At 45.7% G+C, this 69,968-nt stretch overlaps 5 protein-coding genes and 1 long non-coding RNA gene across 9 annotated transcripts in view; 4 read left to right on the top strand and 2 right to left on the bottom strand.

Moving 5' to 3' along the window:
* The window catches only part of ARL10 (ARF like GTPase 10), an 8,190-nt gene extending 6,067 nt beyond the window's left edge, over positions 1-2,123 (top strand). The window contains exon 4 of the mRNA XM_040445817.1: positions 1-2,123. This exon is cut by the window's left edge and continues 120 nt beyond it. Coding sequence (XP_040301751.1) covers positions 1-54 — 54 coding nt within the window. The 3' untranslated portion in view covers positions 55-2,123.
* A 2,654-nt stretch (positions 2,124-4,777) lies between these two features.
* Positions 4,778-11,629, top strand: LOC121011474 (uncharacterized). The gene is made up of 2 exons (XR_005781628.1): positions 4,778-5,143; positions 11,212-11,629. It is a non-coding gene; the product is annotated as an uncharacterized LOC121011474 (long non-coding RNA).
* A 741-nt stretch (positions 11,630-12,370) lies between these two features.
* Positions 12,371-18,846, bottom strand: NOP16 (NOP16 nucleolar protein). Of its 2 annotated transcripts, none has more exons than XM_040445863.1 (5): positions 18,496-18,846; positions 18,300-18,408; positions 15,273-15,342; positions 13,371-13,477; positions 12,371-12,715 (listed from the first exon to the last, which is right to left on the bottom strand). In XM_040445863.1, the coding sequence occupies exons 1-5, from the start codon at positions 18,600-18,602 to the stop codon at positions 12,635-12,637; spliced, it is 474 nt and encodes a 157-aa protein (XP_040301797.1). In that variant the 5' UTR covers positions 18,603-18,846; the 3' UTR covers positions 12,371-12,634. The 2 variants fall into 2 exon arrangements, with proteins under 2 accessions (XP_040301797.1, XP_040301788.1); XM_040445854.1 differs by having other exon boundaries at positions 12,371-12,803.
* Positions 18,847-19,800, top strand: HIGD2A (HIG1 hypoxia inducible domain family member 2A). The gene is made up of 2 exons (XM_040445885.1): positions 18,847-19,040; positions 19,398-19,800. The coding sequence occupies exons 1-2, from the start codon at positions 18,887-18,889 to the stop codon at positions 19,562-19,564; spliced, it is 321 nt and encodes a 106-aa protein (XP_040301819.1). The 5' UTR covers positions 18,847-18,886; the 3' UTR covers positions 19,565-19,800.
* Positions 19,801-21,502: 1,702 nt separating this feature from the next.
* CLTB (clathrin light chain B) lies at positions 21,503-41,897 on the bottom strand. Of its 2 annotated transcripts, XM_040445831.1 has the most exons (6): positions 41,515-41,897; positions 36,182-36,228; positions 27,433-27,550; positions 27,086-27,197; positions 25,169-25,222; positions 21,503-22,179 (listed from the first exon to the last, which is right to left on the bottom strand). In XM_040445831.1, exons 1-6 carry the CDS (start codon positions 41,699-41,701, stop codon positions 22,008-22,010), a joined length of 690 nt encoding a protein of 229 aa, XP_040301765.1. In that variant the 5' UTR covers positions 41,702-41,897; the 3' UTR covers positions 21,503-22,007. The 2 variants fall into 2 exon arrangements, with proteins under 2 accessions (XP_040301765.1, XP_040301774.1); XM_040445840.1 differs by lacking the exon at positions 25,169-25,222 and having other exon boundaries at positions 41,515-41,895.
* An 18,987-nt stretch (positions 41,898-60,884) lies between these two features.
* Positions 60,885-69,968, top strand: part of FAF2 (Fas associated factor family member 2) — an 81,276-nt gene continuing 72,192 nt past the window's right edge. The window contains exon 1 of one of the 2 annotated variants that reach the window (XR_005781606.1): positions 60,885-61,008. Coding sequence is in view for 1 of the 2 variants with exons in the window: in XM_040445787.1 (XP_040301721.1) it covers positions 60,946-61,008 (63 nt within the window). In the remaining variant the exon portion in view is untranslated. The remainder of the gene's footprint in view (positions 61,009-69,968) is intronic. The other variant, XM_040445787.1, reaches the window with a different exon arrangement.

Raw genomic sequence — 69,968 nt, forward strand, 5'->3', positions numbered from 1 at the left:
GAAGACCCCGGCACCGTGCATATCTGGAGACTGCTCTTGGAGCTTCTCTCCTAGGCTGGCCCCCACCTGCTCACGCACCCAACCCTGGAGACCCCCGTTCTGCCACTCCTGCTTCTCTATTGCCAGCCTGGGCCTGAGGCGGGAGCTGTGTGGCAACTCTTCCCTTCTCTCCTCCCACGCTCCAGAACAGGACCTGAGCAAGGCCAAGAACCACACAGAGGCCTTCCTGGTGAGGTGGCCGTGAGGCTGAAGTGGGGAGGCAGGTGGGGCAGACAGTGGAAGAGCATAGTGTCTGGCTCACTCCAGGCTGGAAGTGGATCCAATTTTCACCAGTGAAGGCCTGCACCCTCCTTCTCTGATGTGTAAAGCAAGGTGCTCAGTGGGCTCAGTTCTCACCACTGCAGGTTGTGGTGACTGAGAACCAGTATAGTGTCAGAAGTACTCCCAGTCTGAACCATTCCCTCCTGCAGACTTCACGCCCCTCTCATGCAGGCAGGTTCTGGGCAGTACACAGTGAGCCGTGGCTCCAAGGCCTACAATGTCCTACAGCCCCAGTTCTGCCCAGCTGGGTCATGGCCTTGTGCTATCTCTGCCTCTCTGGCCCCGGGGCCATCATTTTTAAAGAGAGGTGATTTCCATGGTTTTTTTGTTTTTTTTTTTTTTTTTTTTTTTTCTGACTTGGAAATACATTTTCCAGCCATGAAGGTAAGAAGTGCTAGAACGAACCTGGAGATCCTAGCAAGCTTTCTGAAACCTCCTGCTTCTGCAAGCCAAGGCCTGCCTGCCAGACTACAGGATCAAGTGGTATTCACCCCCAATCAAAAAAACTAAAGGCTTTTTTCCCCCTAATCTGGACACACAAGCTGCTGCTCTTGCACTAACTGTGCCAATGCCCATGTTTACAGAAGTCTGGGGGAGGAACCCATGTCCCTGGGGAGACAACTGTCAACTGGAGCTGGGTGTTGGCCTCAGAACTGCGTTTTAATTATTTATTTATTTATAAAAGGAACAGGCCAAAGTTTTAGGTTCTGTTTCTAGGTGCTGTTATCAGAACCCCAGATGACTGTCATGGAAAACTTGTGTCTTTGAGGAAAATAGCTGGAATTGTGAGGCAATGTGATAACCTCCACAGGTCAGTGGAGACAAAGCTCTAGCTTCCCCCTATCATTTACAGCTGTATGCAGTATCATACTTCACATTAATCCACATGAACTTAAACTCCACCACCTGGCCTGATAAGTCAAAAGGACACACTTCCTTCTGTGTAGATGGTGACTCTAGGAGAGGAAATTTGAATCATGCAAATCCAGGCAAAAAGAAATGGGAATTAGCAGATCAGCTAATAAGGGGACTTTGGGTACCTCACTCAGCCTTTCTGGACCTGCTGCAGCTAAAGCAAAGTTGGACAGAATTTCTGGGTTTTCTCCAGTGCACACTCCAGGATTCTCCTGTTTCTGGTGACCAGCCAGTTTGTCTGTATATTGACACTTCTCTTTAGTGCAGGCAAAAGAAGGAGCCTTTTGTCTGTCAGGGGCCACTGAGTAATCAGTAGCCACAAATGGACTTTTCTTTTTAGAGGTCATATCCAACTCCGTTTGCTTTTTGAGAATACAGATTATGTGCCTTCATTTCATTTGACATTTACTCAGTGTGCTTCAGTTCCATGCTGTGGCCTATGTGAGAAAAGGCACAGGGAGGGAGGGTGGGGAGGGAACCCCCCAAATCCAGAAGTGTGATTATTGGAACAGTGGCCTACCATGCTCTTGGGCTGTAGGTTTATCAACAGAATCACTGTTATTTGAAATCCTGATTAATGTTTGCAGAAGAAAGAGATTTGTTTGCTTTTACTTAAAATATTTAAGGAATGACTTGGCTTTTAAAGAGTAGCCTTTGAAACTTTGTCGACAAATTTTAATTTTGACATTGAAAGATTATAAAACTACTTTTCTGTTCTTTGAACTCCTGGTTCTCCAGTGCTTGACATTTACCTTTGGAACCAGCAGTGTTGTAGGGGATCCTTTTCTAATTAAGATCTGCCTTTGGTCTAATGAGTATCATTATGTAATGCAATTTTCAAAGTCTCCAGTGAGGGCAGTGAACTTGAATAAAGAGTTTAACTAACTGTATCTACTTGAGCAACTTTTGAAGACCACTCCCAGAACTGACAGGTCCCAGTGGTACACCAGAAGAGACACCACCGGGGGACGCTGAAGGTCCAGAGTACCACCCCTCTGATACTTGTGCAGAATATAGATGTTCTCTTGGCCTGTGAGTGAGCCTCATCACATTTGTGGCTGACAGCTGTGCTCTGGTAGGGTCGTTGGCCTATCCTCCAGGCAGAGTGCCAACAGTGCTTATCTGCTCTGGTTTCTGCCAGGATTAGACCAGATGAAGTAGAGGAGTGGGGCTCTCTTACGAACAGCTACGTGCCTGGCCTGTGGTGCTCTTACCCAGTTGCTCCCGAATGTGACTTTTCTGATTCACAAGCCCAGATCACCTACTCCTGGGACCCAGCCATTATCTGGAGTTCATCTCAAAGTTTTCTGAGCTAGCCTGGGTGACACTGCCTCCACCCCACTGCCCCAACACTACAGCTCCCAACCTACCTGAGCGTGGGTTAGGGGTCAAATGTCAGCAGCTCTCCTAACAAAGGCAGCTGGAAGGTAGGAAGGCTCTGGGTCTGAGAGAACAGATGGGCACTCCACATCAAAGGGAAGCCTCTGCTTCTGCTTGCCTGTTGAACCTATGCCTCATCATTCACCCTGGCCCTAAGGGCTTCTGTTCTTAAGAATTACTTAATGCAATGTGGCTTCTGGTTTTCCATTCTCTGACCTGCTGCCAACCCTCAGGAGAGGCCAACTTGGCTGAAAGCTTGGTCATGTGGATGGCCTGAGCAAAATTAGGTTCCTGAGACTACTGAGACCACCACCTTGGACTGGCTGCCTATCCCAAGAAGCCTCCTCTGGTAACCTCTTGGTGCCCAGATGTGGGTTGTAAGCTTGCGCTGACACACTGGCATCCAGCTGTAAGGACGGGGTGGGATGGTGAAATCAGTCCATCACAGCCCTCCCAGTCCTACAGAGAGGTGCTGATGAGAATCTGAGGACTCTTCCCCGTCTGCCTGAATGAAACACTAGATTCTCCAAAAGATGTTTCCACTTGACTTTAGAAAACATTTGTTCTTATGCTAGTTTAGTAGCAATTGCCAGCACTTTGAACTAGCTGCTGAAACTCACCTGTGGTATTCATCCTCGAGCACCTGCCCACACCTCAGACCTGGGAATAGTCTTAGTCTGCCTGTCTTGTTTGTTGGCTCGCACATCCCCGAAGTCCTTTCTAGTAAAGAACCTCCACCTTTTCCTCATCTGCTGCCTCTGCGAGGTGGGCCCATGAGGTACATGGGGAGAATTCCCATCAAAGATCTGGAAGTAAAGAGGCCTTGCTGTCCCAGCCCAAGCCCTATGAACCCAGACCTGCAGGGTTGCCAAGGACAATCTGCATTAAAGAGCACCAGCAGCAGTTTGAGCCACACAATAAATGCCAAAAACTCAGTTGTGGTTTCATTTGAATTCTGATTTTGAGGAGTACATGCTGCGTGCTTATAGCTCCAATGAGGGGCAGCTATGGAGGGTGGTCCCAGAATACTACCTGTGACACAATCACTGGTCAACAGCAAGTCCCAGTCCTCTGACCCTTCAACCCACAGCTCAGTATCTTTTGGGAGGTATCCAAGCCTGGTTGACATTCCTTGGGAGTTCTAGCTGATGGGGCTGGAGCCGGGGTGTGGAAACAGGAACAAAGGATGTCTAACTGCCTCCATTCCAGAGATCAGAATGGAGCATTCCCCTAGCACCTGCCTTGGGCTGGGCTCTGGATTCCCAGGTAAGGTGTCCACACTCCAGCCCAGTCTGGAGGCAGAAGTCAAGCAGATTAAAAGGCATTTATGACTGATCTTTATTGCCACAGGAAGTCTGGGGCGTAGGGACAATAGGACACTTACACAGCCTGGGGGTGGGGCACAGTGGTAGGAAAGACTTCCTAAAATTGGCACCTGCATTGGGTAAAGAAACAAGGGGACAGCCATCAAAGGTCTGAATATGGAATGCTGTGGAGGGCATTATGAAGCCAAACAACAAAAGTCCTCATGAGCTCTGCTGCAGACTAGATTCCGAAGGCTGTGTGAACACTGCTTACAATGGCCAGTCACTGCTGGGGTCTAAACTGGCTGGGTCCTCTAGGAGGGGTTTCTGGGAACCTCTTCAGTTTCCAGGCTGCCTTCAAATGGAAGGACAGCAAGTGAAAGCCCAGGCTTAGCTGTCGGACAGAATTGACTTCAAACTTCACACTGACTACTCAAGCCTGTTTCCTTACCTGTAAAAGGATAAAAGACACACACCTTACAGGGTTTTACATGAAGTGATTTATATAAAAATACCAAGTCCTTTTTAAGAGCAGTAAGAACCAGATTTTAGGGGCACTTCTAGGAGAAACATTAGGAATAAGAGGGTTTTAAAATTATAATAGCTGAAGACAGGGGCACCTGGGTGGCTCAGTTCGTTGAGCATCTGACTTAAACTCAGGTCATGATCTTGTAGTTCGTGAGTTCGAGCCTCACATCAGGCTTGCTGCTTTCAGCGCATAGCCCGCTTCAGATCTTCTGCCCCCTGTTGAAGAACAAGAAGCCCAAGGCACCATGAGAATGTCCTGAAGGAAAGGGACAGAGCAGCAAGGAACTGAAAGCCGCTGGGACTGCACGTTCTCTCCAGAAGGACATCATACCGGCACCAGGCCAGGGAGAAGAATGTTTTATCTGGCACCAGATGTACTCATGACCCAGTATGGAATACACTGCAGGTGCACGGCCTGTCGAGATGCCAAATACTATGTTGTACGTGCTTGCTGTCCTCAGACAAATTGCAAAAATAAGAGGCTTGAGCCAGGGGACTGGTGCTTTGGGTTCCTGGAGAGTCTTAGGCCCCTGCTTTCGTAATTCTCTCGTCACTGCACCTTTAGGCCCCGTGTCTCTACAGCTGGCGCCCAAACAGGGACCTGAGGGAGGAAGTGTGCAGCACTGCTGAAGAAGTGCCAAGGGAACCAAAGGGAAATTTGGAGCCAGAAAACTCATCCTTTGGGATTTCTGCAGGTAAGTATGGGGAATGCCACCTCATCTAGTTAGGACTAATATATTCAGCTCTTGCAGACTTCATTCATTAAAGAGCTCAGTGGTAAAAGTGAAACGTTCCCCCATTTGAAGATTTGTCTTATTTAGTAAAGAAACATTGTTATTGGTTTACGCCCTCTGGCAAAAAAATGCTTTGAATCAGAAACAACGGAATTTGGCTTTACATGCTTTGCCCCTCACTCATCAACAAGGGGAAGCCATCCCTTTCTCCATATGGTCTTTGTGTAATTTAACTTCCCTGGCTTTACAACCCTTGCGGTCAGAATTGGGAGGAGGGGGCACTGGTCCTCACAACCTTTCACTGGCTGAATGTGATCATGAGCTTGTAGATAACGAGGAACCCGAGCCCCAACCTCCACCACCGGAGGAATGGAAACCTACGGAATCACGGGTTAATGGCCCAGAGATAGTCGCAGCTCCAGCCTCCGCACCCCTGCATCCCGCAATACCCCATGGTCCTGAGCCAGTCAATCCTTTTAAGGAAACTAACTGTTCCACTTATTCAAAAAACCCATTTTTTGATACATCCGCTCAGAGCATCACAGTTCCTGTTTCCCCCATGATGCAGATGCTTCAACAAGCTAAGGCTGGGCGGGGACACCGAATTAATGGCTAGTATGCCTGCAATTTATCCTGTCAACATTAGCCAAATTCCTCCTAATCAGCAACATCCTCAGGGAGGGCAACAATTTGATCATGTTCCTTTAAGTTTTAAGGTAATTAAGGATTTGAAACAGGCTTGCATGCAGTATGTGTTAATTCCCCTTGTATGTTGGGATTGGTGTCTGGTTTAGCAAATTCAGAGCGACTCATTCCATGGGACTGGGAGGTCCTAGGTCGCACTGTCCTGTGCTTCTAAATTTTTGCAATTTAGAACTTGGTGGTATAAAGACACAGATACAGGCCTGGCGTGATGCCGCCGTGAATCCTCCTGTGCCCATTACCATAGAACAACTTACCGGGCTGGACAAGGGTTTGGCCTACAGGTTCGGCTTCAGTACAATGATCATGCAATGTCACAGGTCAGATTGTGCTGCCTTAATGTCTGGGAGAAAAGAGCTACCCCAGGACGGGCTGCACCCTCTTGTGTTCAAGTTAAAGAGTTCTAATGAGCCCTATGTAGATTTCATCGCTCGACTAAAGGTTGTTATTACAAAAACTGTTTCTCAGGCAGGTTTACACGATCTCCTCTCACAGCTGCTGGCTTTTGATAATGCTAGTAAGGAATGCCAACAAGCTTTATGCCCAGTGAAGGCTCAAGGTGTTAATTTAACCGATTATTTAAAGGCCTGTCAAGATATTGGCTCAGAGATCTATAAAATGGGGTTACTGGCAGTGGCTATTCAAGGCACTGGACCTTACAAACAGTCCAAGTGTTTTCGCTGTGGCAAATTGAGACATTATACAAGGGACTGTCATAAAAAAAATAAATAAATAAAAGGGATTGTCGACAGCCGAGTGGTAACAATTCCCGTGATCCACCTTGGCCACCAAAATGAAATACTAATGCTCCCCCCCACCAAGCAATAAAGGCTATTACTATGCACATCGATGTAGATCTAAATTCCTTAAGAATGGAGCTCCCCTGCCACCTCAGTCGGTCAGGGAAACGGGATAACAGGCCCTCCCCAGGGCCCGAATGTAAACAACATGGGGAATCAGATTCCACGTTGTTATCCTGTGAGCAGCGGGACTCATCAAGCAAATCTGTCCATGACCTCCTCCATGCCACACGAGGGAGCGCTACATTAGATATTCCTCCTCCAGATTCTCTGGACCTCAAGACTTCCATGGGAATTTATATGCTTAAAACAGGATTTATGACCCTTTTCCTTCAGGGTCCGTTGGCCTTATTGGCTGAAGTAGTCTTATGTCCAAGGGAGTTCATGTCCACTTAGGAATTATAGATGCTGATTTTAAGGATGAAATTTTAGTAATGATTAGTACTTCTGTTCTTTATCGTGTCTTGGCAGGAGATCACATTGCTCAACTACTGTTGCCTTACATTGCTTTGAATTCCAAGCCGACAGAACGACAGGGAGGGTTTGGATCTACCGGCAAACAGGGTACTTCGGCAAACATTTCTAAAGGACACAAGGCCTGAGCTGACCTTACAAATGAACAGAAAATAGTTTACTGGCCTGGTAGATTCAGGAGCTGATGTCACCATCATTGCTTCTAAGTTCTGGCCTAAGAATTGGCCACTTTGACTTGTATCCGCAGTCTTCACGGGTGTAGGAAAAGCTACTGACTGATATCCAACAGAGCATTGAAATTTTTGTGTAAAGGGCCTGAAGGCCAGGCTGCTACTATCCAGCCTTATATTACTGATAGAGCCATTAATCTGTGGGGAAGAGACCTATTAAGTCAATGAAGAGCATATGTTACTATTCCTTATGTTTCTCCTGCTGCAACCAATATTATGTCCAAAAATGAGTTAAAATCCATTAGAAGGGCTTGGACGACAAGAAAATGGGTGTACGGAGCCAATTACTGCCAAAATGCAGCCTCCTTATATGGGATGGGGATATCCTGCACGGAATTCAAATTTAGTGTTAGGGCCACTGTTTCTAAACAACATTATGCCTTACCATTAAAATGGTTAACAACTGCCCCAGTGTGGGTGGATCAGTGGCCCCTTCCGAAAGAGAAATTAGAGGCTTTAGAGCAATTAGTGCAAGAACAATTGGATGCAGGTCATATAGATATGTCCACCAGTCTATGGAATTCTCCTGTGTTTGTGATAAAGAAAAAATCTGGGAAATGGAGAATGTTGACTGACTTAAGGAAGGTAAATGAGTATGGGACCTTTGCAACCTGGGCTCCCATCCCCTACTATGATTCGTCAGAACTGGTCATTAATTATAGATTTGAAAGACTATTTTTTCACAATTCTACTACAGACAGATGATAGAGAAAAATTTGCTTTTTCTGTACCTTCATACAATCATATGGCTCCTATACAATGCTATCAATGGAAAGTGCTTCCACAAGGTATGCTTAATAGCCCTACTATGTGTCAGAATTTTGTTAATCAGCTGCTTTCACAATTGCGTATTCAGTTCCCGCAAGCATTGATTAACCATTACATGAATGATATTCAAACGCCTACACAAGTAGAAGATCTTTATCTTTATTATTAGGCCCAAATACGGCCTAATAATAGGAGAGGAAAAGGTGCAAAACCAAGATCCCTTCCTTTATCTTGGTGTAAAAATTCACAAGGTAACCATCATTCGCCAAAAAGTACAGATTCACCGAGATAATTTGAAAACTTTAAATGATTTCCAGAAGTTACTAGGTGATATAAATTGGTTGTGACCTGCTTTGGGAATCCAACTTATACCTTATCTTTTCCAAACATTAGCCGTGATCCCAACCTTAACAGCCCTACCCAAAAAGCTGAATTAGCAGCCGTTATAGAATTGTTGCATCTTGTACCTGCTTCCCTCAATGTTGTGACAGATTCACTATATGTATGGTTCATAGTCCTAAATATTGAAACTGCACATATTGTTTCACAAAATGAATTACATTATCTGTTTTTGCATTTACAAGAATTAATACAGATGGCATAGGCAACATCCTTTATATATCACTCATACTTGCAGTCATTCTAACCTTCCTGGCCCATTAGCCTTAGGAAATTCCACTGCTGATGACTTATTACAAGGCACTTTACAGATGACACAACAGGAGCATATGCTTCACCATACTAATGCTCGAGGACTCGCCCACAGACACACTATAACACATGCTGAGTCAAAAGACATCGTTAGTGCCTGTCCTTCTTGCAAGCCCCTCACTATGGCTCCATATACTTCTCAACGTTTTATTTATTTTTGGGACAGAGAAAGACAGAGCATGAACGGGGGAGGGGCAGAGAGAGAGGGAGACACAGAATCGGAAACAGGCTCCAGGCTCTGAGCCATCAGCCCAGAGCCTGACGCGGGGCTCGAACTCACAGACCGCGAGATCGTGACCTGGCTGAAGTCGGACGCTTAACCGACTGCGCCACCCAGGCGCCCCTGGCTCCATATACTTCTCGAGTGAATCCTCATAGACTATGGGCAAATGAACTTTGGCAATCTGATGTTACCCATATTCCTGCTTTTGGTAAGCTCTCTTATGTACATGTTACTGCGGATACCTTCTCCGGATATATCTGGGCCACAGCATGTACAGGAAAAAAGGCTATACATTAAAAGTGATAATGGCCCTGCATACATATCTCATAAGGTAGACCGCTGCTTTGCAGCACAACAAATTACTCATCTTACTGGCATTCCCTGTAACCCTCAAGATCAAGGGATCATAGAACATACTCATTGGGTACTTAAAAACATGTTAATTAAACAAAAAGGGGGAGAAGAAGGACTTAGACTACGCCACGGGAACAATTACATCGTGCCTTATATACTTTAAATTTCTTGGACATACAAGTACCCCATACATGTCCTGCTGCTAAGGTACACTGGCACAAGCAAAACGTCACCCCTGTTCATCAACCGGTATATTGGAAAGATGAGAAGGGACACTGGGAAAAGGGAGAGGTGGTTGTGTGGGGCAAAGGGTATGCTTATGTCTCTATGGATCAAGGCTACCAGTGGTTACCCAGTAGCCGGTTGAAACCCAGGAATAAGCCAATCCAAGTGACCTTGGTTAGACATAATCCCACCAAAGAGTTTCACAGAATGTCCATCGGGAAACTGATAATTTGTGCCTAATGTGCCATGCCCTCTCCTCAGGCGCACTAGGACCGCTCAGCCTCCTACCTGGGGACAAGTTAAGAGGTTGACACATGATGCTGAAAAATACTGATGCAGACTCGCAGCCCGCAAACTCCTGCTCACCTTTTCCTTGCGATGCTTGCGGTTATCACTACTACAGTAAACACTGATAACTATACTTACTGGGCTTATATCCCTCATCCACCTCTCAATCAGGGCATAAATTGGTATGACTCCCCCGTGCCGGTATATACAAATGACACGGAATGGACACCTGGGCCATTTGACAGCAGAGGACCACATAGGCCAAATGAAGAAGGTCCTGTTATGGATAATTACACTATAGGGATCGAGTGTCCTCCTTATGTTTTGGTTACGGGCAACACTGCCTCAAGAGTAAGCCTCAAGTATGACTATCTATTATTACAAATGGGACCCAACACAAACATTTTCTTACTATCAGCCCATTCTCTGATTGACTCCAGTCTTACAATTATTGACACTCCTCCAATGCTTCTATCTTATGCTACTCGCACATTGTCAGAATGACAGATGCGTGACTTGGGACGTATATAGAAGGGAAATAGGGTGAGTTCTTTTAAATGCTTCCTATGGAAGCGTCATTCATTAAAGCCCTATGGGCTCAGCTTGCCTTAAAAATTCGTTACAAAATCTACGGTGGTGTGTTCATAATCAAACTATCAGCACCACTGCTAATGGCTCAATCATTTGGCATGGTGGGGGAATTTCCGCACCCAGTCATTTACAATGACTGTTACAGAAGCATATAGGGAAATTAACTCCTATCCGTCACCCTTTACATACCTGGAAGGGCACATATTATAAAAACAGCTCCAGCAATATTTCTACTTTATCCTTCACAGTCAATAGTACCCAGTACATACGGGCTTGTGTCCGTTTGCCATACATACTACTGAAAGGACGGATAGTTTGGAATGATTCTGAGACCCTTATAACTTGTGTTAACTGCTCATTACACACCTGTCTTAACAATTCTATACCCTTTAATATGTCATCCAAAAGCCTGTATTTACTTAGAGCGTGCACTGGCCTGTGGCTGCTGATTCACATGTCTCAACCATGGCAGTACTCTCCAGAAACGTGTCTGATGGACCATCTGCAAGCAGAAATATGTGAGACTTTCAAAACAAATCTGGACATGTTATCCAGTTCTAAGATCTTAGAAAGTATATCAGAGGGATTGGGGAAATTAAACCCTAAAGAGCGTATTAGTATTTTTAATTTCTCTACTGCTATTCTGTTTGTATTAATATGCAGCGTATTTATCCTTGCATGTGCAGTCTGGTACCGGGGACAACGAGCCTGTCAATGTACCGATGGACACCTCAGGTTATACAATGTCCTCCTACAGGCCGTTGTATACAAACAAAAAGGGGGAGATGTTGGAGAACAAGAAGCTGGAGGCACCGTGAGAATGTCCTGAAGGAAAGGGACGGAGCAGCAGGAACTGAAAGCCGCCGGGACTGCACGTCCTCTCCAGAAGGGACATCATACCGGCACCAGGCCAGGGATAAGAATGTTTTGTCTGGCGCCAGACGTACTCATGACCCAGTATGGAATACACTGCAGGTGCACGGCCTGTCAAGATGCCAAATACCATGTTGTACGTGCTTGCTGTCATCAGACAAATTGCAAAAATAAAAGAGGCTTGAGCCAGGGGACTGGTACTTCGGGCTCCTGGAGAGTCTTAGCCCCCTGCTTCGTAATTCTCTCATCACTGGACCTTTAGGCCCCGTCTCTCTACAGTGCCCCCTCCCTCTGTCCCTCCCCCACTTGCACTCTCTCAAAAATAAATAAAACATTAAAAAAATTATAACAGCTGAAGATAAAGTACCAAGACCAGAAAATGCCCAGTGCCCACCCCACAACATGCCTGTGATCCTGTTCTGAGTCATCACCTCACATGACCAAATTAGGCCTGCCCCAGAGACTGGCCACACAGTGTGTAGCCCAGTGCTTGGCACACAGTAGAGTGGTATTCAGCAGTCCCCCAGTCTCAGAAAGCAGATTTGGGGGCCCTGGGTTCCTTTCAGGGCAAGCAATCTGAAGATGCAGTGAAGACCAGTCACAAGGAGGCAGCAGTGCAGCTACCTGCCCTCTGGCCATCAAACCACAGGGTAGGCCCATGGACAACCAGTCTGCCAACCTCCAGCCTCGGAGTGGGGCTAGTGTTGGCAAGACAGACCCCTCTGAGCAGTCCAGGGTTGCTGGCAGGCTTCTGTGGAAGGGTTAATGCTGTGCAGAAAACCAAGGCAGAGCAATGGAACTGAACAAGTGAGAAGAGGAGGGAGGCCACAACTAAGAGGGCATGGCAATGTGGCACACAAAGGGCTGGACGGCCTCTGCCCTGGTTGAGTTGGTTTTCACAGGGGCAGTCCCAGGGCTTGGCTGGGAGGGGAAACACATAACCGTCAGAGAAATAAAATAGCCTTATTTTATTATGTACATATTATATGTAAACAAACCACCCACTCTGAAAACATTAGGTTCTGGCTTTTCCCAGGGCCCTAAGAAACCTCATGGAGACTGTTCCTTCCCCAGAGAGGGGAGCGTGTATGTGTGTGTGTGTGTGTGCGTGTGTGACCTTTTGATTCCATGGGGTTTGGCCAGCCTCATCTAGCCACATGCCCCTTCTTGCCTTAAACCCTGGCTTCCAGTTTCTTTGGTCCAGGAGGAGGCCTCAGCCTGGGGCAGGCATAAGCCACTCACTCAACTTCCATCTTATTCTTCTGCAAAGAATCAATGAAGGCTTGCCACTCCACTGGGTAAAAACGCTTATAGACGTTGATCTTATTCCGAATCTGTTTCGGGGTATCTTGATAGTAATTCTTCTCATCCCGAGCCATAGCCTAAGAAAGGAGAAGGGCCACTTGAGGAGGGCTGGACAGGCACAGTTCAACCCCTAGTTCTGCCTGAGTTGGGCAAGCCACCTCATATCCCCGAGGTTCAGGTTCCTCACCTCAAAAACCATGGTGTATGTGGGGAAATGGGTGCAAATGCCCTCGGGGACCAGGCAGGAGCTAGGGCCAGAGGAATAGCTAATGCTCCATCTACAGCCATTGATCCCACTTGGGCACCAGAGTCCAGTGCAGCCAGATTTTTCAATTTTTAAGAGAAGTCAAAAACGTGAATTTTTATTTGAAACCTCCCATAATTAAAATAGCAACTAGTTCAAGTTCTTTAAAAATACCATGCAAACAAAACAGCATATCTGTGAGTGGGATATGAATCACAGGCCAGTCAGTCTATCCCAGCTATAAGCATCTGTCAATGAGATCAATTTCCTTAAGTCTCTCTTTCCTTTCTTTGTTTCAACTCAGTCTCAGGCAAGAGTCAAGAAGATCAGACCCCAAGTTGTCCAGGGTACCTTCCCAACAGACTCAAGTGGTTCTTCCCGTGGGGCCCAAACTACTCACCTTATAGTCCTCACCATGATTCTCCACCATGTAACGTACATAGTCAATCAAGTCTCGGGACAGCGTATTTCCTTTCTTTTCTGGGAGGCTGGCTTCTGCCTCCAGGTCTGGGGTGAGAGAAGCCAAGAAACAGGAAAAGAGGTTTTGCCTCCTGTACTTTTTGGTTGCCCAGTCATTCTTTCACCTAATCCCAAACCATGGCCATCAGATGGCCATCAGGCTTTGCCTCTTCATCCCCAATTCGGTACTCTTCAGCCCCTTGGATCTCAGGCTGTGCCTATGACACAACCATCTATCAGTTTTACAACTACCTAAAAGGCAAGTCTTATCTCTTTGGGTCTAAGCTTGGTAAGAGACAGGTACCAAACTAATAATCTCTACTTAGTACCAGGTCGTGGGGACAGAAATGAAGATACATTGCCTACCAGAGGTTGGGACTCCCTTCCATCTCTAAAATTTCCCGAGAATTTCTTTTCTTTAAGTGTTACAACAATAATGTGAAATGGAAAGGTGTGAATGAGAACTAACGCCGCAGGAACCAGGGCCTGAGGCTGGGTCTCACTGGAACCTCACTGCTCTATGTAAGGTAAAAAGCCAAGCTGTGGAGGCAATTATGGCTTCGCTTTTAAAACAGCTAAGCAGGGGGGACTGGGTGGCTCTGTCGGTTAGACATCCGACTTGGGCTCAAGTCATGGCCTCATGGTTCATGAGTTCAAGCCTGGCATTGGGCTTGCTGCTGTCAGCACAGAACCCACTTCAGATCCTCTGTCCCCCATTCTCTCAGTCCCTCCCCTGCTGATTCCCTCTCCTTTCTTTCAAAATAAATTTAAAAACTTAAAAAAAAAATAAAATAAAATCGTTAGGCAAACACTCCCCATTTCTCAATGTGAAAAATAGCTCACAGAAAGAAGGTGGTCAAATGTTATTAAAGGGTTAAATGCTAAATTGCTTATGGTCAAGAATATCTTTGACTTGGTTGCCAGGGGCAAGGTTGGGGTGGGGAGACAGGAACAAGGGGATTAGTTGTTTAATGGGTAGAGTTTCAGTTTTGAAGATGAAAAAGTTCTGGAGATCTGCTACATGACAACATAAACATACTTAACATTACTGAGCTATTTAATGAAAAATGATTAAGATAGTAAACTTTATGTATTATGTTTTTTACCATAATTTAAAAAAATTTTTTAGAGAATGAGAAGTAAAACTTTTTAAGATTAACTCTGACTACAATAAGTACACCTGGTTTTATTTATGCAATCCTGTGTACTAATTCTTACGAGAATCACTGATGAACTAATAATAGGAACTCAAGAATTCTCTATGTAATGTCTGGCCATTTAAAACCCTTTTACCTTAAAGGTGCCTCCTTAGCACAGTAGGTAGCGCGTCAGTCTCATAAAACCCTTTTACCTTCAGGAGAACTGTTAAAAATCTTGGACAGGTAAGAAGGATGGGTGGAGAATTTCAGAGTATACCTGCTTCCCTGCAGATTTTACTCTGCTCTATTTTAATATTCAGCCTCTATAGCCTTAATATACATAAAATTGACTTGTCAATGAAAAGATTAAATGAGATGGTGGAATCTCTATAAAAATCTGTTTGTCCTTAAATTCATGACAAGCTGAACATGTGCCTGAGACTTAATGGTTTCTTTTCTATTCTCTTAAGGCACCTGGCTACATCCTCCCTGAACATCTCTGACCTCACTTCACACACTGGAGTTTAGTAAGTAGACTGAAAATGTCCCAGTTAGAGACGCAGTATTAACTTTGTGAACCCTGGACCAGTTCCCTTCTTCCCTCTGAACCTCAGTTTCTCCATCTGTAAAATGAAGACATCTGAGGCCCTTTTTAGCCCTGGCTGTGCAGGATAGTGACCTAGAGGAATGTGACCAGCACTCACCATTTAGCACATAGGGTTTTCGCACAAGCTCCTTAGGCCTTTCCTCTACATCAATGTCCATGGCCTTCACCTGAAGAGAACAGAAGTTGTGAGACCAGTATACAAAGGAAGGATCCCAGATGAGGGAAAATTCTAGAGGTTCCTGCCCTCCTCACACAACTGCACTACCCACAAAAATCCCTACACAAGTTCAGGCAGGAAGAAATGACAGAGAGAACCATTGCCCCAGAGGCTTTATGGTTCCCCAAAGGGATTCAAGCAAGCAATTAATCTTTCTGTGCCTATCTATAAAATCAGCATAATATCCTTTGCCTACCTCACCTCATCTGTGCTAATCAAGTGAAACAATGCATATGAAAGCTCTTCATAATTTACACTGAGGAGCAGATGACTTTTTTTTTTTTTTAGATGACTTCTTTTCTATGAAGACGAGCAACCTGACAGTGCTTACCAATAGCCTCACATTTATTTGATCAAGAAACAGTAGTGCCATTTTACTCTGGCATGAAGGAATAAAAAGAAACCTGTCTAAAAGCAATGGGACAAAGAACCATAAAATACCTCGGAATAAACCTAACCAAAGATGTAAAAGACCTATATGTTGAAAACTAAAGAAAGCTTATGAAGGAAATTGAAGAAGACACAAAGAAATGGAAAAACTTTCCATGCTCATGGATTGGAGGAATAAATATTGTTAAAATGTCAATACTACCCAAAGCAATCTACATATTCAATGCAATCCCAATCAAAATTGCACTGGCATTCTTCTCAAAGCTAGAACAAACAATCCTAAAATTTGTATGGAACCACAAAAGACCCCATACAGCCCAAGTAATATTGAAGAAAAACCAAAGCAGGAGGCATCATAATCCCAGACTTTAGCCTCTACTACAAAGCTGTAATCAAGACAGTATGGTATTGGCACAAAAACAGCCACATAGACCAATGGAATAGAATAGAGAACCCAGAATTGGACCCACAAATGTATGGCCAACTAATCTTTGACAAAGCAGGAAAGAGCATCCAGTGGAAAAAAGACAGTCTCTTTAGCAAATGTTGCTGGGAGAACTGGACAGCAACAGCAGAAGAATGAAACTAGACCACCTTCTTTACAGCATACACAAAAATAAACTCAAAATAGACCTAAATGTGAGACAGGAAACCATCAAAACCCTGGAGGAGAAAGCAGGCCAACAACCTCTTTGACCTCAGCCGCAGCAATTTCTTACTTGACACATTTCCAAAGGCAAGGGAATTAAAAGCAAAAATGAACTATTGGGACCTCATAACAATAAAGCGCTTCTGCACTGCAAACGAAACAACCAACATAACTAAAAGACAACCGATGGAATGGGGAAAGATATTTGCAAATGACATCGGACAAAGGGCTAGTATCTATGAAGAACTTACCAAACTCAACACCCAAAAACCAAATAATCCAGTGAAGAAATGGGCAGAAGACATGAATAGACACTTTTCCAAAGAAGACATCCAGATGGTCAACAGACACATGAAAAGATGCTCAACGTCACTCAGCATCAGGGAAATACAAATCAAAGCCACAGTGAGATACCACCTCACACCGGTCTGAGTGGCTAAAATGAACAAATCGGGAAACTACAGACGCTGGTGAGGATGTGGGAAAACAGGAACCCTCTTGCACTGTTGGTGGGAATGCAAACTGGTGCAGCTGCTCTGGAAACAGTGTGGAGGTTCCTCAAAAAATTAAAAATAGAGCTAACCTATGACCCAGCAATAGCACTGCTAGGAATTTACCCAAGGGACACAGGAGTGCTGATGCATAGGGGCACATATACCCCAATGTTTATAGCAGCACTTTCAACAATAGCCAAATTATGGAAAGAGCCTAAATGTTCATCAACTGATGAATGGATAAAGAAGATGTGGTTTATATATTCAATGGAATACTAGTTGGCAATGAGAAAGAATGAAATCATGCCATTTGCAGCAATGTGGATGGAACTGGAAGGTATTATGCTGAGTGAAATAAGTCAGTCAGAGGACAGATATCTTATGTTTTCATGTATATGTGGATCTTGAGAAATTGAACAGAAGACCATGGGAGAAGGGAAGGGGAAAAAAAGTAGATACAAACAGAGGAAGGGAGACGAGCCACAAGAGACTATTAAATACAGAGAACAAACTAAGAGGATGGGGAGGTGTGGGATAGGGAAAATGGGTGATGGGCATTGAAGAGGGCACCTGTTGGGATGAGCAATGGGTGTTGTATTTGACCCAATTTGACAATTATATTCACACAAAATTTTTATATTCATAAAAAAATTTAAATTCATAAAAATTTATATTCATAAAAAAAAATAAAAGCAATGGGACAAATCCAATCAGCAAGCCCATTCATTAGGTTAACTATTGAGCACTAGTCACATCCTAAGAACCACTGGGGGTTTAATAGTGAACAAAACACAAAATTGTCTCCAAGGAGATTATGCTGGGGTAAAGAGGCACAGACAATAAACAAATATATAAAATATCAAGTGTTTACAAGTGCTATGAATTAAAGCAGGGAAGAAACTACTGGGTAAAAAGGTGTGCCATTTTTGAAAGGGTGGTCCAGAAAAAGACCTATTTGGGAGAAACTAATAAGGGAGCCTCAGACCAGGATGACTAGGGAAGGTGTAAGGAAGAGGAAGTAAAGATCCCAAAATCTGGGAGAGCCCTTACTAGGAAAGTTAAGGGCAGAAAAAGATAAGTTCTGGAAAACACCCCTGAGATGACGAGGGACCCAAACAGGTTAATTTCGGAGGGAAAAATGAATGGAGAAGAAAAGGCGGCAGCTCCAACCCTGGTCCAACGTGTGCTGAGAAGTCTGAGCGTAGCGGTAAAAAGACATTCATCCACAGTCAGTGCAGGCTGCCCGAGTTGGCTGTGGGAAGGTCGCAAACCCAGAAAAGCGTGAGCGTGGGAATAGACAGGATGAAGTTCTGAAACCCAGCTAAGTACGGCGGGAAGCAGGGGTCAAGGGCCGGGACTCTGCCATGTGAGTACCTTTCTCTTACGAAGGGGCACAGCCTTGTTGGGGTCCATAGCCAACCCCATCTCGGCCAGGTTCTGCCGCACGGATTTAGCGTGGTCCCAGGCATGTCGGATGTGGGAGCTACGGGCAAAGAAAGAGATCACGGAACCGTCATCTCGCAGGCCGTCTCACCAGAGGTCCCCCGCCTCCTAAACCCCGGCCCCTCACCACTCGATCCGCGGCGCTGCTTTCCGTCGAGCATTTCGGTTCAGACGCTTCCGGTTAACATTGTAACCGAACTTCTGTCTCCTCGTCTTCCCCTTGGCCTTGGGCATTGCGGTGACCACGGCACCGGCAACTACAACTGGGCTCCTCTCACTCGCAGCACCTCGTGCAGCAGACTATTTCCGGCATATGCGCGCCAGGGCTGTGCAGGCTTTTTGGGAAACGTAGTTCTCCCCTTAGCGATATCGTGCAGTTTACCACGACTCCCAGAATGCAATGAGCGGTTAGCGCCTGCGTACAATGCTCAGCAAAGTCCTTTCCCCCGCCCTTTTCATGACCTCATCAGGAGGCGGGGTTTAGCGTCCCTATTTTCTCCTACAGCTGTTGCGGGGACATGGCGGTTCCTGGCCCTGTGACTCCGGAGGCACCCTTTGAGCCATCACAGCCCCCGGTCATTGAGGGCTTTAGCCCCAGTGTCTACAGCACTCCAGAAAGCTTCAAGGAAAAATTCCTTCGCAAGACCCGCGAGAACCCGATGGTACCCATAGGTAAGCAGGTGTTGTAGGAACTGTAGACCGAGAGGATAGTGATGTCTGAGGGAATGAATTAGGGGAGGACCAGGAAAGCCAAGGGGGACCTGAGTGAGAGTGGACCAGAGTTGTGGCGAAGTGGCCGGGCGGTGAGGGGTGAATCTGATTGGAGCTGGGCGGGATTGGGGGGCGCTGAGGTGGGGCGAGCCCTATAACTAGGAGGACCCTACCTCGACCAAATCCTCCCACTCGGCTCCACCCGCCTTCCCTCGGTCTCTCTTCTGAGCTCTCCACCCTCTGGTAGGAGATCCAAAGCGGGGAGAGGCCTACGGGGTCGAAACCTGCCACTCCGTACTTGCTTTGTCCCTTCCTCAGGCTGCCTGGGCACGGCGGCCGCCCTAACCTACGGCCTCTACTGCTTCCACCGGGGTCAGAGCCACCGCTCTCAGCTCATGATGCGCACCCGGATCGCTGCCCAGGGCTTCACGGTCGCAGCCATCTTGCTGGGTCTGGCTGCATCTGCTATGAGGTCTCGATCCTGAGCCTGAGACTTGGCCTTGAAAGTTCCGCAGAGATCATTCCCATCCCCAGGAGCAACCACCTGTCCTGTCACCTGACTTATTCCCTCATCTTCCCTGACAAGTCGGAGGAAGTGGCCAATTGTGTGACCGACACATGTTTTTTCAGGAATCTCAGATTCGGTTCAGTTTGGGTGTTGCATACTTCTATTTGTGCCTCACTTTCTCCACCTCCTACTTAATAAATTGATCCACTTGTAGTTTGGTGAATTCATTCCTTCTAACCCTCCAAAGTTTTTGGTCTTTAGTTTTAGGACAAAATTGTCTAAAGACTGCAGGGGCCCTTAGAAATCTTAATAGTTTAATCGTTCCTGAACTTTCCTGGTAACGATCACCTGAGGAACTTGCTAAAAGTAGAGATTCCTTAGAGTGATGTTATTTGAAAAAAACTGATCTGTCAATTTTCAAACTTACAACAGAAAACCTTCTTTCAGACTAGGCCAACAGCTGTGGCCCTGTCCAAGGCAGAGGGCTCTGCTCTCCACTTTACTCCTCACCCCACTCTCACCTGAGAGCACCTAGGGCTCCACTGATCTATACCATCCCGGCTTGATTCTTGATGCATCTTACAGAAAAGGAAACAGGCTCAGAGAAGTAGCCTGGTAGAGTGGTAAGAACATAGTCACAAAGCTTGTCACTGGTTTGTGTACCTACTGTTTCAGGGTTAAGGAAGAAAGTAGGCTGGGGACCTGAGCAAACTCTAGAAGAGAGGCAACCTATGAGTTTTGCATTCATGTAAAATCTCACACAAGTATTCCTGGACTGTGGTCAGATCCAACCTGTTGATTTGGACCCAAGTTCCTAACATGTATGACTTCAATTTCATCACCATCTGCAAGCTACTGGAAGGGAAAAGAGGGAGTATAGAAGACATACCCACTTTTTGAGCCCCATAACACAATCTAAATTGCAAAATGGAGGAGTGTGTGACTAGGGCCTACTAAGTTTCTTGTTCCCATCATGGTCTCTCAGTTGTAAGGCAGAGATTATAAATTTAAAGCTATATGTTGTGACCCTTGCCTCAAGATTCAAGGAATCAGTGTGGAGTAGTGAGGACTATGGCACTTTTAAAGATGAAGGCCACTATTTTTAGTGGTTGGTGGTACTGTGTTCCCCTAAAAAAGATATGTTGAAGTCCTAACCCAGTATCTCAGAATGTGATCTTATTTGGAAATAGGGTCTTTACTGATAATTAAGTTGAACTGAGGTCATTGCAGTAGGCCTTAATCCATTCTGATTGACATTGTTATGAAAGGAGAAATTTGGACAGAAAGACAATGCATAGATGATACGAAGATGAACTCAGGGCTGTAGTGATGCACCTACAAGTCAAAGAATACCTGAGGCTGCCAGAAGCTGGGAGAGAATTCTGCACAGATCCTTCCCTAGTGCCTTCCGATGGACCATGGCCCTGCTGACACCTTGATTTTGGACTTTGGACATCCAGAATGGTGAGACAATAAATGTGTGTTCTAAGCCAGACACTGCAGTACTTTGTAATGGCAACTCTAGGAAACTAATACAGTTGGTAGTTACTCAAATCTTTTTAAACATTGTGCAGGTCACAATGGCTTAAGCATAGCTTGTTTGCAACCTCGGCTGAAGAGGAAGAATGTATAGTCACTGATTATCCTAGATCTACAGAGGAGCACAGCTGAAGGAGAGAGAGCAGTGAGCCTTCCCCATCTAGAGGGTACTGGCCAAACCCAAGAAAGGAGTCTGGCAGCAGCCACCTTCACCAGCCTCTCACCCAGGTAGAGGGAGCTACCACCGGGAACTTCTGGTCTTGCCTCTTCCCTCCCACTTGAACCTTCTTACTTTCTGGGAGCCTTGGTGTCCATGGCTATATCAAGACAACAAGAGAATCCCTATCTCACAGGCTTGTTCAAGAATCAGCAAGGATCAAGGTTGCAAAAGCATTCCATTAGAGGTTGTCTTTCCTCCTGGAGAGGGAGGCAGCAGACATATACAAGTTGGGACACCCACTTCCAGCTGGGAGGGGTTCTGGGGGAATAGCCTCACCTTGTCTCAAGGCCATGAAGCTGGGAAAGTTCTAAGCACAAACTGAGCCCTGACACCAGTTATGGCTTCCGGAGAAATGAGAATGATAATAAATAAGTGTAAAAAGAGTTAACAACACACCCTTTAAGCCAAGAAAAAAAAAATACGTCAGGAGGGACAGTCACAATTTTGTGGACTGAGAGGAGGTGTGAAGGGCTGGGCCACAGGGCTAGGAGGAAATGGGGTGAGAGGGGTGAGGGTTCCCTTCCCAGCCCCGGGAGATGGGGAGGAACGGAATAGGCTGTGTGTAGCAGCTGCTGGAGGTGCTGCCCCCCCTGGCTGAAGCAGCTGCTCCTCCTGTGCCCAGGCCCAGCCCATGCTTTGTGGCCATGCTTGTAACAGGCACCTAGCGGGACAGCGGCGTCTGCTTCAGGGACATGAGCACTGAGCGCAGGCGGGACACGTCTTTGCACTGCTTGCTGCTCTTGGGGTTGAAATCACACAGCTGAGCCACCTTCTCCCATTCTGTGCCTGGGGTCTCCTCCTTGGATTCCTTCACGAAAGCCTCCTCAGATGCCCTGCAGGTGGAGAAAAGACAGAGATTTCATTGCTGTCTGTCTTTCCCCTGAATCAGTGATGCTCTGCTCCCATTGAGTAAGCTGCTTTGCCCAGCCTACTCTTGGGTCCTCTGTCCAGAGTTAGCCCTGTGTCCTATGCCCTCAGGTCCCCAGAAACAGCCTTGGCATCAAAGGAAGCCTACTTTGGTCCTGCCTCAGGGCCTTTGTACTTGACTGTCACCTCTTCCTGGAATGCTTTCCCCTATACCTGCTCGTGGCTTGTAGCTTCTTTTCATTCAGGTCTGAGTGCAGGCCTCACGTCCTCAGCAAGAGTTCCCAACTGGGGCGCCTGAGTGGCTCAGTCAGTTAAGCGTCTGACTCTTGATTTCAGCTCAGGTCATGATCTCCCAGTTCGTGAGTTGGAGCCCTGCATCAGGCTTTGTGCTGACAGTGCGGAGACTGCTTGGGATTCTTTCTCTCCCTGCCTCTCTGCCTCTCCCCTACTCACTCATTCTCTCTCAAAATAAAATAAAATAAAATAAAATAAATAAAATAAAATAAAATAAAAATAAGTTGTTGGGAATCCCAACAACTAAAGAACTTTGGAGGCACTAGTGTAGTACCTCAGCTATTTTAAACATTTCCAAAACCTTGACAGAGATAGGACATTGACTAACCACCTTACTAACTGGTTCAGCATTGCCTCTATGTTCTATGGACCCAATAAGTATTCCCCCAGAAAAGCATTCTGGTCAAATACACATAGAAAATGTAGTTAAAGAGGATCTTAAAACTGAGACTTTCAAAGCCTTGAATGTACTGATGTTTATCCTGAACCTCTAAGGTGGAGTATAAGATGCAGATAGAATCTACCACATTCCAAGCATATTTGACTATAGAACTCTTTTTAGCCCAGAATGACTTATCTCCATGGAACCACAGCCTGGGGAATACTCCATTGGAGTCTTTGCTTTTGGTTGGAATCAAGTTAGGATGAAAACTGGTGGTTTCTTCATCAGAAGTTCTGGTGGACAGTTCTAGAAGCCACTGATTAAGGAACAGTGGAGAAACAAAGTACAGTAAATACAGTGCAGTGGACAAAACCCAAATGTGGGAATCTAAGAAAAGGACAATAACTGATCTCCAGTGGAGAGGGCTGGGTCTATGTCTTATTTGGCCAGCAAGGGTCCCTGGAAATCCCCATTCCCCTCATGGCCCCTTCTGTATCTCAAGCAGGATCAGTTCTGCACATGTCAGGCAGGGAGCTCTTAGGTGATGCCTACAGGCTGTGCCAAGAATGAGCTGGCCCTGGATTAGGTGACGTGGCCCCTCCCTAGTGATCTTCCTTTCCTTCCATGTACTCATTTCCTTACCTATAAAGTGAGAATCAGCCTCCACCTTGCTGATCTCACTGGCCTGAGAATCTAACAAAGTGGTGAGTGTGTGCAGGCTTGGAAAAAGGCTATATGAGGTTGGATGACCAGTGGGGCTGAGGCATGCTGTCTTAGGAGCTGTCCCTTCTAGGTCAAGAGGCTCTCCTCTAACCTTGCTGTTCAAAGTGTGGTGCATGGTCCAGCAGCATTGGCATCACCATGGGGCTTGTTAGAAATGCAGAATCATGGCAGAATCATGGCCTCACCTCAGTCCTACTGAATTGGAATCTCCCTCCAACAGATCCCTCAGTGATTCATAGGCACAGAAAAGTCTGAGAAACACTGATCTAGACTCTTCCTCTCTTCAGGAGCCCCCTGGGCGCTATTTCCTCAAGCGCAAAAAGAGCACTCAACCACTTGTATATTCCCCAGCACCCATGCCCCTGTCATCCCACTCTTCTCTTTGAAACCTATGGATCCTGCTTTTAGGATCAAGTCCCAGCTTATACATCTGGCACAACAGGCATTTTGCAACTAGCCCCAAGCTGACCTCCCATCCTCAGCTCCCACCCATCCATCCCCACAGCCCCAGCACTCCACTCATGGAGGCTGCCCTTGTCCTCTTCTAGCACATCCCTTCCTTCTCATACTGAAGGTCCCGCATCTCTGAAGCCGCTCCTCCAGCAGACGGTGGCTCCTGGAGCTCAGTGTGCCCTTCCATACCGCCCTTATGACAACACCCTACTGACCATGAGCAACTTGGGGGGACAGGCTGTGCCTTATTCCTGTTCGAACAGAGACTGGCACTGGGCGAGTCCCAGTAAAAACTGGCTGAAAAACAGGTTGTTTCTCAGGTGGGTCCTCTGCTCTGTGGGAGAAGTGTTAGCCCAGACAGCATCAGAGGCCTGTCGAGGGTGAACCCAGAGTGAGGAACAGCAAATACTGGCACACACGCACGTGGCAGACATCACACATTCATCACTGCTTCTCCTTCAGCTTCAACATTCCCAACACATCTTCCAGGCTGTCACTACCAATCATTTGGGGGTGACATGAGAGGAAGCCTCTGCCATCTCAGGTCTAGATTAATCACAGTCCTAACTAGACTCCAAAGGGGAACATGTGAGAGGGGCCCTGGGTGGTCTAGGCAGGGTCTTGTCGCCAAACTTGGGCCGAAGTTTTGAGGAGGAGCAGTACACTTGGGGGCAGGACGAGAGAATGGGAGTGTTCCTGGGAGCATCTCTTCTTTATGCTTCTGACAGTCCATGTTTGGTTCAACAGAAGACTCCACCCCACCTCCCAGCCCTAAGAGGCCTCTCAGAGGGAGGGAGTTTGACTGTTTGCATTTGCCCCTCCCACCATTTGCCTGTCCCCGCTGGGATGGCCCGTGCATTCTTTCTCTGCTCAGATTTAGCAAAGCTGCCTCCAGGCAGAATAGATACTCAATAAACATTTGCCGCAGGGATAGAGGAGAAGGTCTGTGCCTGCACTAGCCCTGGAGTGCCACCTGCTCTGGTCATTGCCACCCCCACCTCATTTATACCCCACAAGCAGGAGACTCAAGAAACCGTGCCAGCCCCACAAGGGGTCCCTCGCCCTCTCCCGGTCCCTGACAGAGGAGCAAAGAAGACACGTACACATAGCCGATGATATCAGCATCTGGCTGCTGGTAGAATGCTTTGTCAGCGATCCTTGAGAGAGAAGGGTTAGGTGGGGGAAGACAGATGGCAAGACAGACAGGCAGAGGGTTAAAGAGAAAGGGAGACAGCGTTAGTACCTCCAGTTGGAGCGTGTTAGGAAGCACAGTTCTGTAACGCTTGGCAACTATCCACAACCCGGAGAGGAGAGCAGGGATCCTCCACCGGCCTGAGTGCCTCTTCTAAAACTGCACCGATCGTATTACTTGTCCTGTTCACAAATCTTCGGTGGCTCCTCACCACCCCGTCTATCCAGCCCTGTTATTGGAGGCCCTCCACCCGTGACCCCTCCTTCCTGTCTTCCCTCCTACCACTCCCTGACTCCCCGGTGCCTGAGACACAACATCCTTTCTTTCATACTGTGCTGTTCCCTGATCTAGAATACCCTCCCCCAACGCTGCCCTCTTTTCCCTAATGAACTTCTAGTCATCCTCCCAAGCCCAGGTCCTCAGACACAGAGGTCTCTCCTCCACCCACAGCCCTTGCTTCCATGGCCTTCTTGCAGAGAGCTCTACTGTTGAGTTCACCTGCACATGTGTGCTTGTCTCCTCTGAGCTCTTCCAGGATACCGACGGGGTCCTCAGCTCTGTTTCCCCAGGGCCCAACCCAGAGCCTGGCGTGCAGCAGCTTCTTGAACAGAAGTGCAGCAGCTTCCCAGAGCCAGCCTTTCCTTTCTGGGCAGGCCAAGTACCTTGAAGGACACAGCCTCAAAGGCAGAGCTGCTGGCCAGAGTCTCAGAAGTGGTCTGAGACCATGCCCATGCAGGTACCTTCTGGTGGGCATCCACTGCCTGCCTGCCCAGCATCCATCCGCCCCTTCCAGGAAGGGCCCCTGATTGTCTTTTGCAGGATCAGGCTGGCCCCACTTCAGTCCCTGTGGTTTGGGTGAGACTGACCTCATGCACACTATCGCTGGACTATCAGGGTCCCTCCCCCGGCACAGTCACTGGGCCTGGAATGGGCACAGGACCTACACCAAACCAATGAGGGTCAGGTTGAGGATTTCAGCTGAGCTATTGGGAGCAAGATGCTATTTTCACTGAAGTTGCCAAGAGAATGGCAGAAGCCTGGAGCTTCTGGTGGCCATCTTTCTGCCCCGTCCCAGGACAAGAGGGGAATGCCGCATGGAGAGACAGTAAAAGTGAGCACCAGTCCACTTTGTCGGAGCCCCTGAGCCTAGTGTACCTGGAGTCCCACCCCAGCCTTTTCAGTTACACAAGCCACTAACTTCCTTTTATTCTTTAGCCTCTCTGGGTTGAAGTGTTGCCATTTCTACAGGCAGTAAAATCCTCTACCCAGGTTGGTTCTTCACTCCCAGCCAGGCCTGTGCTCCCTGTGACGCTAACTGCTGGGCCCCGGACAGTCTGGCTCCCATGCCAGGGTCCTGGGACCTCTTCTGCTGACTGCAGAACTTGCTTCTCTCTGTTGTGGTAAGACGACAGTTCAACAGTGTACCACTTCTGAAGGACTCCGAACTCCACAGGCAGCTGAGGAAGCAGCCCTGAAGGTTTCTGCTTCTACTTCCTCTATGTTCTTGCCACTAAATCGGCATCCTCAAGACAGTTCCCATCCCATAACTTGTCTCACTGTCCCCGTGGCTGGCTTCATGTCCCCACAGCCCCCTCCTGTCTCCATAAATCCTCTCATGTCCCCACAGTCCCCTCGTGTCCTCACAGCCCCCTCGTGTCCCCACAGTCCCCTCAGGTCCTCACAGCCCCCTCGTGTCCCCACAGCCCCCTCGTGTCCTCACAGCCCCCTCGTGTCCCCACAGTCCCCTCATGTCCCCATAGTCCCCTCAGATCCCCACGGCCTCCTCAAATTTCTATAGCTGCCCTCATGTCCTCATAGCTCCTCTCACCGGTTGTTGATCTTGTTCTTCTCGACTTGTTCACTCTGGCGCTGGTTCCACTCCTCCAGGTCCTTTTTGGCTTTCTCCCGCCACTCCTGTTCTGTCACCTTGGAGGCAGCATCTGTGATCCCAACAGGAGAATAAGTGGCAGCTTTCTTGTAAGAATGTGAGAGCACAGCTGCCCTGGCTGCTTCTCCCCTTGGCCCTTGGCAGGCAGCCTCAGGGCCCAACCTCACCCAATACCCATATTAAGGCAGTGCAGGGGGAAGGGGGTCCTCTATCCTAAGGATTCCCCACCCCCCCCCACCATATCCCAAATAGTCTGGAGCTGCTCCGAACCTCAGCCTGGCCCTTACCCAGCTCCTGCAGCCGTTTCCTCTGCTCCTCTCTCCACTTGCGGATGCTCTCAGGTTCCTGAGTCAGTCTGTCAGCCTGGGCAATCGCCGCATAGCCGTCTGCTGGACCGTTAGCCTCCTAGGGCACAAATACACAGCAGCGTGCACAGCTCGTGCACCTGCCCCTTTGTCTCTGCTGCCTGACTGCCAAGACACCCCCTGCATCTGGATTTCCCAGCAGTCCCCAACAATCTCCCACCTGCTGCCTCTGGTGACTATGACCAGACCCTGCCTCTATACTTGCTGTGCCCTTTGCCAGCAATCTTCCCACTGGGGGACCCTGGGAAAGTCACTCAGCCTCCCTGTGCCTCACTTGCCTCATCATGAAGCAGGCTCAGTAAGACTATCCACCTTAACACTGATGTAAGGTTGAAATCAGTTTTAAAATGTAAAGGATTCGGAGGAACCTAGGTGGCTCAATCGGTTGAGTGTCCAACTCTTGATTTCGGCTCAGGTCATGATCTCATGGTTTGTGAGATCAAGCCCTGCATCAGGCTCTAAGAAAACAATGTGGAGCCTGCTTGGGATTCTCTCTCTTCCTCTCTTTCTGCCCCTCCCTTGCGTTTGCCCTCTCTTTCTCTCTCTCTCAAATCAGTAAATATTTTAAGAATATATATTAAAAAATGGAAAAGATTTTGAACACTTCTTGGCACAGTGAGTCCCTGTGTTACTATTATTAAAGTCTCTCTCTATTACAATCTTATTCACCCACTAGCACTTACACAGTCTGAAAAAAAATCTCACTTTATGTTTGCTTGTCCATTGTCTGCCTTCTCCATCAGAATGTCACCTTCGTGACAGTAGGGTCCTTGCCTAGCCTGCTCATCACCCTGTCCTCTGTGCCCAGCACAGTGCCTGACACACAGAAGATACTCAATTAGCATCTGCTAAGTGAACAGGCAGCACTGAGATAGGCAGGATGGCCATGGCTAAGACTGCACAGTGGTATAAGCCTTGCTGGGCCTGTTTTTTCATCTGAAAATGAGAATAATAATAAAACTACTTCTAAGAGCTGTTGTGAGCATTTGACGTGACAGTATTTGTAAGACATTTAGAAGAGTGCCTGGGAGCGCCTGGGTGGCTCAGTCAGTTGAGTGCCTGACTCTTGATCTCAGTTCAGGTCACGATCTCATGGTTTTGCGGGTTCGAGCCCTGCATTGGGCTCTGTGCACTGACTGTGCCGAGCCTGCTTGGGATTCCCCCGCTCTTCTTCTCTCTCTGCCCCTCCCTCACTTGCACTCTCTCTGTCTCTCTCAAAATAAATAAATAAACTTAAGAAGAAGAAGAAGAAGAAGAAGAAGAAGAAGAAGAAGAAGAAGAAGAAGAAGGGTGCCTGGCATGGGGTGATGGCTCAATGAATGGTAGAATTATCATAATTATCATAATTATTCATTCTCATTTTATAGGGGAGGAAATTGAGGCCAGGAAAGATGGCATGCTGTAGTGGCAGGCATCCAGGCTTCTGACTCCCAGGCCAGGGCTCTGCCCACTTCCCTGTGCTGCCTGCCCGAGCTAGGGACTCCCAAGTGCTGGGGCTGAGAGCTCAGCCCAGCAAGGATGTGGTTCCCCTCTGGTCTCGCAAAGCCAGAAACCTTTTCCAGTCCAGCCCCATCTCCTGCCTCCTCCTCTGGCACTCTGCTGGTCCTACACATTCCAGTCTTCACACACCCCACACACTCCTGCAGCCCCGCCTCTGTCTCCTGCTTTAGCTGCAATTGTCTCCCCTCCCTTCTCCAGCTGATGAAATTTTGTTCCATCCCACGAGTTTCCAGCTCTGAAGTCACCAGCTCTGGGATATCCACCCCCTTGGCAGATTTCACACCCCTTCTTCTCTGTGCTCTATCATGGCCTTCACCTTCTGCACAAGAGTCTCCCCGCTGAACCCGGAGGTCCTGGTGAGCAAAGCTGGACCTTATTTATAGCCTCTGGTTCCCTGTTCCATCCTTCCATCGCTCCCTGTGCTCTTCCTTCAAGCACTCATCAAAAGTGTCAGGAACTTTGGTGTTTAATGTCTTCTCCCCACAAGACAGTGTCTGGGGCGCCCTCTGTCCAGGAGTGCTCCCCACTGTCCTTGGCACACATCAGTGCTCAACAAGCAGTGGCTGCATGGATAAATATCCCTGGAGCCTGATGTGCCCAGATCAGAGGAAGTGCTGGGTAAACGCTTGCCCAAAGGGGTGTGGGCAGCCAGGGTGAAGGAGCACACAGCAGGGAACAGGAGGGCTGCAGTCTCCAGCTATCTGGGGGGAGAGGGAAGGGCAGGCCCAGAGCAGGGTATGTAGCCTGGCACCTCCCTGGGCTCAGGCCCAGCCTTGGGTGGGACAGTTGGAACACTGCCCTATTCCTCTTTCCAGCACAGCATTACACTTCAATGTAGACAGTCTCTCACCACACCCAAGGGCCCTAATCTGGAGAACACAAGTTGATCACTAATGCTGAGTGAGCCCCACCCTGCCCCCTTTGGAACAAGACTGTCCTGAGGCCAGGCCGCCAGGCCTCCTGCCCAATCTTCTAGAATGTCCCATCTGCAGACAACTGCAGTTACTTTTGTGTATATGTGTTTATTCAGGTGCCGGGTTTCATTGTCCTCATGGCACTACTTGCTATCTGAAATTACTTGTTTGTTTACATGTTTACAATCTGTCTCCCACCTGCCCCAATCAAGTAAGTGAGTCCCAAGCCTACCTCTGTAGAGTACCTAAAACAGGGAAGGCCCGCTGCAGGATTTCTAGAACATTCATTGAATGAATTATCATATACTTGGGCTTGGGGACAGGGATGACTAAGACAACCCATTCCCTTAGGGAGTCTGGCATGGAGAGTCCCTCACAAATGAGGACCATGGCTGGGCTATGCACTATAACACAGGTCAGGTCAAGAGAGGGATCAAGAGAGGACACAGCCATTTTAGCCTGGGGGTATAGCAGGATGGGAAGAGACATGGAAAGGTCATTTCAGACCAGAGCCAACAGCATTAAGGACCCTGTGGGGCCAGTGCCTTTGGGAAACTCTGGGTACATTGATGCTGCCAGGCATGGGAGGAGAAAGGGTGGGGGGTGTGGGCTGGAGAAGGGTCTCTTGAGCAGGAATTGTGTAACACTGGTGTCCTTCAGGCCCACCATCTCCATAAAACCTGCCCTAAAATTAAGATTCCCAGGTTATAGTGCTTTAAAACTTACAGAGAATCACAATTAAACAGTTCTCTTTGATCTTTACAACACTACACGATGGATTTTATGATCGGTGTTTTACAGGTAGAGAAATTCTAGCTCTAGAGTCCCAGGGTCACCCAGCTGGGAACTGGTGGAGCTGAGATTCCAACTGAATTCCTGGGTGTGAACTTACCACGTAGCAGCAGGGACCGAAGTCACTTCTGTGTCACATGATTTGTGACACGCTTACTCGGTCTCTCAGATAAGTCTACTTGCCCAAGATTAGAGACTACGCCCACTCCTCCAAGTGACCCCCCCCTCCCCCCCCTCCCGCCCCCGGCCCATTCCTCATCTCTCTCACACCCACACACCTGTCTGCAGCAGGCCCCAGGCTCTGGGCAAGGCCCACACAGACTGCCTCACCCTCTGTACTTTGCACACACTTTCCTATCAGCCAAGACCACCACATGCCCCCGGGCAGCCTGGAAACCCACTTCCAGCATCCCCTCCCTATTGTACTCCCTGATTCAGTGCAGCACCTGGCCTGGTTCAAGTCCCAGCTCTTCCCAGCTGTCTAACTAGAGCAAGCTATTAAACCTCTCGGTGCGTCCTCCTCTTGGTCTGTAAAATGGGAATAATGACAGAACCTACATCATAGGGGTGTCGGGAGGATGAAATGAGCTTACATGTAAAGCTCTTGGGTGATGCCTGACACACTGTTAAGAACTCAAATTCCTCGTTGTTTTTTTTTTTTTAATTTTTAAAATTATTTTTTTGAGAGAGAGAGACAGAGAGTGAGCAGGAGAGGGGCAGAGAGAGAAGGAGACACAGAATCCGAAGCAAGCTCCAGGCTCTGAGCTGTCAGCACAGAGCCTGATGGAGGCCCGAACTCAGGAACCTTGAGATCATGATCTGAACCAAAGTCAGACGCTTAACCGACTGAGCCACCCAGGTGCCCCTTGGATTCCTAGCTCTTCATACCACCCCTGTATCTGAGCCTTACCATCCTGCACTAGCATCACTCCTCTCCGGGTCTCTGTCCTCCATTACAAGCGAGCTTCTTTGAAGAGGACAACAGCTGGTCGATTTGCCTTTACAAACGTCACCCCGAAGGGCACCTGGGTGGCTCAGTCGGTTAAACATCCGACTCTCGATCTTGCCTCAGGTCATGATCTCATGGTTCACAGGTCCAAGCCCCACATTGGGCTCTGAATTGACAGCGTGGAGCCTGTTTGGGATTCTCTCTCTCTCCTTCCTTCTCTGCCCCCCCTCTGCTCGCATGCACACACACACTCTCTCTCAAAATAAATAAACTTTCTTAAAAATATAAATAGATAATGAATGGGAGTGGCGACATCCCACTCGGAGTGTGAAGCAGGGCCCACATGGGATAACTGCTGTGGGCCCCTTGTAACCTGGAGAGGATGTGCATGTGTGGGGGCCAGCAGGGCTGTGTGGCTCACTGCTGGGGCCTAGCAGGCCCTGTGCATGCTGGCCCATGTTGCACCATGTCCAGGAAGAGCACCACAGTGCTGCCAGCACACTGAGTCCTGGGAAGTCGTTTACTGGCTCCTCTTCTCTGGCTGCTCTGTGGACTTATTTTCCCAACTCCTGTCAGTGAGCAGCGAGGTTGGGGGCCACAGCAGGGCTCCTCTTTAACCACTTGATTGTCCCAGAGAGGAAATCGGGTCAGCTGCAGGCTGGCAGCTCAGGTGGGCTCCCCAGTGGCTGCAGGAATGCTCTGAGCACCCCCAAGCTCAACAGAGAAGGGGGCAGGAATGGCCAGGACCAAAAAGCAGGAAGCCACAGTCAGGGCCAGGCTTATCTTGGTCCAGTTGCCCAGCGCCCCTCTTCTGAGAGACCTCTCTGCTGGACATCACCATGAGAGCCTCCCCGGGTCAGGATGGCCGAGGATGTGCTGTGACTCTGGAGACAGTCAGGAGGATGAAGCATATCCATCTTTGGGATTGTCCATTTAAAGCTAAGCTAAGCTGAGCCATTGATTCCTCTAAGTAGCTCAAAGGGGGATGATGGCAGTGAGTGGGGGGAGAGAGAGTTTGTGCAGGAGGGGGGAGTCCTGCAGGGGCCTTCTATCCTGTCCCTGGCGGTGCTAGATGGAACTGGAATAGGTGTGGGCAGACTTATCCTTATGCCTTGAAGACCAGGTTTATAGCTGGACCCCCTTGTGGTCTGGAGGCTGCCAGGAAAGAATAAGAAATGTAGTAAGAAAGCTCTGCCCAGGACACTTGACAGTGTTGGGCATGTACAAGCAAGGCTTCCCCCCGTCCTCCTTCCACAGCACAAACCAGACCCTGGTCTATACTCAATCCTAAAAAAGTCTGCATGGGCTTTCTACCTAAGATTCGGGGGCTGCAGCCAGCCAATTCCAGCACAAGGGGTTGGGACAAAGGGCACCAGATCAGGGGCAGGAGATCTAGGAGAACAGTTTTGCCACTAGGTTCCTGAGTGACTCATCTCATCCATGACCCCTCCCCTCTCCGTAATGGTTCTAGAATGGCATGGAGTGAAATGATTTACACATAAACACACCTGGATTATTAGCAGTGAGAATAAGAGTTCCATTGAGACAGGGAAGGAGCCCCAGGGTTCCCTATGGGGAATAGAAAGTAAGTCTGGGGGGCCAGAAAAGGAGAAGACCTCAAGATCCTAACCTATAGAAAGGGAAAATTATCTTTTTTTTTTTTTATTTAATTTAAATTTCTTTCAATGTTTATTTACTTTTGAGAGACAGAGCATGAGTGGGGGAGGGGCAGAGTGAGAGGGAGACACAGAATCTGAAGCAGGCTCCAGGCTCTGAGCTGTCAACAGAGAGCCCAATGCAGGGCTCGAACCCACAAACTGTGAGATCATGACCTGAGCCAAAGTCAGACACTTAACTGAATGACCCACCCAGGTGCCCCTAAGCATTGGCATTTCTTTATTAAAAAAAAAAAAAAATTTAATGTTTATTTATTTTTGAAGGAGAAAGACAGAGTGTGAGTGGGGGAGGGGCAGAGAGAGAGGGAGACACAGAATCCGAAGCAGGCTCCAGGCTCTGAGCTGTCAGCACAGAGCCTGTCGTGGGGCTCGAACTCATGGACCACAAGATCATGACCTGAGCCAAAGTCAGACGCTTAACCGACTGAGCCACCCAGGCACCCTGAAAGGGAAAATTATCTTGCTTATAGTGTTCTAAGTATTTCTGTGGTCCTAAGTATATCTCCAGCTCCAGGTCCACTTTAGGACACAGACTTTTTGGGTCAAGTGAAGTCCTTTTAAGTGTGCCCAGGACAGGGGCTGCCTGAACTCTATGACCTACCAAACTGTACAGGAATAAATGCTGCTTACTTGGAGCTCTCAGGCCGGAAGGGACACAAAGTTCCTAAAGTCCTAGAGCGTGACTTTTCTAGCTCGCCGATAGTTGAGTAATTTTCCAGAAATGGGACTTGGCTAGGTTCCTTGTGTAAGGTACCAGCCCATCCCTCTTACATAAGAAAGTATTGTTTATTCCCCACTGAGGATTTGGGAGGCCAGCTCTTCAATAGGGTGGGGCTCAGGAGATCCTGAAGCTGCAGCCCCAGGGGTCAAGGCTCTTTGACCCAGCCAGTGAGAATTAAGCCTCATCCAGCAAAGACTTTACCTCAACTAAGCATGGGTGGGGAGGGACTGTTGCAACTGTGGGGGTCCTGGGGATGCCATTTGTGGTCCAAGTTCTCTCAGTCTACGGACTCTTAAACCGATTTGTGGACAAATGATGGGAGGCAGTAGGCAAGTACAGAGGGCAGTCTGACTAGAAAAAGGTGGTGTGTGTGTGTGTGTGTGTTATAAGACTACTATGAGGAATTTTAAAACAATCCAGTGAAAGTGAAAGCCTTTTTCTTATCTCACGCCCAACCTTGGGGCTAACCACTGTTAAGCATTGTTAACAGTTGGTACACATCCTTTGAGATATTCTGTGCAAACAGATTTCTACAATAAAAACCTGGACCATACTGTGCATATTATTCTGCAATGGGCTTTTCTACTTAATATATTGTGGGCCTCTTTTTTTTTTTTTTTTAATGTTTATTTATTTTTGAGACAGAGAGAGACAGAGCATGAATGGGGAGGGTCAGAGAGAGGGAGACACAGAATCTGAAACAGGCTCCAGGCTCCGAGCTGTCAGCACAGAGCCCGACGCAGGGCTCGAACTCACGGACCGTGAGATCATGACCTGAGCCGAAGTCGGCCGCTTAACGGACTGAGCCACCCAGGCGCCCCTGTGGGCCTCTTTTCATGTCAATACAGAAAGCTCTGATTGCTCTTTTAAACAACAGCACGGTTTTCCAGTTTACCTACTCAGTCCTTTGATGCTGGACACTTAGGTTGTTTCCAGTTTGTTTTTTTGTTTTTTTGTTTTTTTTAAACTTTTTATTTGAGTGTAGTTGACATACAATGTTACATTCGTTTCAGGTGTACAATTTAGGAATTCAACTTATGTATATGTTATGCTATGCTCACCATATAGTTTGTCTGCTCTTATAAACAGTCCTGCAGGGGCACCTGGGTAGCTCAGTCAGTTAAGCATCCGACTTTGGCTCAGGTCATGATCTCACAGTTCGTGGGTTCAAACCCCATGTCGGGCTCAATGTTGGATTCTGTGTCTTCCTCCTTCTCTGCCCCTCCCTCGCTCATGCTCTGTCTCTGTCTCTGTCTCTGTTCTCTGTCTTTCTCTCTCAAAAAATAAATAAACATTAAAAAAATAAATAATCGTGCAAACATCTGGGAGTATGGGAGTCCTTGTCCAATTCTTTCCTTAGGGAAATTTTTTTTTAATTTTTTTAATGTTTATTTATTTTTTGAGAGAGAGAGAGGCAGAGTGTGAGCGGGAGAGGGGCAGAGAGACAGGGAGACACAGAATCTGAAACAGGCTCCAGGGTCTGAGCCGTCAGCACAGAGCCCGACATGGGGCTCGAACCCACAGACCGTGAGATCATGACCTGAGCCGAAGTCAGATGCTTAACTGACTGAGCCACCCAGGCACCCCTCCTTAGGGAAAATTCTAAGAAGTAGAATCAGTGGATCAAAGATCTGCCCACTTAAAATGCTCAGACATGTTAGAGATGGTCAGTTCAGCCTCCCATCCATGGTACACAGGTGTGCAGGGCCCAGTGTGCATCGTGCCACTGTGGGCCACTTTATCTCTCTCTCCCTGATGGACATCACCATCGGCAACCTGAGGCCATGCACCATCAATCCCTGTCTCTAGTGGTTCTTATTCTTCACTCCCTTCCCCTACACAATGGGAAGGGGGAAAGGGAGGAAGGGAGGGAGGAAGGAAGGAAGGAAGGAAGGAAGGAAGGAAGGAAGGAAGGAAGGAAGGGAGGAAGGGAGGAAGGAAGGGAGAAAGAAAGAAAGAAAGAAAACATGTCAAAACCCTCATCTATATTCCCCATCCCAATGCATCAGACATAATGACCAGAATAACTTGCAGCCTTAATCCTTCTGATGATGGGGCCATAAGTTTTTGAGACCCAGGCTGTTGGTCCCTACCACGACTAACACAGAATCTTGCTTACCTGAAACACATCTCCATTGATGGTGGTCCCCATGTCCTCAAAACCAGCTAGAAAGAGAACAAAGAAATGGCATTATTCATAGCTCAGCTTAAAGCAAGCACAGAATGGTTCTACGTTAGCTCCCTGAGCCATCCTCTGCCTATGCTCATCTGTGTATTAACACCCCCTCCCCACGTAGACATACTGGATGCATAAATAAGTTGGGCTCTATCCATGACTGTTCATAAATCCTTCTCACAGCCGTTATCACATTTGATGGTCACCACAACTTTGTGATGATGTTATCAACCCATTTTACAGATACTCAAACTGAGGCCCAGAGAGGCTTATGATTGCCAAGAGCCACCCAGCCAGTAATAGCCCCTCACCTACCTGAGATTACTTCACCCTCGGCCATGGCTAGGAATGGCCTGATTGCCTGTGGAGCCTGTGCCTGGTGAGGAGATAGAGGTGCTGTAGGCTCAGGGCGGTGTCTGTGAGAGCTAAGGAAGAGGGGCCCAGCGCGTCCCTGCCTGTCCCTGCGATGCCTTGAGCAACTGCTCCACCTGGAAGAGCAGGAACTGCAGCCCCCACCAGGCAGCACCTGGCCTATTTTTCCTCCTTCCGCTCCTCCCAAAAGGATTTTCTTTTGCCCTCAACAATGACTCCTCCTGGTCCCTTTCCCTGACAGCTGATTAGTCACAAATTCCTGTGGCTTTTGCTGCAACAGTGACCTTCAAATTTGCCCTCTGCCCTCTGCCCCCTGTCCGCTCTATCTGCCCTGTTAGTGGCAAACACCTAGAGGGCCATACTTGTGTCCTTTCTCCTCCCCACTGTCTTCTCCAGAGGTGGGCACAGTAAGAGTTCAGAGACGTGTGTTAAATAAACACGAATAAAACATATCAGAAAAAGAATGGATGGCTTTTGTCCACTCACAGGCCTCCCTGACTCCAGTGTCACACTCTCCCAACCCTCTTTCAAACCATCTGCCAGGGTTGATGTTTTGTAAAGCATACACTTACCTATGTCACTCTTCTGATTAAAAATATAATAAAAACAAACCAGAAAAATATCCACCTCTCATGAACTGCAGTGGCCCGTAGGGCCTGCTCCTGCCTTTGGGACTGCTCCCTCTGCCTGGAAGGGCTTCCTACCCATAGCCACACAGGCTGTTCCCTTACTCTCTCTTCAGCCTCTGCCCAAATGTTGTCTTATTAGAGGCCCTCCCTGACCACCCCAGACATTTACCCCTCTGGCACCGCTCCCTCCTGCCCCTGCAGTATTTCTCTACTTACCCCTCGGCCTGATAGGCTTTTTTGTGCATGTGCCTATTATGCACCTTCTCCACTTGAATGGACCCTCGTGAGGGCAGGGACTTTGTTTTGTCCACTGCTGGGGCCCAGCATCTAACACAGTGCGTGGCGGGGCGCCTGGGTGACTCGGTCGGTTAAGCGTCCAACTTCGGCTCAGGTCATGATCTCGCGGGTTTGTGAGTTCAAGCCCCGCATCGGACTCTGTACTGACAGCTCGGAGTCTGAAGCTTGCTTCAGAATCTATGTCTCCCTCTCTCTCTGCCCCTCCCCTGCTCAGGTTCTGTCTCTGTCTCAAAAATAAATAAACACTAAAAAAAATAATAAAAATAAATAAAATAAAATAAAACCGTGCCTGGCACATAGTAGAGGCTCAATAAATATTTGTTGAATGAGTACGTCAAACCTCAGACCATAGTACGTGAGAACCTCTACACTCTGGCCCTGCCCACTTACTTCCCTGCCTCACTTCCCACCAGTCCCTCTCACAAAACCTATTCTGGTTTCCTCCTTCTCCAAACACAGCAGTCTGCACCCCATGACTTTCTTCCTGCTTCTCTCTCTAAAGAATGCTCTCTGGAGCCATTCTCCAAAGCCCAGCTCACAGGTCACCTCCTTTGGGAAGCCCTCTATCACTTCCCCTACTTCCCTAGACACTGATGGAAGGTTCCAGCTCTGGGATATCGCAGAATATTGTATAGCATCCCCCACACTCTTATGCAGTTATTTGTGACCTTCCAAGGGTCATGCACTCCCTTCTCAAGGCAGTCTCTGTATCGTGTTCAGCTCCTAAGGGTTCCTGCACAGAATGGGTGAACAGTTGAGCAGCGAGTGCCGGCTAAATGGAAGGTGAATTGCTCTTTTGGGCCCACTGCTACCTGCAAGGTCTGCCTAAGGCATCTCAGAAACTGTGATGCCTCCTGCCAAAGATCCACAGGAGGCCACACCAGCTTCCCACAGATAGACAAGTACCCGTTTACCAGCCAGATAGAGCTGTAAGCAGGAACCACAGTGATTTCAGCCTGGGGACTGAAAGGAGGGATACTTAATCTTATGGAAATAATCCCTGGTTGATATACATTATAATTGACTATTTTCAAACAGTGATTGCTTCTGACCAACTATGTCAGCTGTCATTCCTACCCATTCAGCTAGGGCTTCTGCTATATAGGTGGCCTCATCCCTCAGTCAGCAGGGAGCTGATGGAGTTGTAGTGGCAGCATCTTCTGTGTAGGGCCTTCTCCTGGGACATCTCCTCTACCAGGGCCTAATGCTATCAGGGTACATTCATGATTATGTCAGTCTGTTCACTTGGCCTTTCTGGAGGCCCCACCCCACTCTGACCAGACCAGTCTCAGGTCCCTGGTCCACCACAGTCCTTGTGCCTACCTTGGCCTTTCAAAAGTCTCTGCCTCAGTTTCTCAGTCCCCTGACTGCTCCTCTGGAGATGAAATTTCAGGCTCTTCGAGAATCCACACACACCCACACACAGAATTGAGTATCTGTTCCCACAATGCTTTCTGATTATTGTACATTTATAATCATATGTCCGTAGTCAGAGGCCTGCAGACTAGAAGTGCAGCAGATATGAGTCCCACAGATAACCCTGTGGGTGTTGCTTCCCTCAGATTCCTGACCCCTTTTGGAACAAGGGCAGACAGGGTCCAGAACATTCCTGGGAGCTTACTGAGGCCCAAAAGGGGAAACAGGCTTGCCAGGAACTGACTGGGCAAGTCAGGGGCAGAGCCAGGCCAGGGCTCAGAAATCTGGGTGTGAAAATGTAAACCTTCTGGGGCCCTACCCAAGGCTGATGAATGGAAACAAAGTGTCCATTGCTCAGGCTGGCCACAGATCCAGCCCCAGAGGAGAGGCTCAATGTGGCTGAGGTGCAGGCCTATATCGGATACCTCTTTCCCCAGGGGTAACAGGGAGTCCAACGGCAGGGCAGTCAGCACAGTGGCAACATCTAAGAGAACAGCCACAGAAGTGTTGATTGGTGGCAGCTCCGGAAGCCAGCTTCCTCCAGCTCCCAACAGGCCAAGGCACTTTTTCTCCATCCTACCCTGGCTTCTGGCACTATCGCTGGTTAGGAAAGATTACTTGCTCAGCACCATCTAGGCCTAGGAAGGTCAGATCAACTCCATGCTGTCTGGCCACCTACTGAGCCATCATCCCATATTACCTCCCTGATCTTCAGGTCCCACTTAGGAGGGCAGCTGAACATTTGCAGCTTCAGCAAGTATGAGTCTGGAAGGCCTTCAGAGGGCCATGTCTCTGCTTTTCTCCCTGCTACCTCCAGTCTGGGGTCAATCTGTACCCCACTCCTGCCACAAAGGGAACCTCTCATCCAGGCTGTAAGCCCCTGGAGCCCCACTGTCCTGGGATAGGCCACAACCTGCTCAACTCCCAGACGCCTCTGGCTGTCCTTAGCCTAGTTTCTACCTGCCCTTCTCTCTCAGAGGGTTCTGATAACAGCTCTTCTCAGCAGGGCCTCCTGCAGGCCAAACCAGGTTGAAAAAACTGGTGGTTTCAAGGAGGAGGTGTGGACTAATGAATACTGGTGCATGACTATAGGCAGGCATTTCCTAGGAGTTCCCTGGAATGTGTGAGCATCCATGATGAGGTGCTAGGAGCTGCTGTTTGAGAAGACTCCACTCTTGGCCTGGTTGGGTCACAAAGCCACCCCTCCATCCCATTACCTCCTAGGGTGACGGCCACATCATTTGAAAGAGTGTGGGGCCCAAAGTTGGGAGGGTTAGGATCAAGTCTCAGATCTGTCACTCATGGCTGTGAGACTTTGGGCAAGACACTCAGGCTCTCTGGGCCTCCAGTTTCTTAGATGTTACAAAAGGCTTGTTTCATTTCTTTTATCAATGGGGTACTGAGATGCTTCAAGCTCCTACAGCCACAGAAACTGTCCTATTCATTTCTATATCCCCAGTGGTCCTGGCACACGGTAGGCACTCAGTAAAGGTTGAATAAAAACAAATATGACGATAAGGAACATTTTTTTTTTAAATTATGTAAGCTACCACTAATTCCAACAGGCCCATAAACCCCAACCAAAATGAAAACATTAACAAGAAGCACAGGCTGTTTTGGAGGCACCCATGAAGGTATCTACTTTTTAGCTAAATATTTTAAGAAACTGTTCTTTCCAGCCAGAACCAGAACAGGAGTATCATTGATAAACACGCTATCAAAGGGACCAGACCCTGGACCCTGATTCTAAAGCTAACCACAGTAGCCCTGGACCACCATAGAAAACCATTAATAGACAGTTAGAAACCCCCAGGAGGCTAGCACCACATCTGACTGAAGCCCTTTGTGCCCCTACCCCCACCTTGGTGTCTAACTCAGAGCCAGGCATATGGAAGACAGTGTGGTCAGGTGGAGAGGGCTTAGAGTCTGACAGAAACAGGTTTAAATCCTCACTGCCACTTACTAGTTGTTTCAGTAGTGTACCTTTTGAGCCTCAGTTTTGCCATCTCTGAAATGGGTTTAATAATGCATAGGAAATGACTAAATGTAAGTAAAGTGACTAACCCCCTGGCTGCAGGATGGCAGGTGGTCCCCAGGAGAGGTTTGTGAGTTCTTGGTGCACTGAGCGTCCTCTGCTTTTGCCAGCTGTAGGCAAGAGCTAGGACTGAGGAGCTGGGAGGTCTGTGGTTCTGCCCACACCTGCAGGGCTTAGCTGGGAGTCTGGGACAACCAGCCAAGGGGGGAGGTTCAGAAGGGACTCTCAGGGCCAGGTTATGTTGGATTCCAGAGCCAGGCAGTGGTGGAGCTGGCCCTGGGATGAAATGTCATGACAAATTCCTGTCCGTGGAGCCACCAGGTCCACAGCCGCCAGGCAGGGCCTCAGAATCCAACAAGATTCCTCCCCATATCTACCAGGTCCCTCTCAGCCCTAGGCCTGCTCCTGGCTGGCCACAGCAGGCCCTTTTCTCTCCACCGCAGGGCCCCGAGGCCGGGTCTGCGCGGCCAGGTATCCGGGTGCGAACCCCAGGCGCCCCCAGTTCCCAGGCCCCTGTACTGACTCACCCCCACTCGCAGGTCCCAGCTGGGAGAGGGCCGCATGGCTGCCGGCAGGTGCCCCGAAGCCCTCGTCATTCTCTATGCCCGCGATCTCACTCTCCTGCTGGGCCAGGAAGGCAGCCGCCGGGTCCTCCTCCGCCGCCTCGGGCGCCCCGCTCTCCGACGACGAGAAGAAGCCAAAGTCATCAGCCATTTTCCCCGCGTCTCTACTGAAGCGTCCGCCTGGCGCTCGGCTCTGCCCGGCGCGTGCCCGGCGCTGCGCCCGGCGGCCGCGACACTGTCACCCGAGCCGCCCGGGAGCCGGCCTCGGCTGGGACTGGCTCGGCGCGGCGCGGCGGCCCCGCACTTCCTCTCCGCCACCGGGCCCGGCTCGCCTGTCACTGCAGCTGCAGGCGGGAGGAGCCGGGACGGGAATGCGGTGATGTCACCGGCCGTGGGAGGGGGCCCGCAGCGCGGCCGGAGGTCGCCTCGCAGCGGCCACAGGAGGGCGGCAGCAGGACGGTGGCGCAGCCCCAGGGGCCAGGAGGCCCCGGCAGCGCTCCCGCTCCCGGCTGGCATTGCTCTTTGCGGGGACACCAAGACGAGGCACAGCGCCCGGCCGGTCTAGAGGCAAGCGGACCGGGCAAAGCGGCCGGGGTATGAACAGCTCCGACCGCCAGAGTTTGCGTCGCCCGGCTGGGCCCCTACTTAGGGACCTGGCCCCTTAAATGTTCTTCAGTATGAACTGGTCTGAGAAAGACCTATTTATCCATCTCAGGCAGGCAACCCCGGCCTGGGGAGCACCGGGGCGGGGGGCGGGTGGGTAGTGGCTGCGCAGACCTTCCTCCTGAGTCATTCTGCGGATTCTTCGCCTAAACTGGGCAGATATTATGAATCCCATTATTATGAGAGTCCCGCTCTATAAGAGGAGGAAAAGGAGGCTTGGAGAGGTAGACCCTACGTCCCACCGCCTCTTGCATCCTTCCTGCAAGTCCAGAGCATTCCCCACTAAGCCTTATTGCTCAAGTACATATCTTATGCATCTCTCTTCATTTAAGGCGGCTTCAGCTCAGACTGCCAGAGTTTGGATGACCTGACTGGGCCTCTACTTTACAGGCTGGGTCCCTTAAATGTCCCTTAAGTGTGAAACTGCCTAAGAACGGCAGACCTAATTTATCCAGGCGTCCTGCCACTGGTCCAGCCCTCCTGCCACTGGTCCAACCCTCCACCCTCAATAAACAGTCTCTGCCTCCTCCCTGCCAGCACTTGGCCAAGCACCAGGGCACCAAAATGTGGCAGAAAAAGCCAGCTTTGGCCAAGGAGAGATTACAGTCTATGAGACCAATAGATGATAAATGGCCCATCACAGCATCACATGTGAGGTGCTCTGACATTTAAACATTAAACATATAAACACCTTTAAAACTCTCCCTGGGAGACTCAGAGAACCACCATCAGATTTGGACATTGGGATTTTTCTCTTTCTGATTTGACACTTGAAAGTCAACTATGAACTGGAAAAGAGAAAGAAAAGATGCGCCCTAAACTGTGAGTAGTGGTTCCCTAACGGGTGGCGAGTAGAAGCAGAGTTAGGGTGAAGGGGAATTTCTCTCTCGCTCAGTAATATTTCGATGTAGGCCTCAATCGTATAATGAGAAGATAGTTGTTTATAAGGAGTGTAAAAAAGAAAAAAACTTAAATTCCTGCACAACCCAATCCAAGCACACTACTCTGCCGTCATATGTCTCTTGTTCCCATAACCCCAGGCTCAGGTGCTGTGAAGACCTAGAAAGTTTGCTAGTTTAACAAACCAGCCATAAATGTCCACTGCAGGTTTTGTGGCTAGAGGAGAGCTATGAACATTGTGTCCATTGTGACCTCAGCAGGCTATTCTTATTTGATTCCTAGAGACCTCAGTCAGTAATGTAGGCAACACTACATAGCATATTCATGTGCAAAATCCAAGGCAGAGCTTCCTCCTTCCTTCTTGACCCTCCTAATTTAGCCGCCAGCAGCCTTTAGCTCCATGCTTACAGTTACACAAGTTACTGGTCTAGATTATTCTGTACCTTACCCTTCCTTGTTCTACATTAATATTAAAAATCATTATTTTTAAGACTTTTTTCCCTGTCCTTCTTAAAAAAAAGTTTATGTATTTTGAGAGCGGGGAGGAGGGGCAGAGAGAGAGAGGGAGAGAGAGAATCCCAAGCAGCCTACGCACCCCGGGGCTCGGTCCCATGAACTGTGAGATCATGACCTGAGCTGAAAACAGACGCTTAACCTACTGAGCCAAACAAGCGTCCCCAAAATCATTACTAAAGTCATATTTTGAACCATGTAGCATTTTTATGTGCTGGAGATTCCCGGTACCTTGATGCCCCCATGCACATCTTTGTAGACTTTTTAAGACAGCCCTACTTTTCTAATTCTCCACTCAATTGTGAAACTCAATAAAAGTCAAAAGAAATCAATAAAGTTGAGTAAACATATGAGGCAATCTCACAGAATCTAAATTTCAATTTATGAAGTCTAAAGTGGAGAAATTCTTAAAACTTTTTTAAGAGAAATTTTCAAGTGAACATAAGAATAGATCAAGAATCACATCCTCTGCTGACTGAGCCAGCCAGGTACCCCGATTTTAATTTTTTAAGGAACTGCCATAATGGTTTCCATAGCAGTTGCAGCATTTTACATTCCCACGAATAATTTCTTTTTTGTTTTGTTTGGATTGTTTGGTTTGAATTTCAAGGCTTTTTTCCCCCCTTTTTCCAACTTTTTAGTTTGACATAATTTCAGACTTACGGAAAGTTGTAAATAATTCCCACCTGCCTCTCATCAAGATTCCCCAAATGATAACATTTCATCACATTGCCTTTATCCTTTTTGCTTCCCCCTACTGTTGGAGAGTAAATCGCAGAGCTGATGCCCCCTTTATCCCTAAATATTTCATTGTTTTCCTAAAAATAAGCACATCTATTTACATAACCACATTATAGTTATAAAAATCTAGATATTAATATTGATATAATACCATTATCTAATTGACATAACTTAGATTTTACCAAATGCCTCGATAATAGAGGAAAAGAAAATCTCAGATTATGCATTGCATTGTTATCTGTTTGATCTATTTTAATCTGGAACAGTTCCTCTCTTTGCCTTTCATGACACTGATGTCTTGAAGATTACTAGCCAGTTATTTGGTCCTTCAACTTGAGTTGTCTTATGTTTCTTCATGGTTAGAGTCAGCTTCAACATTTTTGGCAGGATTAGCGTGGATGTGATGCTGACTTCTCAGTGCATCATATCAGGAAGCACATTATGGGCTTTTGTCCAGGTACTGGTGATATTAACATTGATCATTTGGTTAAGGTAGTATCTGTCAGGTTTCTCCACTGCAAAACTGTTTTTCCTTTTATAATTAATAAAGATCCTGTGGATAGGTATATTAGACGATGCAAATTTTGGGGTGCCTGTGTGGCTCAGTCAGTTGAGTGTCCAAAAATCCACCTCCCCTACTTGCGCTCTGCCAAAAATAAATAAATATATATATATTTTTAAAAGTAATCTGTGGTAACAGAAGGCAGTAGCTGCCTGGGCAAGGGGTTGTAAATTGACTGAGAAGGGGCACAAGAGCATTTTTTAGGGTAACGGATATGTTTCATATCTGGAGTGTGCTGGTAGTTATATAGGTATACATATCTGTCAAAACTCAGGGAGTTGTACACTTAACCCGGATGTACTTTATCAATTATAAATTTGACCTCATAAAATTGATTTTTCAAACAGACTTAAGCATAAATAAATGCAACGTGGAGGCATTGTTTGGATCCTGATTCTAACAAGTCAACTGCAAAAAAATTTATAAGGCAATCCTGAAAATTTGACTATTGACTGGATATTTGCTGATATTGATATTGTTAAATTTTTTTAAGCTGTAATAACCATATTGTGGGTCTATTGAAAGAGAGAAAAGAATTCCTTCTCTTTTAGAGAAGTACTTATGGATGGATTGATAAGACATGTGAACTTTGCTTTAAAAAGAATTAAAGCACAGGACAGTGGAAGGGGTGTGGATGAAACAAGTTTGGCCAAATGCTGATAAGTATTGAGTCTGGGGGATGGGCCCCGTGGCATTTACTACGTTAAACAATTAAAATTTCATTATTGTACTTTGTTATCACTTCCACATTTGTACATGTGCTGTACATATTTGCAATGTGTTGACCTTGTTTGGATCCTAAGTGAGCAAACGCACAATGAAAAGATACTCATGGGACAATTGGGAAAATTGGAATACCCACTAGCAAACAGCTGACATTGAGGAATTTGGGGAGAAACTTTTTTGATGTTATAATCGTTCTGTGGTTGTGTAAAAAAGAAGATAACGATGAAGGTGGAGGAGGAGAAGAAATTGTAGCCATTATGATGATCAAACCTGGCACACAAATCTTGGTTTCTTCATCTTCCACTCAAAGGTACCAGGAGTACTTGTTGAGATGGCTTCTTTTTTTTTTTTTTAATTTTTTTTAACGTTTATTTATTTTTGAAACAGAGAGAGACAGAGCATGAACGGGGGAGGGGCAGAGAGAGAGGGAGACACAGAACCGGAAGCAGGCTCCAGGCTCTGAGCCATCAGCCCAGAGCCCGACGCGGGGCTCGAACTCACGGATCGCGAGATGGTGACCTGAGCTGAAGTCGGACGCTTAACCGACTGAGCCACCCAGGCGCCCCTCTTTTTTTTTTTAAATAAATATTTTTTAAGTTTATTTATTCTGAGAGAGAGAGGGAGCATGGGAGAGGCAGAGAAAGAAGGAGAGAGAGAATCCCAAGCAGGCTCCGCACTGTCAGTGTGGAGCCTGATGCGGAGCTTGAACTCATGAACTGTGAGATCGTGACCTAAGCTAAAATCAAGAGTTGTATGTTTAACCAATTGAGCCATCCAGGCATCCCTAGAAATGGCTTATTCTTTTTTTTTTTTAATGTTTATTTATTTTTGAGAGAGAGACAGAGTGTGAGTGGGGGAGGAGCAGAGAGAGAGGGAGACACAGAATCCGAAGCTGACTCCAGGCTCTGAGCTGTCAGCCTAGAGCCCAATGCAGGGCTCGAACTCACAAACCACGAGATCATGACCTGAGCTGAAGTCAGACGCTTACTGACTGAGCCACCCAGGCACCCCTAGAAATGGCTTATTCTTAAGCCTAGAACATTTTGTTGTGCCAGAAAGTAAGAAAGATGATGAGGAGATAAAAACCAGGAGCCAGCTTGAAGGGGCTCCCACTGATCCAATCTTGGACCATTTGAGCACTAAAAGAAATAATGATAGCAAAGTATCACAGTCCATGGGATAAAATAAGAGTCTGTGAACCCATGTAGACTGAAACAAACAAACGTTTTCTTTGTAGTAGAAAGCCAACTAATAAATGTATAAGGAATGACAATGCTAGGAAATTATCATTTGGCAACTATCACAATACCTGAATCATGCAAAAATCGATAGATGCTATAATGAACGAATAGGTGAAAGTTTGAGAAGTGACATATAATTTACATAGTTTTTTTAAAAATATTTTTTAATGTTTATTTATTTTTGAGAGACAGACTGCAAGTGGGGGAGGAGCAGAGAGAGAGGGAGACACAGAATTCAAAGTGGACCCCAGGCTCTGAGCTGGCAGCACAGAGCACGACGCGGGGCTCAAACCCACAGAATGCGAGATCATGACCTGAAGTCAGTTGCTTAACTGACTGAGCCACCCAGGCGCCTCTGGACTGTTTTCTTATTGGTGACCTATAAAACTTGAACAAGTGGATATCATATAGAAAAAAATGAACTTCAATCCTCATCTCACGTTGCACACGTAAACTATCTTGAAATGGATCGTAGACTCAAACATGAATGCTAAAACTGTCAAACTGCAGGTGCATCTCACAAACTTAGATATATGTATTTTAATTGAAATATTTTAATTTTAATTTAAGTGAAAGTAAGTTTTAATTTCCATGATGAATTTTTCTTTGACTTAGTCATTTAGAAGTGTGTTGTTTAATTTACAAATATTTGAGAGCTTTACAGTGCATATATTTTACATAATTTTAATAATTTGAGGTTTTATGAGGCTTGTTTTATGACCCAGCATAGAGTCTATCATGTGTGCTTTAAAAAAATATGTATTCTGCACTTTTGAGGTGCAGTATTTTATATTATTTAAGTCAAGGTGGTGGGTAGTGTTTGTCTTCTGTATCCCTACTGATTTGCTTTATAGTTGTTCTATTGATTACTGAGAGAGAAGGAATGGCCAATGTTAATTGTGGATTTGTCTTTTCCTCCTTTCAGTTCTACCAATTTTTGCTTTCTCAGTATTTTGAGACTGTTACTAGGTACATATACAGTTCGGATTGTAAGATCTTCTCGTAAATTTAATCCTTTACTGTGATGATAAGATCTTTCTTGTTGTTGGTAATACTCCTTATTCTGAAATCTGTTTGGTCTGATATTTTTTTTTTAATTTTTTTTTTGAACGTTTATTTATTTTTGGGACAGAGAGAGACAGAGCATGAACGGGGGAGGGGCAGAGAGAGAGGGAGACACAGAATCGGAAACAGGCTCCAGGCTCCGAGCCATCAGCCCAGAGCCCGACGCGGGGCTCGAACTGGCGGACCGCGAGATCGTGACCTGGCTGAAGTCGGACACTTAACCGACTGCGCCACCCAGGCGCCCCTGTTTGGTCTGATATTAATATAGCCATTCCAGCTTGCTTATGATCAGTGCTTGCCTGGTATCTTTCGCCATCCATTAAATGTGACTTTATGTTTAAAGTGATTTTCCCTTTCTGGCTCGCTGAAGCCTCCCCCAACTGTGTTTTGGCACTCTGCTCTAGATCTGGTTGAGTTTTTCCAACTTTATCCTCACTTCTCCTGGGAAGCAATGACCACCAGGAGTTGTCTGGTCACCCCGGAGAGGGAAGGAGGAAGGTGGAGAGCTGTGAATTAGTGCAAACCTGTAGAGCACCTGCAGAGATGAGGCAAAGGTGGAAGGACTAGGTGAACATGGATTCACTGGTTTAAATGGCTTGGCTACCTGGCAAAGGCACCTTGGAGTCCACAGTCTCCCACGCACTCACAGTCGTGCCTAACAATTGGAAAATGAGCCTGACCCTAAATCCAGAAACAAAGCTGTGTTCAGTACCCAGGGCAATAGGCCAACTTGGCTGGCTAGCTGCCAGAGAGCAGTAGTTCACCTCTTTGAATAAACCCTTAGCAGAAATGTGGGTTGATTTTGTCCGACTTAGATCTTGGAATTCAGTTTTGAAATGAGGCACCTTCACTCTTTTCTTTTCCAATTATATACTTAGTGCCCTGTAAATTGGGCCCAAGTTGCCAGGCTTCAAATCAGCGTGAGGGGGTGGCTCAGTCAGTTAAGTGTCCGACGCTTGGTTTCAGCCCAGGTCATGATCTCGAGGTTTCCTGAGTTTGAGCCCTGCGTAGGGTTCTGTGCTAGCAGCACAGAGCCTGCTTGGGATTCTCTCTCTCTGCCCCTGCCCCACTCAGGCTGTTTTGGTCTCTCTCAAAATTTTAAAAAATTTTAACAATATTAATATCACAAATACCCCACGAAGCCTTGAGATCATGACCTGAGCTTAAATCAAGAGTTGGATGCTTAACCAACTCAGACACCCAGGCGCCCCAGCAATGTTTTGTATTTTTCATTGTACAAGTCTTTCACTTTCTTGGTTAAGTTAATTCCCAGGTATTTTATTCTTTTTGATGCTATTATAAGTGGAACTGTTTTCTTAATTTCTTTTTCAGATTGTTCATTGTTAGTGTAAAGAAATACAACTGAAACTTGTGTGTTGACTTTGTATCCTGCTACTTTGTTGAATTCATTTATTAGTTCTAACAGTGTGTGTGTGTGTGTGTGTGTGTGTGTGTGTAACTTTAGGGTTTTTTACATATAAGATCACATCATCACAAGCAGATTGGTATTTAGCTAAAGATTCAAGGCCAACTTCTCTGCATATTTCTGGAATACTTTCTCTACCTATCTCCCTCCTTTCCAGTACTGTGCCCTATAAATCCTAGCTACTTCAACCTCCCCAAACTCTTATCTCTGTCCCCTTGACTCTTGAGACCAACGGGCTCTGTTTGAGTTCCCCTTTCCTACTCAGCAGTTTAGAAATTCCTTTAGGCAGAAAGTGTGAAAATCATAGGGCTTAACTTGTTTGTTTCTCATCTTCCAGGGATCACAGTTCTGTGCTCTCTTGTCAATATCTAAAAACAATGCTAGCACATATTTTGTCCAGTTTTTAAGTTATTTACAGTGGGAGAGTAATTTTGAATCCTAATACTCCTTCATGGTCAGTGTAGAAAAGTAGACATCTCTTAAGTCTTTTTTTTTTTTAAAGAAAAAAACAAATGTGTCCATAGAGGATTAATATCATTGCTTATTAAAGGAAGAGTTAATTGTCATTAGAGGATGTGCTTCTGTGGGAGTTAATGGAGTTGCTGAAACTAGACAGAGACATTTTTTTGAGCAAAGTTTTCTTCTCCAAAGGGGTTAGTGGAAGACTTTCTGGTTGACAACGAAACACACATTCCCAAAGATGGAGAGAGCATTCTGAGATCCTGGCACCCTTGGTGCATCCTGGCTGGTGCTAGATGGGGCACAGGATCCCAGGGGGGCAGAGAAGGTGAATTTCTCCACCACAGTTGCTGATCTTGGAATTTCACAATTTTCCTATGGCATCTGTCTTTGTTTCTGAATTGTCTGTTTCTGCCTAGAAAATTCAGGCCCTCAAAGGCCACATGAAGGCTGCAGGGATGTCCAACTAAAGCATCTGCCTGTGCTGGAACTCTCTCCTTATACCTGAGCACTGAGTTGACATTTTCTTCTCTAAGATTTGCAACTGCCTTTCTTATTCTCCTGACTTTCAGCTTCTTTACTGCCCCCAAATATAGTCCCATTTCAACTGAGGTCAATTTCCACTCCTCCCAACCGAGGGACCATATGGCAATATCCAGAGACCTTTCTTATTGTCACAACTTGCATAGTTGCTACTAACATCATGGGTAGAAGCCAGGAATGTGCTAGACATCTTACAATGCACAGAACAGCCTTCACAAAAATAGAATTATCCAACTTAAAATGTCACTAATGCCCAAGTTGAAACCCTGATTTAGAGGCTTGATCAGATTCGCCATGAATTTTTTTTTAAGGCTATTTCATATATAATGTTGGGAAATTCACTTGCATCATGTCATGTTTAGTTGCCCTTAGTGACATTAAAATTGGGGCGCCTGGGTGGCTCAGTCGGTTAAGTGTCCGACTTCGTCTCAGGCCATGAGCTCACAGTTTGTGGGTTCGAGCCCCACGTCGGGCCCTGTGCTGACATCTCAGAGCCTGGAGCCTGCTTCAGATTCTGTGTCTCTCCATCTCTCGGCCCCTCCCCTGCTCATGATCTGTGTCTCTCTCTCTCTCTCTCTCAATAACAAATAAACGTTAAAAAAAAATTGATCAGGGGCGCCTGGGTGGCGCAGTCGGTTAAGCGTCCGACTTCAGCCAGGTCACGATCTCGCGGTCCGTGAGTTCGAGCCCCGCGTCGGGCTCTGGGCTGATGGCTCAGAGCCTGGAGCCTGTTTCCGATTCTGTGTCTCCCTCTCTCTCTGCCCCTCCCCTGTTCATGCTCTGTCTCTCTCTGTCCCAAAAATAAATAAATGTTGAAAAAAAAAATTAAAAAAAAAAAATTGATCAGCAGATTTAGGTGTTGTCAGCCTGATCCATCAATAATAAAGTTCCAGATCAGCTTTTCACCCCAGGTTTTAGCAACCTTTGTGATCTTCATCTAAGTCAATTATTTTATTTGAGGTTTAAAAATTGTGGCAGTCTTATTTCTCTCAGTATCTCTGTACTAGCTGGAAAATTTTTATTAAGTTTTTATTTTAATTCCAATGTAGTTAACATACAGCGTTGGATTAGTTTCACGTGTGTAATCTAGTGATTCAACAATTCCATACCTCACCCAGTGCTCATCATGATGGGTACACTCTTTAAACCCTGTCGTCTCTTTTACCCATCCCCCCAGCCACCTCCCCTCTGGTAACCATCCATTTCTTCTCTATAGTTGAGAGTCTATTTCTTGGTTTGTCTCTCCCGCTCTCTCTTTTTTCCCTTTGCTCGTTTGTTTTGTTTCTTAAATTCCACATAGGAGTGGAATCATGTGGTGTCTTTCTCTGACTGACTTATTTTGCTTAGCATTACACTGTCTAGATGCATCCATGTCATTGCACATGACAAGATTTCACTCTTTTTTTATAGCTGTGTAATATTCCATTTTATGACTGAGTATATATATGCATATATAATGGCATATATATATGCCACATCTTCTTTATCCATTCATCTGCCGATGGACACTTGGGCTGCTTCCATAATTTGGCTATTGTAAATAATGCTGCTATAAACATAGGGGTGTATGTATCACTTTGAATTAATGTTTTTGTATTTTGAAGGTAGATACCCAGCAGTGTGATTACTGGGTTTACACATGTGAAGTTTAGTGCATGTCAGTTATACCTAAATAAAGGTATGTACTTAAAAAGTATAATGCCTACAATGAATTGAAGCATATTGAATATGTATAAATATAGGGGTTCATTATGATACCAAAAAAAACCCACAACAAAAAACAACCCAACAACAGCAGCAACTGGATTGTAGGATAGTTTTATTTTTAACTTTTTGAGGAAACTGCATACTATTTTCCACAGCGGATGCACCAGGTTGGATTCCCACCAACAGTGCAAGAGAGTTCTTTTTTCTCCACATTCTCACCAACACTTGTATTTCTTGTTGGTGTGTATTTTTTTTTAATTTTAGCTATTATGACAGGTGTAAGGTGGAAATTTTCACCTGGAAAATTTTGTCATTAGCTGGAAATTTTTAAAGAACTTTCACTCATTATCAGTTTGGTTACCTAGAGGTAGAGTTCATAGAGGACAAGTAAATGCTTGATTACTTCTCTTAATTGCCAGCTTTCAGGAAAAAAAATGAGTTGATATGCTGACAGTCTCCAAAAGTGATTAATGAGCTATTTGGTTGTGAGTTGCTGTTGTTGTTGGGTTGGTTGCTTATTTTTGGGGGGGAGGGATCACAATGAACTCCTGTATTTATAGATATTTGATGTGTTCCAACTTATTGTAGGCATTATACTTTTTAAGTAGATACCTTTATTTAGGTATGATTGACATTCAATAAACTTCACATATGTAAAGTTTCCAAGTTGATAAATTTTGACATGTGTGTTCATTTAAGAAACTCTCAAGACAATAAAGATAATAAACATATCTGATACCTGGACTTTTTGATGCTTAAATTTTCCCATCTTTGGGCCCTTGTAATAATTTGATACCTTCTTTGCTTTTTGGTACAGCAAGGTATTCCTGGCTCATTCTGTAAATTTCCTGTCCCAGACTTGAATCAGTCATTTCTTCAAAGGGTTCTACAAACTTCTAGTGGGAAATGATATGCAGAAACCATTGTCTGGGCCAGTCAGTAGTTAAGTACTTCTTATAGATCTCTTTGGTCAACAGAACTAGGAAATACATTTTCTTTTTTTAAAGAGAAAAATGCATTGTGTTCTTACTAATATATTTTTTTTAAGATTTTATGTATTTAATTTAATTTAATTTTTTTTTTGAGAGAGAGAGAGAGAGAGGGAGGGAGAGGGGCAGAAGGAAAGAAAGAAAGAGAATCTTAGGCAGGCTCCATACTCAGCACGGAGCCCAATGTGGGGCTCAATCCCACGATCTTGGGATCATGACCTGAGCTGAAATCAAGAACTGGATGTTCAAACAACTGAGCTAGCCAGGTGCCCCTAAAGATTTTATTTTTTTATTTTTTTTAAGTGTATTTATTTATTTTGAGAAAGAGAGAGAGAGTACAGGGGAGAGGTGGAGAGAGAGAGAGAGAGAGAGAGAGAGAGAATTTCAAGCAGGCTCTTCACTGTCAGTGCAGAGCCCGATGTGGGGCTCGAACTCATGAACGACAAGATCATGACCTGAGCCAAAATCAAGATTTAGATGCTTAACTGACTGAGCCACCCAGGTACTTCTGAAGATTTTATTTATTTATTTAAAAAAAAAATTTTTTTTCAACGTTTATTTATTTTTGGGACAGAGAGAGACAGAGCATGAACGGGGGAGGGGCAGAGAGAGAGGGAGACACAGAATCTGAAGCAGGCTCCAGGCTCTGAGCCATCAGCCCAGAGCCTGACGCGGGGCTCGAACCCACGGACCGCGAGATCGTGACCTGACCAAAGTCGGACGCTCAACCGACTGCGCCACCCAGGCGCCCCTGAAGATTTTATTTTTAAGTAATCTCTGCACCCAATGTGCTCAAACCCACAACTCTGAGATCAAGAGTCACACACTCTACCTACTGAGCCATTCCAGGCACCCCAAATAATTTCGAATTCTTTTAATCTCTTCTAATTTAGATGTATTTTCCCTTTCACTGAAAAATCTTTTAAATAATAACATCAATATTATTACTGAGGGGTGCCTCGCTATCTCATTTGGTAGAGCATGCAGTTCTTGATCTTAGGGTTGTGAGTTTGAGCCCCATGCTGGGTGTGGAGATTACTTAAAAAAATAAAATCTTAAAAAATATATTATTATCGACACTATAATTACTGAGTATCATTTAAGGTTTCTTCACTATTCTTTCTGTTCTTAGAACCCAACCTATAAGGAATATATAGGCAAATTACTGTGATTTAAATTCACTTGAAATTGTTCTTTTCTCTGTAGTTGAGCCACCAACTTGATACACAGTCTCATAGCCCAGGTTGCATAGAAAACATGGCCTCCCTGAATCAAAAGCTTACTTGTTTGTACTTTACCAGGCACTGCAATCCCAGGGAACACGGCATGACAGAACAGGGGAGTGGGGCAGGGAAAGATGGAGGGCAAATACAAGGGCCTGGCTGCTGCTTGGTAGCAAGTGTGTTGTTCCATTCATGGGGTTTGTCCTCAGAGAAAGCATATGAACGATTGCGTCTCAGAATAGCTCAACATAGGGCAGGAAATGGGCCTTAAAATTTTTTTTTATTCTTTCTTTATTTTTGAGAGAGAGAGGAACAGCGAGACAGAGTGCAAGTGGGGGAGGAACAGAGAGAGAGGGAGACACAGAATCCAAAGCAGGATCCAGATTCTGAGCTGTTAGCGCAGAGCCTGACGCGGGGCTTGAACTCATGAACCGCAAGATCATGACCTGAGCTGAAGTTGGACGCTTAACCAACTGAGCCACCCAGGCTCCCCGGAAATGGGCTTTTATTTGGTGGATCCCATATCTTATTTGTCAGGGTTTTGCTCCATTCCTTTGCACTTCTGAGTTATGCATGTATGGGCATTGTGCTGGCCTATGGTGTTTCATGCTTCACTAGGAATAGGCAGGCTTTGGATAGGAGGCAGGATGCTTGTGGTGCATGTGTGGGGTGAGGTGCCGTGGGATTGTGTCTGAGTAAGATGGTCACCAGGGTGTTGGCTAGATAGAATCCACATAGTGTTGGTCACCACAGAAGTGGCTAAAGAGAAACAAAAGGCCAAGAGCCTTGGAGATAGATGAGAGTTCAAAGTTCTGAGGTAAAACCTATGAAGTTCGACACAGTAACCCTCCTTGTACCGGTCAGTGCTGCTCCTTCCCCTCATCATGTCCAGTCCCATACTATAATATGGGTTCTCTGCCATTGTGGGGACAAAATGCCTTCACTCCTTCCAAGACGGTGCAAATCCAAGCACTTACAAAAGTCCCTCTTTTACAGCCAGAGTCTCTGTAAAGACTGAAGGCAAGTACGTTAGGGAGATAAGCTACAGTTCTCTGAAGCTGCAGCTGGTCTCAAGCCTGTAAGTGATAATCATAGCATCTTTTTCCTCCATTACTCATTCTAGATTCCCTCACTCTTGGCTTATACTTCAGCTGGCCGGATTGCTCTCCAGTGGACTCAACCCAGACTTTCATTTCTGAAGGGTCTGAGCCGTTAGGTGCCTTTCCCTTGTCAAGTTGTAGCTGTTACAATTGCCTACTTTCTATTATCAGTGGGTATGGAAGTACCTACCATGAGATGTTCTAGTGAATCCCCTGGGCACTGGACATACTCCTCCTGCCTCCATTGTGTGTAACAGCAACACTGGCCCCTCATTGTAATCAGAGGCGTTACCTGGCCAGTATGGTAGCTCCACCATCTCTAAGTTCACAGCCATCAGGACCCCAAGTGTCCAGATGGTAACTGCAGCACCCGGTTCAGTGGAACCCACACTCTGTCCTCTGAGAAACATGCTCCTCCTTTCTGAATCAGAGCCTAAGATTGTGGGGACAATTTAAATGCATCTGGGTTATTTAAACCATCTGTAAATAGGTGTCCTGCTTTTCCTCCCTTTCCCATTCTGCCAACTGAGGTGTTGTTTGAACTCATTTGCAGTTCACAAATCATGTAATTTTTTATGGGCATGGGGCTTTAAAATGAGCAATAAAATATCTCTGCTTTAAAGATCACCTGTCATCAGCACTCTTTTCCCCCATCACCCAAAACTGATGTGGTCCTTCTTGTATCTTTTGATTTGAGATGCTCTAATTAAAGATCACCCCTCTATATCCTACAGGTGGCAGCTTAATTTCCCATTTAGTTTCCATGGCTTTACTCTCATAAACCTCCCACCCCCACCCCAGTCCATTAGGCCCTGCTCTAAGGATGTGGCCTGGGCCAAATATTTACAGACCCTGTACTTCGTGCCCAGCACAGTTCTCATCACTGAGGACTGATTGGTGGCTGAAGCCAACTTGGCCTCTGTTATCCTCACGGAACACAGAGTAGGGAAATACAAAAATAAACAGGTAAACAAGATAACAGCATCTAGTGATAAGTGATTTGAAGAAAACATAATATGTTTAGGTCTTCATTGAGGATATAGCACACATGTACTGAGATCTAAATGTCAAAAGGGGCCAGCCATATAAGGACCCAAGGAGAGTGTTCCAGGCAGAGGGCACTGCAAATGCAAAGTCCCTGAGGTATAAATGAGAATAATGAAGTGGAGGTTTGAAAGTAATGAGTTCCCAGTAATGAGGTCAGAGAACCAGTAGGGGCCAGTTGGGTAGGGCCTTGTAGGCTACATTAAGGAGTTTGGATTCCATTCCAAGGACAATGGGAAGCCAATAGCAGGTTTTGAGTTGGGTAATGTTAGGATCTGATTTAGTTTTTAAAAAAGATTTTCTGGCAACTGTGATGAGACTGAATTGGAGAGGGATAAGAGTAAAATCAAGGAGACCAGTTACTAGGTAATTACAGTGACCCAGGTGAGAGATAAGATGGGGACCTATGTCATTGATGCAGTCTACCACCAACTACATACTTTTGGGTCTCTGTCACTTTCTACTTGATATTGCAGTTAATTTCTTGCTAGACTAGGAGATTACTGATGTCAGGTCATCCCAAGAACTAACAACTGTAAGACAGTAACAAACACATGTTGAATCAATCTACAGTGCTAACTTCTGCAAAGAACTTCAGCGTTGACAAAAGCCTTTCCTTATTTTTTTAATTTTTTATTAATTTATTTTGTAGGCTTTACACCCAAAGTGGAGCCCAACATGGAGGTTGAACTCATGACCCCAAGATCAAGACCAGAGGTGATATCAAGAGACAGATGCTTACGTGACTAAGCCACTTGGGTGCCTTGGCAAAGCCTTTTCTTAATCCATTATTCTATCCCATCCTCTTGTCAAGTATGCAAGGTAGATATGATTAGGTCATAGACTTTACATGTCCCCTTTGAATTAATCCTTGCCATGACCTGATGAGGTAAGGACTATTTGTTTACAGCTGAGAGATAAGCAAACTGAGGTTTAGGGAGGTTAACTTGCCAAAGTCACACAGTTAATGGTGGCATCAGTTTGTACTCAGGCCTCCCTGAAGAGCACGAGATGTGCTTGGTGACTTATGTAAGCCAAAACTTTGCCTTCAAGCCTGATTTGTTTTGTCAGTCCAAATACTCCTAGTAGAAGCCTGGGAGCAGGTTTTACCTTTCTCATTAATTTGGTGGTGCAGGAGGCCAAACAAACAAAAAACTGTTGCTGACATCAATGGTCTGCTTTACTCAGCAATCAAGATGCTGTGTCCCCAACTGATAGAAAATATGTTATGTTCCAGGCACTCAGAAATTGAAGGCTTGTTCTAGGATTTCCATGACTTGGCAGGACAGATTTTGTCCTTTATCAGGAACAAAATGGTAAGGCATAAACAAAGCCCTATTATTAGTATTAGAGAAACAAATATATTCATTAAATTCTCTAAAATAGCTCTCAGTCACAAATCCTAGTATGTTATAGGCATAGAACTGGGATTCAAAGACCTATCACACCCATACACACACACACACATGCCTACACACACACATCCTTCCCAAGAGTGATGAAATTTGTTTACTTTACCAATAAACTGTGTGTTCTTAGAGGGCAGCAGCCACGCCCTCTTTATCATTGTAGCATCCAGTCCAGAGTCTGGCTCAGAATAAGCACTCAATAAATATTTGTTGGGTGAATTCCTAAAAATCTGTAGACTAATATAATTAATAAATCTATTAAAAAGATTTCTAGAATGTTCTAAAACTTCACTATCCAATACAGTAGTCACTATCCACATGTGGCAACTGAATACTTGAAACGTGACCAGTGCAAATAGAGATGTGGGGTTAGTGTAAAATCCACATCAGATTTTGCAGACTTAATACAAAAAAAAAAAAAAAAGAATATTTTGCATGTACTGGCTTAAATACATTACTAAAAATAATTTCACTTGTGTTAAATATGGCTAATAAACTATTTCAAATTACACATGTGGCTCACATTATATTTTGATTGGACAGCACTGCTCTAAAAGAATAAAGTTCAGGGGGAAAAACTGTTCTTAAAGGAGAGGACAAGCCATTAATTAATTACACTTTCCATACTTTTCCCCTTGAACTTATCAAAAAAATCTTAGGTTTCTTCCAAGGCCACGTTCTCCCATGGCAAACGGAGACCATCAGGATTCTATCTAGGTCAGAGGGGCAGAATGGCAGTTCATAGGCTGGAATGTGGCTTGCAATTATAGTTGACATGGTAGTTTTCTTAAAATCTGAGTAAGTTATTACCTTTTTAAAATGGGGAGATTTCATATGCAGCTCCAAATTTGTAGGTGCTCTTTTAAAATTTTTTTTTTGAACGTTTATTTATTTATTTTTGGGACAGAGAGAGACAGAGCATGAACGGGGGAGGGGCAGAGAGAGAGGGAGACACAGAATCGGAAACAGGCTTCAGGCTCTGAGCCATCAGCCCAGAGCCTGATGGCCTGACGCGGGGCTCGAACTCCCGGACCGCGAGATCGTGACCTGGCTGAAGTCGGACGCTTAAGCGACTGCGCCCTGTAGGTGCTCTTTTAAAAATGGTAAGCTATGGGGCGCCTGGGTGGCGCAGTCGCTCAAGCCCCTACCTAGTTGGGTGTAGAGCTTACCTAAAAAAATAAAATAAAGGTATTACCTATAAAAAGAAATGGCAAGTTCTAGCAATACTGGCCTTACATGGAAACCATCAGCTACAACTAAAAAGCAGAAACCACCTTAGGACAGGGAATGGACTCTCCAGCTTGCCATATTGTATTCCCTACACTGAGGCAAATTCTTACTGGTGGAGTTAAAAAAAAAAAAGTAAACTATTTCTTGTAACCATGTCTTAATTCAAAGAAAACAGAAAGGTAGATCAAGAAATGTATGTATATATATATGTGTGTGTGTGTGTGTGTGTGTGTGTGTGTATATATATATATATATATATATATATATATATGGGTTTTTTTTTTAAAGAAGTGAAGAACATTCAATGGTGTTTAATATAACTACAAAGTTTGTCTGTTGAAGGACTATATTTTAAGTCAGAATTTCGCAACAACTCTGGAGAGTGTATGATTTTGCAATCCCTCATCTGGTCTGGCTGGATCCAACATTATAGGAGATGTTGAATAATACCAGGTCTCCTTTGAGCTTTGGGTTGATGTCAAGTCACATCTGTCTGTTTCCAAATTTACCCTAAAGGTCTGAGAAAAATTCCAAGGTATTATTAGGCAGTTTGTGTAGACCTGGTTAAGACCTACAAGATACAGGTTTGAAAGAAGTAGATAGAGCCCTTCTGTCCCTTAAAGTACTCCTCACAGAACTTCAGCTTTGAAAACACCTCCTGTCCTGTCTTGCCTGATCAACTCTGAGAAGTGTGTAGGCACGGGATTCCACAGTGAGGTAGAGTGACTTCCTAGGCACACAGGTAGTCTGTGGAAAAGCATACACCAGACCCAGACCCCTCTGCCTTCTGGAGGCCTTCTGGAGGGTGAACAGAGGCAGATGGCAGGAGGAAAAAGGTGGAAATGAGAGAGAGAGGCCTAAAGAGAGGTGGCGGTTTGAAGGGGCAAGGAAAGTGAAGAGGAAGTCAGATATTGGAGAGTAGAAATAAGACAGTGGAAAGGGTGAGGGACGGCCTCCAAGGAGAATGAGCTGAGGCGCTATGTCAGTGGCTTTGGGAGAACCTCATTCCACCAATGGCAGAATGGAGCCCAGAAGGGAGGTGGTTTGCCCAAGGACGTCCAGCACTTTGCCAGGTGGGCCCTAGATCCCGAGCTCAAGTATCCCGATCCCAGTCCAGGATCTTCCCTCTGTTCATCACAGGGAAGACAGGCCAGTGGGCCTGAGACAGGTAGCAGAGTCGCCATCTGGTTGGCGATAGCGCCATTAACAAAGACCCAGGTAGCCAAATCCAAACAATCCTAGGAAGCGAATTTGAAGCCACGATTTTCACGTGGCTGAGGCTTTTCCCAACTTCCAGCTCAAGTCGGCTTCAGAAAATACCCAACCACTCTATTCCAGAGACTTTTGGAATCTCCCGAGAGATGTTCAGGAGCTTTTGGAAATGTAAAGGAAGCAATCAGACATCAAACAGCCGATACTTCCGAACGGCACAATCTCCTAAAAAATATTCAGGAATATTGGAGACTGTGGGAAGATGGTTAAGAAGCAGGCGAAATCGGCCAACTGGCGTTCGGTAATTTCCGCAGCTTCTCGAGGAGCACTCGGTACCTCTCGGCTCTTCGCGATCTATTCAGAAGTCTTTGGGTCTCCGTTTGGCAGGTCTGTTCGCCGCCTAAATCGTAAGGGCGACTGGTACCGACAGTCCCTCGGCAATTTCCGGAAGCGTTCGGTATTGGCCCGAGAGTGGCGCCCTCTGACGGCAGGAACTGTCACCACGGGTACCCTCACGCTGCGCCAGTAGGCGCAGGCGCAGTTGCGCGCCGGCGGCCCGTTCAGAGCGGACGTGGTTGCTACTGAGGTCACTTCCGGCGGGTGACGGTGCGGACGGGTCAGAAGCGTAGAGGCGGCGGCAAAATGGCGGCGCCTGAGGAGCGGGATCTAACCCAGGAGCAGACAGAGAAGCTGCTGCAGTTTCAGGTAGCAGCGAGTACTCGGTGCAGCACATGCCGCCACGGGCTGGGGAATGGGCCCCTAGAGGAGCCCAGAAACCTCCTCAGATTGGGCCCGAGATTCTTCTCAGACCAGCGGCGGCCCCCTCCCCCCAGACGCCAACTGCCCTGCTGCTCCCGGCCCCGAACCTCTGTCGGTCCCCGGCCTTCCAGCCAGGGCTGCGGCCCTCTCCTCTCCCTTCAGCGGGTCAGCTTCCCTGGTTTCCCTTAGCGGCACCTGTCCTCAACTATCTTTCCCAGTCCGGCTACCCGTCGGACCTTCTCCGCCCATCGACTCTAGATCTACCGAGATGCTTAATCCCCACCAAGGAGTTGGCCTCGTTTCGGGTCTCTGGAAAACCTACCAGCATCCCATGCTATTTCTGCAAATATTTATTGATGGCCTCTTGGGTGCCTGGTCCTGTACTGGGCGCTCTGGTGGGGGAGGGGGCAGACCTGGCCCCCGTGCCCTAAAGGTGTGGGAGGACACCACGTAAGGAAACAATGCAACATTGTAAGTGTCATCAGTGGCTTCTGACTTGGTTTATTACCCTGGGCTTATTCCTGGACTCCGGTTATTGACTGTGCTTGAGGTGGGTGGTAATTTGCAGAAATCTGCCTCCTTTTAGTGGTTGTCGTGTTAAGAACTTTTGGCACTAAGCACTTGTCTCTGACCTGGAGAATCTGGGTGGGTACCCACCAGGGTGGGTAACCTTGTCTCTTTATTACCATTATAATGGATATCAGTTTCCTTGTTTCTAAAATACTTCTCTTAAAAATGTCTACCCCCTACGGATGTTGTGGAGATCAAATGAGTTTATGGATATATGAAGGGCTTTGTAAGCTGAAATGTTGCTAAATGGTACTGCTCCTATTAATCATTATTTAACTTAGGATAGAATTAAAGTTAGTGGTACACTTATTCCCGAATAGAAAATGGGTTAAACATTCATTAATTCAGCAATATTTACCAAGAACCTTAGTGCTTATGCACAGCTAGTTCAAATACCATTTATTGAGTACTCATGATGTTGTAAGTACTGTGCTAAACATGCATAGCATGCATGATCTCATTTAAGACAACAACGCTGTGAGATTCATGGTGTTAACAATCCCTGTATCGCAGATGAGCCATGGGGTTTAAGAAGTAACATACTTCAGTTACACAGCCAGTAAGTGGTGGTGTCAGATTTAAAGCCAGATCCCTCTTTCCAAAACCGTTTCTGATCTCTTGTGTGCTGTACCACCTGTGTACAGCCGAGAGTGGAATGCAAATGCTGTGATAGTAAGTCTTTTAAAAAAAAAAATTACTACTTTTTTGTAATTTCTTTGATTAGATTTCACTATAATTAATTTTGAAGTGGGTTTTCTTTAAGTTGAGCAGTGGGTTGGAAGTGTATAATGGAAAACTATTGTAGAAATAGTTGACATTTGGGGCGCCTGGGTGGCTTGGTCGGTTAAGCGTCCGACTTCGGCTCAGGTCATGATCTCACGGTCTGTGAGTTCTAGCCCCGCGTCCGGCTCTGTGCTGACAGCTCAGAGCCTGGAGCCTGTTTCAGATTCTGTGTCTCCCTCTCTCTCTGCTCCTCCCCTGTTCATGCTCTGTCTCTCTCTGTCTCAAAAATAAATAAACGTTAAAAAAAAATTAAAAAAAAAAAAGAAATAGTTGACATTTGATTGGAGATTTGAGTAAAGAAATTGAGGACAATATAAATTAGAATGAGTAAACATCAGACAACCAGCTTCCTCTTCCTAGTAGAGGGTAGGAAGGTAACCATGTAACTTATCCCTTACAACGCTTTAGGGGTAAGCTCCCGGATTAAGTGTTATGAGGTGATTTGAGTTATATGTCATGATGTACTTAGTCTCATAGTGGCAAGACATGAATGTGTGGTAGTATTTCTGAGGTAAAGTACATAGGTACCTCCATTTTGTCTTCATTGGACATTTAAATCAGTAAGAGGTGAGTAGTAGATTAAAGCTACATTAAAATTGCTTTATGAGGGGTCCCTGACTGGCCCAGTCAGTAGAGCCTGCAATTCCTGATCTCAGGGTCATGAGTTCAAGCCCCATGTTGGGTGTAGAACTTACTTAAAAAAAAAAAAAAGATTGCTTTATGAAATTGGATTTACTAAGGCAAATGCATTTTGCATTTATGTGTTCCTTAAACAGTTCCTGGATCAGGTTCATCATTCAATTGCCATTAAACATTCTTTGAAACTTAACTAGGTGCCAAGCATTATACTAGGTATTTAACATACCTTAACTTTTTAAAATCTCTTAATAACTTTGTAAGGAATTAACCCCCATTCGTTTTGTAAATGGAAATTTAGCAATTCATACCTGTTACCACCTTTTGTATAACCTATTGGAGGAGCTGTGTGTGTGTGTATATATACACATATACACACTCACATATACATATACATATACATATACATATACATATACATATATATATATACACATACATGAACAATGAGTATCCTGCAGTATATTAGTGCTCATAGTGCAATATGGTATAAACAAAGTGCTGTGGGAATTAGGGGAAGGTTAGGAACATTGATGGAGGTGGGAGGGAGAGAAGAGAGGAGGATGACTTAGTAGTTAAGCATTTTTTGTATTTATTATGCCTTAGGCATGGTGCGAGATAGTTTATAACTATTGTGCTTAATTCTTGTAAAGTGCCATAGATGATATGGCTGCTCCTCGGTGAGGAAACACATCTATTGAAGTATTTGCTTAAGTTCATTAAGCTATTAAATAGTGGAGATGGAATTAGAAATCTAATTGGTCTGGGTCTGGACTTCAAGGCTGGGCTCTTTCCACTGTACTTTGCTAATTTTGAAGGAGGAATAGAATTTCAACAGGTGGTAGGCAGAAAGATGCTCAAAGCTGAGGAAATTGAGCAATGCATGAAGATGGAATAGTGTGGAGTGTTGCTGTGATGGATTTAGAAATCTGGAAGTGAAAAAAAAGATTGGAAAGGTGAATTAGAGCCAGATTTTGAAGGCCTTTCAAAGCTGTGCAGAATTAAATTTTAATCTGTATACATAGGGAGCCATCACAGGTTTTTTCAACTAGAGAATGGGCTAATACTAGGTTTCAGGTTTGCTTCACTAACAGTATGGAGCGTGTGCTTGGAATATCCATAGGAGTTAGGACAGAAAAGGGTGGTACTGCTGGGAACTAGTTCTCAGTATGTTGTTTCATTTGATATATTGAAATTAGCAAAAGTAAAATATTTTAGAAATCTTAGGTTTCCTCTATTTCACTTTTTTTGTGACATGTGTTTTGACTGAACTCCCTAGGGTGTATTTATCATCCTTCTCAGTCTGTTTGATGTTTTCTTAGATTTTTCTAGTTATCCTTTTCTCCTGTTTATTTTGGAGCCAATTGACTATGAATAAAGCACACATTTGTTTCAAGCTGTTCCAAATGGAAGAGAATAGGTTTTAAGAAGAGTTAATGCAGGGGCACTTGCGTGGCTTGTTCGGTTAAGCGCTTCGGCTCAGGTCATGATCTCATGGTTCGTGAGTTCGAGCCCAACGTCGGGCTCTGTGCTGACAGCTTGGAGCCTGGAGACTGCTTCAGATTCTGCTCATGCTCTGTGTGTGTGTGTGTCTCTCTCTCTCTCAAAAATAAAATAAACATTAAATTTTTTTTTTTTTTTTTTTTTTTTTTTTTAGTAAGAGTTAATGCAGGTATGGGTAAGGTTACTGGTATTGAAATCCACTTCCCTAAATTTCCAAATATAACAGACTCCTCTAGTGCCTTGGTTTACTGCTTCTAGGTTGCTGTTTGAACACCTGGAGAAAGATGACCTGGACAGATTCCAAATATAACAGACTCCTCTAGTGCCTTGGTTTACTGCTTCTAGGTTGCTGTTTGAACACCTGGAGAAAGATGACCTGGACAGAGAAGGGATTAAAGGAGCTATATGCATGGCCAGTGGAAGAAGAAATTATCCTTTTCTGCTTTTGTACAGGAATAAGAAATTTCTGTCCTTTTAAATGAATATTAGGGTTGATCTTTGTTCTTTTAAATTATAGAAAGTTAAGCCTGAACTCTGGGCTGTAGAATCAAGCTTATAATTCATTTTGAAAATCTCTCGTTGGCTTCATCTTACTCTTTATTACCTAAAGGAAAAAGAGTAATATGATGCTCTTTGTTCATGTATTTTTAAAAAATCATAGAGTGAGCTATTTGAACTTTTTGCCAGGAAATTTGGTATTGTAGGAAAGCCATGAGCTTGGAAACTTGGGCAAACCTGAACTAGCTGTTCAGTTTAGCTTCTAATGAGTTCTGTGACCTAGGGCATGTTCCTACTTTTTTAAATCTTTCCTCATCTATAAAATAGGGATACTGTTCCCCAATTCACGTTGATTTTTGTTTTTTACTTTAAAAAAATCTCCCAAATAGTGCATACTTTTTGCAAGTCAGCAATGTAAAATTGTTTAAAAGGGTAATTAAATCTCATCTCATTCCCCCTCCTCATTCCCAGTTTGTTGTGTGTCTTTGTATACTTTTTCTTCTCCATATACAGATATACATGCTTAATGTATACGCTAACTTACCCTTGACTGTTTAGTTGGAACAGATGGCTTCCATTTCCTAACATGTTCTCTGTAATATGTCCCAAGTATTTCTGCTTTCATCAGTTGAGTTGTACTCTTAACAGTTGTGTTTGCTTCCGTACCATTGTGTGCTGGTTATATTTGTCATAAAAATATACAGAAACCAATAAAATATCAGTGCAAGAGTTTTTATCTGAAAACTTTACCTGACAATTAAATGCTTTGGGGAAGGTCTATAGGGTCAAGTTGCTGAAAAACAGCTGTTCATTTAGGTGAGGGCAAAACAGGTATACAGATAACTCTGGGAAAAATCACTGAGATTCAGTATTGTGCCCTTTCTGCTTGGCAAGTGTTTGGAGTTCTTGCACTCCAAGAAATTAAATCTGTGTCTATGGATATGATTTATGCTAGAAAGGCTCCAAAGAATGCCAGTGGACCCATTTCCCTTTTTTGTTTTTAAACGTTTATTTTTGAGAGATAGAGACAGAACACGAGCAGGGGAGGGGCAGAGAGAGAGGGAGACACAGAATCTGAAGCAGGTTCTAGGCTCTGAGCTGTCAGCACAGAGCCGGATGTGGGGCTTGAATCCACAAACTGTGAGATCATGACCTGAGCCGAATTGGACGCTTAACCGACTGAGCCACCCTTAAGTGACCTATTCTCGTTGGTTAAGAGAGTCTGTTGTCTTTGTCTTAATAGAGGTAGGATCGTATTATAATTTTGAAAGTCAGTACAGCATAGTAGGTTGTCATGAAGACTGGCTGTGAAGTAAGACAATCTGAATTTGAATCCTGCTTCTCCAGGTATTAGCTTTGTGATCTTGGGCAAATTACTTAACCTTTCTGCCTTAGTTTCCTTGTCTATGCCCTTACTGTATTACCTCATAGGGGTTATTTCAGTAATTAAATGTTAATAGATCTAAAGCAAATATTAAGCACTTGAATGTTAAACATTATTAAGGTTAATACTTTGTGGGTTTAAAAAAAATTTTTTTTAAATGTCTTTATTTTTGAGACAGAGCATGAGCAGGGGAGGGGCAGAGAGAGGGGGAAACACAGAGTCTGAAGCAGGCTCCAGGCTCTGAGCTGTCAGCACAGAGCCCGATGTGGGGCTCGAACTCACAGAGTGTGACATCATGACCTGAGCTAAATTCGGACGCCCAACCCACTGAGCCACCCAGGCGCCCCTATACTTTGTTGGTTTTAAAACATTGGGGGACAGTCAGGTTGGTTTCATACAACTAACGCTATAGTGAATATCCTTGTATATAAAATTCTCAATCAGCTTTTATTAGTATAGTTCTAGGCACGTATACAACAGTTAAATATAATTAGATTAAATATCTAGGCACAGGATACAACAATTAAATATAATTCCTACCCTTGTGGAGCTCACATTCTAGTTGAGGAGACAGAAGAGTTAAAGTAAATAAAATATATAGTATGTTAGGTGGCTATAAATGCTGTGGAGGGAAATAAATACGGAATTTTGAGGAGGGCATTTAATTTAATTTTTTTTAAGTTTATTTATTTTGAGAGGGGGAGGGCAGAGGAAGAGGGAGAGAATAGGCAGGCTCCACACTCAGCACAGCACGATCTCAACCTTTAGATCACTCCTGAGCCTATATCAAGAGTCTGATGCTTAACCAAATGAACCACCCAGGTGCCCCGGGTTTTAATTTTAAATAGGATTATCGGGGCACCTGGGTGGTTCAGTTGGTTAGGCGACCGACTTCGGCTCAGGTCATGATCTCACAGTTTGTGAGTTCGAGCCCCGAGTCAGGTTCTGTGCTTATAGCTCAGAGCCTGGAGCCTGTTTCGGATTCTGTGTCTCTCCCTCTCTTTGTCCCCTCCCCTGCTCACACTCTGTGCCTCTCTGTCTCTCAATAATAAATAAACATTAAAAAAAAATAAAAAAAAAAAAGGATTATCAAGGGATGACCTCACTGGGAGTGTGTTAATTGTGTGAAAATCTGGAGGAAGTACTAAACAAATGTGGATTTGGATTCCAGATAGAGGGAATAGGGCATACAAGAGTCCTAAGGCATGGGGTCAAGAGACCTTGTCCAGGAATGGCCAGGAGGCTAGTGTGGCTGAGAGAAGGAAGAAGAAAGTAGTAGGAGAGGGGTGCCTAGGTGGCTCAGTTGAACGTCTGGCTGTCGATTTCAGCTCAGGTCGTGATCCCAGGCTCATGGCATCAGACACTGTGCTGAGCATGGGGTCTGTTTAGGGTATTCTCTCTCTCTTCCCCTCTTTCCTTCCCTCCCCCTCTAGCCCTCTCCCCACTTGTGTGCTATCTCTCTAAAAAAATAAAGAAGAAAGAAAATCGTAGGAGTTAGGGTCAGAGAGTTGAAGGCAGGGCTAGTTCACAGATGGCCTTGAGGCTACTGTAAGGATTTTGGCTTTAACTCTGAAGCAAGTTGGGTAGACATGAGAGGATTTGTGAGGCATGAGAGGTAGTGACGACAGGATTTATGATTTATTAGGGTTACCCTAGCTGTTTTCTTGAGGTTAGCCTGAAGGAAGAGAAGGGAGGAGTAATGGGGTGCCTGGGTGGCTCAGTCGGTTAGGCGTCCGACTTCGGCTCAGGTCATGATCTCACAGTTCGTGGGTTTGAGCCCTGCGTCAGGCTCTGTGCTGACAGTTCAGAGCCAGGAGCCTGCTTCGGATTCCGTGTCTCCCTCTCTCTGTTTCTCCCCCACTTATGCTCTGTCTCTCTCTCTCTCCTTCAAAAATAAATAAAAACATTAAAAAAAATTTTAAAAAAAGAAGGGAGGAGTAAGGAGACCAATTAGGAGATTTTTGCAGTGATGCATAACTGCTTGGACCAGGATGAAGTAGGAAGTCATGAGGAGTAATTGGATTCGGAATATATTTTGAAGGTAAAATGGATGATTTTCTAAGGGATTGTATATTAAGTGAGAGAGGGAGAAATTAAGGATATCTCAGATTTTTGACCTAAGTAACTAGAAATGGAAGAGTCATTAACTGGGATAAGGAAGGCTATGGGAGGAGCACATTTGGGTGTGGGGTGAGGTCAGTACCTCAGTTTTGGTTATGTAAAGTTTGAGGTTTGTATTAGACATCTAAGTGAAGATGTCTAACTGGATATATTAGTACTTAGTGCAAGAGAATGATCTAGGCTAGCAATACAAATTTGGAAATCATCTACATGTAGATAATATTTAAAGCCCTGAAACTGTTTAGATTATCTGTAGAGCAAGAATACATAAGAAAATTTGAGATTTGAAGGTGTTTTTGTTAGTAATGTCACTTAAACATCTATTGAGCATTTACAATTGACTCTTGAACAACATGGATTTGAACTTATAAGTGGATTATTTTTAATAAGTACAGTACAGTATTGTAAATGTATTTTCTATCATTTTCTTAATAACATTTGCTTTCCCCTAGCTTACTTTATTGTAAGAATATAGTATATAATGCATATAAACCTACAAAATATGTGTTAATCAGCTGTGCTATCAATAAGGTTTCTTTTCAACAGTAGGCTATTAGTTAAATTTAGGGGAGTCCAAAGGTCTCGATTTTCAACTGCATAGGGCTTGGTCCCCCACCATCCATGTTGTTCTGGGGTCTACCATACTCTATCCAGAGTGCTCTAGATTCATTGTGTCATTGATTCCTTTCAAAAAATAAATGGTGTAGGTTCTGGTATTGGCGAGTAAACTAAGATCTGTAGGTAATTTACCTAAGGTTAGTAGTGACAAGCTTAGATTTGAATTAGAATTCTGGATTCTTTCTCTTCTTTCCTACCACCTGGCACTGCCTCTCTAGCCTTAGGTGTTGATTTGTTTTCAAGTATAGGTAAATGAATAGGGCCAATAACAATTGCTATGTGGTAGTTTTAAGAAAGCAAACACAGCAAAGGAAGTCAAAACTATGATTCTAATTCAGGACATCATCACTCATGATAATTCTCTTAACCTCTTCTACATAAAAGTGGACTTTTTAAAAGTTATTTATTGAGAGAGAGAGAGAGGGAGGGAGGGAGGGAGGGGAGGGAGGGGCTGAGAGAGAGGGAGACTGAATCCCAGGCAGGTTCCACGCTGTCAGCACAGAGCCTGACATGAGGCTCGAACTCCCAAACCATGAGATCATGACCTGAGCTGAAATAAAGAGTTGGTCACTTAACCAACTGAGCCACACAGGCACCCCAAAAGTGGACTTTTTAAGGAGAAAGAGAAGAATCTCCAAAAGTGGGAATGAGTAAATGTAGGCATCTTACTTCCATGCCTACAGATATGAGAGAGAAAATGGGGGAGAGAAGGCTTCAGAAGAAGAAGTATCTTCAGAGAAAAGCCAAGTTTCAGTGAGAACATGAAGGTGAAGGAAGTGGTCAGAGATGTAGT

This window comes from Herpailurus yagouaroundi, unplaced genomic scaffold (genome assembly GCF_014898765.1).
Source record: "Herpailurus yagouaroundi ecotype Mexico unplaced genomic scaffold, PumYag 29, whole genome shotgun sequence".
Classification (NCBI taxonomy): domain Eukaryota; kingdom Metazoa; phylum Chordata; class Mammalia; order Carnivora; family Felidae; genus Herpailurus; species Herpailurus yagouaroundi.

Bases quoted from the DNA above. Each gene is read 5' to 3' on its own strand.
- NOP16 (XM_040445854.1), bottom strand. From the start codon at position 18,602: ATGCCCAAGGCCAAGGGGAAGACGAGGAGACAGAAGTTCGGTTACAAT. The intron at 15,343-18,299 runs GTACTCACATGG...TGTTCTCTTCAG, and splicing joins TGCCCCTTCGTAAGAGAAAG to GTGAAGGCCATGGACATTGA. The intron at 13,478-15,272 runs GTGAGTGCTGGT...CTCTCACCCCAG, and splicing joins AAAACCCTATGTGCTAAATG to ACCTGGAGGCAGAAGCCAGC.
- HIGD2A (XM_040445885.1), top strand. From the start codon at position 18,887: ATGGCGGTTCCTGGCCCTGTGACTCCGGAGGCACCCTTTGAGCCATCA. The intron at 19,041-19,397 runs GTAAGCAGGTGT...TCCCTTCCTCAG, and splicing joins GAACCCGATGGTACCCATAG to GCTGCCTGGGCACGGCGGCC.
- CLTB (XM_040445831.1), bottom strand. From the start codon at position 41,701: ATGGCTGATGACTTTGGCTTCTTCTCGTCGTCGGAGAGCGGGGCGCCC. The intron at 27,551-36,181 runs GTAAGCAAGATT...TTTGTGCCCTAG, and splicing joins TCAATGGAGATGTGTTTCAG to GAGGCTAACGGTCCAGCAGA. The intron at 25,223-27,085 runs GTGAGAGGAGCT...TTCTCTCTCAAG, and splicing joins AAGAACAAGATCAACAACCG to GATCGCTGACAAAGCATTCT.